Genomic DNA, 72,089 nt, shown 5'->3' with positions numbered 1-72,089 from the left:
GTATTCGATGCACTTTATATGATAGTTTTTATTATACCCATCTTGGATGTTCATCATATTAGGACTAAATTTTTTAGCCAAAGCAAACTACCATGCTTTTCTAAAAGACTCTCAAAATAATATAAGTGAAGCATGAGAGATCAATAATTTCTATAAAATAAAACCACTACCGTGCTCTAAAAGATATAAGTGAAGCACTAGAGCAAAATTATTTAGCTCAAAAGATATAAGTGAAGCACATAGAGTATTCTAATTAATTCAGATTCATGTGTGTCTCTCCCAAAAGGTGTGTACAGCAAGGATGATTGTGGTGAACTAAAAATCAAAGATTCAAATCATACAAGACGCTCCAAGCAAAACACATATCATGTGGTGAATAAAAATATAGCATCAAGTAAAGTTACCGATGGACGAAGACAAAAGAGGGGATGCCTTCCGGGGCATCCCCAAGCTTAGGCTTTTGGTTGTCCTTGGATTTTACCTTGGGGTGCCTTGGGAATCCCCAAGCTTAGGCTCTTGCCACTCCTTGTTCCATAATCCATCAAATCTTTACCCAAAAACTTGAAAACTTCACAACACAAAACTTAACAGAAAATCTCATGAGCTCCGTTAGTATAAGAAAACAAACCACCACCTTAAGGTACTGTAATGAACTCATTATTTATTTATAATCGTGTTAAACCTACTGTATTCCAACTTCTCTATGGTTCATAACCTCCGATACTAGCCATAGATTCATCAAAATAAGCAAACAACACACGAAAAACAGAATCTGTCAAAAACAGAACAGTGTGTAGTAATCTGGATCAAACGTATACTTCTGCAACTCCAAAAATTCTGAGATAAATTTCTGGACGTGAGGAATTTTGTCTATTAATCATCTGAAAAAAGAATCAACTAAATATCACTCTCCATTAAAAAGTTGTAGCTAATCTCGTGAGCGCTAAAGTTTCTGTTTTTTACAGCAAGATCAAAAAGACTTTACCCAAGTCTTCCCAAAGGTTCTACTTGGCACAAACACTAATTAAAACATAAAACCACATCTAAACAGAGGCTAGATCAATGATTTATTACTTAACATAACCAAAAAGCAAGAAACAAAATTACAATTGGGTTGCCTCCCAACAAGCGCTATCGTTTAACGCCCCTAGCTAGGCATAAAGGCAAGGATAGATCTAGGTATTGTCATCTTTGGTATGCAATCCATAAGTGGCTCTCATAATATATCCATAAGGTAATTTAATTTTCTTTCTAGGAAAGTGTTCTATGCCTTTCCTTAACGGAAATTGGAATCTAATATTTCCTTCCTTCATATCAATAATTGCACCAATCGTTCTAAGGAAAGGTCTACCAAGAATAATAGGACATGTAGGATTGCAATCTCTATCAAGAACAATGAAATCTACGGGCACATAATTCCTATTTGCAACAATAAGAACACCATTAATTCTTCCCATAGGTTTCTTAATGGTGGAATCAGCAAGATGCAAATTTAAAGAACAATCATCAAATTCACGGAAACCTAACACATCACACAAAGTTTTTGGAATCGTGGAAACACTAGCACCCAAGTCACATAAAGCATAGCATTCATGATCCTTTAATCTTAATTTTAATAGTAGGTTCCCACTCATCATAAAGTTTTCTAGGGATATAAACTTCTAATTCAAGCTTCTCTTCATAAGATTGCATTAAAGCATCAACGATATGTTTGGCAAAAGCATTATTTTGACTATAAGCATGAGGAGAATTTAACACGAATTGCAACAAGGAAATACAATCTATTAAAGAACAATTATCATAATTAAATTCCTTGAAATCCAAAATAGTGGGTTCATTGCTATGTAAAGTTTTGACCTCTTCAATCCCACTTTTACCAATTTTTTGCATCAAGATCTAAAAACTCTGAATCATTGGGACGCCTTTTAAATAAAGTTGACTCATCTCCAGTCCCATCATTATCAAGATTCATATTTCAAAACAAAGATTTAATTGGAGACACATAAATCACTTTTAGATCTTCATCCTTATTATCATGAAAACTAGAAGAACACGCCTTTACAAAGCAATCTTTCTTAGCACGCATCCTAGCGGTTCTTTCCTTGCACTCATCAATGGAAATTCTCATAGATTTGAGAGACTCATTGATATCATGCTTAGGTAGAATAGATCTAAGATTCAAAGAATCAACATCAAGAGAAATTCTATCCACGTTCCTAGCCAACTCATCAATCTTAGGCAATTTTTCTTCAAGCAAAGCATTGAAATTCTTTTGAGAAATCATAAATTCTTTAACACTAGTATCAAAATCAGAGGGCGTCTTATTAAAATTTCCATAAGAGTTGTTGTAGGAATTACCATAATTATTAGAGGAATTACTAGGAAACAGCCTAGGATTAAAGTTTCCTCTATAAGCGTTGTTACCAAAATTGTTCCTACCAACAAAATTCACATCCATAGATTCATTATTATTCTCAATCAAAGTAGACAAAGGCATATCATTAGGATCAGAAGAAACACTCTTATTAGCAAACAATTTCATAAGTTCATCCATCTTTCCACTCAAAACATTAATCTTTCTATCGCATGAACCTTTTTACTAGTAGATCTTTCGGTGTGCCATTGAGAATAATTAACCATAATATTATCTAGGAGTTTAGTAGCTTCTCCTAAAGTGATTTCCATAAAAGTGCCTCCCGCGGCCGAATCTAAAAGATTTCTAGAAGCAACATTCAATCCGGCATAAAATTTTGTACAATCATCCATAAATTCAATCCATGTGTAGGGCAATTACATATCATTAATTTCATTCTCTCCCAAGCTTGTGCAACATGTTCATGATCAAGTTGCTTAAAATTCATAATATCGTTTCTAAGAGAGATGATCTTAGCGGGAGGAAAATACTTAGAGATAAAAGCATCTTTGCACTTATTCCAAGAATCACTACTATTTTTAGGCAAAGACGAAAACCAAGTTTTAGCACGATCTCTAAGCGAAAAAGGAAATAACTTAAATTTAACAATATCATTATCCACATCTTTCTTCTTTTGCATATCACACAAATCAACAAAGTTGTTTAGATGGGTAGCGGCATCTTCACTAGGAAGGCCGGTGAATTGATCTTTCATGACAAGATTCAACAAGGCAGCATTAATTTCACAAGATTCAGCATCGGTAAGAGGAGCAATCGGAGTGCTAAGAAAATCATTGTTGTTGGTATTGGAAAAGTCACACAATTTAGTATTATGTTGAGCCATCGTGACAAGCAAGAAATCCAACACACAAGCAAACAAGAAGCAAGCAAAAAAGAGGGCGAACGGAAAGAGAGGGCGAATAAAACGGCAAGGGTGAAGTGGGGGAGAGGAAAACGAGAGGCAAATGGCAAATAATGGAATGCGAGGGATAAGAGTTTGTGATGAGTACTTGGTATGTCTTGACTTGTGCATAGACTCCCCGGCAACGGCGCCAGAAATCCTTCTTGCTACCTCTTGAGCATGCGTTGGTTTTCCCTTGAAGAGGAAAGGGTGATGCAGCAAAGTAGTGTAAGTATTTCCCTCAGTTTTTGAGAACCAAGGTATCAATCCAGTAGGAGGCCACACGCAAGTCCCTCGTACCTACACAAACAAATAAGAACCTTGCAACCACCGCGATACAGGGGTTGTCAATCCCTTCACGACCACTTGCAAAAGTGAGATCTGATAGAGATGATAAGATAATATTTTTGGTATTTTTATGATAAAGAATAAAAGTAAAGATTGCAAAATAAACGGTGACAGAAATAGCTAGTTGACGGAAGATTAATATGATGGAAAATAGACCCGGGGGCCATAGGTTTCACTAGTGGCTTCTCTCAAGATAGCATAAGTATTACGGTGGGTGAACAAATTACTGTCGAGCAATTGATAGAAAAGTGCATAGTTATGAGAATATCTAGGCATGATCATGTATATAGGCATCACGTCCGCGACAAGTAGACCGGAACGATTCTGCATCTACTACTATTACTCCACACATCGATCGCTATCCAGCATGCATCTAGAGTATTAAGTTCATAAGAACAGAGTAACGCATTAGGCAAGATGACATGATGTAGAGGGATAAACTCAAGCAATATGATATAAACCCCATCTTTTAATCCTCGATGGCAATAATACAATATGTGCCTTACTGCCCCTGCTGCCTGATGACCCACAAGTATAGGGGATCTATCGTAGTCCTTTCGATAAGTAAGAGTGTCAAACCCAACGAGGAGCAGAAGGAAATGATAAGAGGTTTTCAGCAAGGTATTCTCTGCAAGCACTGAAATTGTAGGTAACAGATAGTTTTGTGATAAGATAATTTGTAACGAGCAACAAGTAACAAAAGTAAATAAAGTGCAGCAAGGTAGCCCAATCCTTTTTGTAGCAAAGGACAAGCCTGGACAAACTCTTATATAAAGAAAAGCGCTCCCGAGGACACATGGGAATTATCGTCAAGCTAGTTTCATGTGCATATGATTCACGTTCGGTACTTTGATAATTTGATATGTGGGTGGACCGGTGCTTGGGTGCTGTCCTTACTTGGACAAGCATCCCACTTATGATTAACTCCTATTGCAAGCATCCACAACTACTAAAGAAGTATTAAGGTAAACCTAACCATAGCATGAAACATATGGATCCAAATCAGCCCCTTACGAAGCAACGCATAAACTAGGGTTTAAGCTTCTGTCACTCTAGCAACCCATCATCTACTATTACTTCCCAATGCCTTCCTCTAGGCCCAAATAATGGTGAAGTGTCATGTAGTCAACGTTCACATAACACCACTAGAGGAGAGACAACATACATCTCATCAAAATATCGAACGAATACCAAATTCACATGACTACTAATAGCAAGACTTCTCCCATGTCCTCAAGAACAAACGTAACTACTCACAAATCATATTCATGTTCATAATCAGAGGAGTATTAATATGCATAATGGATCTGAACATATCATCTTCCACCAAATAAACCAACTAGCATCAACTACAAGGAGTAATCAACACTACTAGCAACCTACAGGTACCAATCCCAGACATAGAGACAAGAATTGGATACAAGAGATGAACTAGGGTTTGAGAGGAGATGGTGCTGGTGAAGATGTTGATGGAGATTGGCCCCCTCCCGATGAGAGGAGCGCTGGTGATGACGATGGCGATGATTTCCTCCTCCCCGAGGGAAGTGTCCCCGGCAGAACAGCTCCGCCAGAGCCCTAAATTGGTTTCGCCAAGGTTCCGCCTCGTGGTGGCGGAGTCTCGTCCCGAAAGCTTGCTTATGATTTTTCTTCGGACGAAAGACTTCATATAGCAGAAGATGGGCACCGGAGGGCCACCAGGGGGCCCACAAGGCAGGGGGCACGCCCAGGGGGTAGGGCGCGCCCCCCACCCTCGTGCCCAGGGTGTGGGTCCCCTCTGGTATTTCTTCCGCTCAATATTTTTTATTATTTCCAAAAATAACTTTCGTGGAGTTTCAGGACTTTTGGAGCTATGCAGAATAGGTCTATAATATTTGCTCCTTTTCTAGCCCAGAATTCCAGCTGCCGGCAGTCTCCCTCTTCATGTAAACCTTGTAAAATAAGAGAGAATAGGCATAAGTATTGTGACATATGTGTAATAATAGCCCATAATGCAATAAATATCGATATAGAAGCATGATGCAAAATGGACGTATCAACTCCCCCAAGCTTAGACCTCGCTTGTCCTCAAGCGGAAGCCTATAACGATAAATATGCCCACATGTTTAGAGGTAGAGGTGTCGATAAAATAAAATACGGACATGAGGGCATCATGATCATTCTTATAACAGCAACATATATGGATATTGTCATATGATTTCTTATGCTCAAGTAATAATCTATTCACAACGTCAAGTATGAATCCGAAACTTTATTGAGAACTAACAAACTATAATCTCAGTCATTGAAGCAATTGCAATTTATCATAACATCAGAAAGAGTCTATGTCAGAGCTTTTCAGCAAGTCCACATACTCAACTATCATTTAGTCTTTCACAATTGCTAACACCCACGCAATACTTGTGGTTACGGAGTTTCAATCGGACACAGAGAAAGATAGGGGCTTATAGTTTCGCCTCCCAAACTTGTACCTCAAGGGTAATGTCAACAATAATAGTTCATGCTAACTTACATCCAATTGGATATATATATATATCAGGATCTTTCCAACACACTGTGCTTGCCAAAGGATAAAATGAAAAAGAGGAAAGGTGAAGATCACCATGACTCTTGCATAAGGTAGGAGATAAAAGTAAAAGATAGGCCCTTCGCAGAGGGAAGCAGAGGTTGCCATGCGCTTTTAGGGTTGGATGCACAAAATCTTAATGCGAAAGAACGTCACTTTATATTGCCACTTGTGATCAGACCTTTATTATGCAGTCCATCGCTTTTATTTCCTCCACATCACAAGAACGTATAAAGCTTATTTTCTCCCACACTAATAAGTCATACATATTTAGAGAGCAATTTTTATTGCTTGCATCGATGACAACTTACTTGAAGGATCTTACTCAATCCATAGGTAGATATGGTGGACTCTCATGGCAAAACTGGGTTTAAGGGATGTTTGGAAGCACAAGTAGTATCTCTACTTGGTGCAAAGAATTTGGCTAGCATGAGGGAGAAAGGCAAGCTCAAAATGTTGGATGATCCATGACAATATACTTTATTTCAGATATAAGAAAACATAACCCATTACGTTGTCTTCCTTGTCCAACATCAACTCTTTAGCATGTCATATTTTAATGAGTGCTCACAATCATAAAAGATGTCCAAGATAGTATATTTATATGTGAAACCTCTCTTTCTTTATTACTTCCTATTAATTGCAACGATGACCAAAGCTATGTTTGTCAACTCTCAACAACTTTTAATCATCATACCCTTTCTATGTGAAGTCATTACTCTCCATAAGGTCAGTATGATCTCTTTATTTCTTTTTATTCTTTCATTTTCTTTTATTCCCTCAAGATCATAGCAAGATAATCAAGCCCTTGACTCAACACTAATCTTTATTATATAGCTCATGGACTCGATTACATAAAGGGATCATAAAGCAAAAATCAAAACTAAATCATACCAAAAACCTTATTCTACTAGATCAAGATATTACTAAAAGGATCGAACTAAGAAAAAGGTAAAGATAGAGATGTGATGGTGATACGATACCGGAGCACCTCCCCCAAGCTTGGCAGTTGCCAAGGGGAGTGCCCATACCCATGTGATTATGTCTCCTTTGCTGGTGAAGAAGATGGTGGAGTTGTTGATGATGTGGGCTTGTCGTCCATCTTCCAAGGCATAGGCTCACCATCATAGAAGGATGATCGAGTCTCCGGGATCCTCAAATCTGCAGCCAAACTCATCCTCTTGAATCTATATTCATACTCACAGTTTTGGTTTTGCAGGTCATAGATTTGGGCTTGGAGGTGCTCGATCCTCTCGTGAAGCTTGAAGATGGTATCCCCAATGTTCTTGGCATCCAGCTTGTGGTTGTTGGTGAATTCCGTGATCATCATGTGGTTGGAGTTGAGTCCATGTTCCACCATCCCCTGGCACTTGAAAACTTGTTGCTCCATTGCTTCGAGCCTCGTCTCCACGCTTCCGGTCCCCTTTGGTCCCTCAACATCGCGGATGTGCAGCAACCCATCAGGCATCTCAATGCTTTGAGGGTGTCGCAGCACCTCCGCGAGGTAAGGGTTGATGACCTTCTTGAAGAACTTGTCCTTGGGGGCGCTTGGAGACGTCATGATGATCTAGATCTGTCAGAAAAATAGCTCGAAACGAAAACAGAGGATATTTCCGTGATACAGGAGTCAAAACCTTCGGGAGATTATATAATGAATTTTTACCGACCAAAATACGTATCGTGCAAGAAAACAGAGACCGGAGAGCACACGAGGTGCCCACGAGGCAGGGGGCGCGCCCTCCACCCTCGTGGAGGCCTCGTGTCCTTCCTGGACTGCTTCTTATTTTTTTATTTTTCTAAATATTCCAAAACAAAGAAAAATTGCCATTAGAACTATTTTGGAGTCGGTTTACTTACCGTACCACATACCTATTCCTTTCCGGAGTCTGAAACGTTCCGGAAAGTGTCCCTTATGTATTCCTCCGGGGTTACAGTTTCAATAACATTGGTTTCAACATTTATAGGATTACCTGAGATATAATGTTTGATTCTTTGACCGTTCACCACCTTCGGATTTGTGCCTTCGAAGTTGTTGATTTTTATGGCACCAGAACGATAGACCTCCTCGATAACATAAGGACCTTCCCATTTAGAGAGAAGTTTTCCTGCAAAAAATCTTAAACGAGAGTTGTATAGTAATACATAATCACCTACATTAAACTCACGCTTTTTTATCCTTTTGTCATGTCATCTTTTAACTTTTTCTTTAACCAACTTGGCATTCTCATAGGCTTGGGTTCTCCATTCACCAAGTGAGCTAATGTCAAATAACCTCTTCTCACCGGCAAGTTTGAAATCATAGTTGAGCTCTTTAATAGCCCAATATGCCTTATGTTCTAGTTCGAGAGGTAAGTGACATGCTTTTCCATAAACCATTTTATACGGAGACATATACCCATAGGATTTTTATATGCAGTTCTATAGGCCCATAATGCATCATCAAGTTTCTTGGACCAATTCTTTCTAGATCTATTAACCGTCTTTTGCAAAATTAATTTAAGCTCTCTATTGCTCAATTCTACTTGACCACTAGACTGTGGGTGATAAGGAGATGCAATTCTATGAGTAACATCATACTTGGCAAGCATTTTACGGAAAGCGCCATGAATAAAATGTGAACCACCATCAGTCATTAAATATCTAGGGACTCCAAACCTCGGAAAAATAACTTCTTTAAGCATCTTAATAGAAGTGTTATGATCAGCACTACTAGTTGGAATAGCTTCTACCCACTTAGTAACGTAATCAACAGCAACTAAAATATGGGTATACCCATTAGAGGCAGGAAACAGTCCCATATAATCAAAGCCCCAAACATCGAATGGTTCAATAACAAGTGAATAATTCATAGGCATTTCTTGACGTCTACTAATATTACCAATTCTTTGACATTCATCACAAGATAAGACAAACTTACGGGCATCCTTAAAGAGAGTAGGCCAATAAAAACCGGATTGCAATACCTTATGTGCAGTTCTATCTCTAGCGTGGTGTCCTCCATAAGCTTCGGAGTGACACTTGCGTAGGATATGTTCATGTTCATGCTCAGGTACACAATGTCTAATAACACCATTTACTCCTTTATAAAGATGTGGGTCATCCCAAAAGTAATGTCTTAAATCATAGAAAAACTTTTTCTTTTGCTGGTATGTGAAACTAGGTGGTATAAACTTAGCAACAATGTAATTAGCATAATCAGCATACCATGGAGTAGTACGAGAAGCATTTCTGACATTTGATTGTTCATCAGGAAAGCTATCATCAATAGGTAGTGGGTCATTAAGAACATTTTCTAACCTAGACAAGTTGTCTGCAACGGGGTTCTCAGCTCCCTTTCTATCAATAATATGCAAATCAAATTCTTGTAGCAAGAGAACCCATCTACTAAGTCTAGGTTTAGCATATTTCTTTTCCATAAGATATTTAATAGCAGCATGATCAGTGTGAATAATTACTTTAGAATCAACAATATAAGGTCTGAACTTATCACAAGCAAATACAATTGCTAAGAATTCCTTTTCAGTAGTAGCATAATTTCTCTGGGCATTGTCTAGAGTTTTACTAGCATATTGAATAACATTTAATTTCTTATCAACTCTTTGCCCTAGAACAGCACCTACAGCATAATCACTAGCATCACACATAATTTCAAAGGGTAAATTCCAATCAGGTGGCTGAACAATAGGTGCAGAAATTAATGCTTTCTTAAGGATTTCAAATGCTTATACACAATCATCATCAAAGACAAATGGTATATCTTTTTGTAATAAATTAGTCAGAGGCCGAGAAATTTTTGAGAAGTCCTTAATGAACCTCCTATAAAATCCGGCGTGACCAAGGAAACTTCTTATACCTTTGATGTCCTTGGGACATGGCATCTTTTCAATAGCATCAGCTTTAGCTTTATCAACTTCAATACCTCTTTCAGAAATTTTATGCCCCAAGACAATGCCTTCATTAACCATAAAGTGGCACTTTTCCTAGTTCAAGACAAGGTTAGTGTCTTCACATCTCTGCAAAACTCGATCAAGGTTGCTCAAGCAATCATCAAAAGAGGATCCATAGACGGAGAAATCGTCCATGAAAACCTCACAAATCTTTTCACAAAAGTCAGAGAATATAGCCATCATGCATCTTTGAAAGGTAGCAGGTGCATTACATAAACCAAAAGGCATACGTCTATAAGCAAAGGTACCGAAAGGGCAATTAAATGTGGTCTTAGCTTGATTATCAGCTGACACAGGTATTTGAGAGAAACCGGAATAACCATCTAGAAAGCAAAAATGTGTATGTTTGGATAATCTTTCTAGCATTTGATCAATGAAAGGTAAGGGGTAATGATCTTTTTAGTAGCTTTATTTAATTTGCGAAAATCAATTACCATCCTATAACCTATAATAATTCTTTGCGGAATCAATTCATCTTTATCATTAGGAACGACAGTAATACCTCCCTTCTTAGGGACACAATGGACAGGACTTACCCACTGACTATCAGCCACGGGATAGATTATACCTGCCTCAAGGAGCTTTAGTATTTCCTTTCTTACCACTTCTTTCATCTTAGGATTTACCCGTCGTTGGTGATCAGTAACTGGTTTGGCATCTTTCTCCAAATTTATTTTGTGCTGACATAGAGTGGGACTAATGCCCTTAAGATCATCAAGAGTATATCCAATAGCAGCACAGTGCTTCTTCAGAGTTTTCAATAATTTTTCTTCCTCCTTCTCTGAAAGGTTAGCACTAATAATAACAGGATATATCTTCTTTTCATCGAGATAAGCATATTTAAGAGTATCAGGCAATGGTTTAAGCTCAAACACGGGATCACCCTTGGGTGGAGGAGGATCCCCTAGGATTTCAATAGGCAAGTTGTGTTTCAGAATAGGTCCCTATTTAAAGAACACTTCATCTATTTCCCTTCTTTCATTCATAAACATATCATTTTCATGGTCTAGCAAATATTGTTCTAAAGGATCACTAGGAGGTACGGCAATAGAAGCAAGTCCAATAATTTCATCTTTACTAGGCAATTCCTCTTCACAGTGTTGTCTACGAAATTTAGAAAAGTTAAATTCATGAGACATATCACCTAAACCAATAGTAACAACATCCTTTTCACAATCTATCTTAGCATTAACAGTGTTTAAGAAGGGTCTACCAAATATAATGGGACAAAAGCTATCTTGTGGGGAACCAAGAACAAGAAAATCAGCAGGATATTTAGTTTTCCCACACAAGACTTCAACATCTCTAACAATCCCAATTGGTGATATAGTATCTCTATTGGCAAGTTTAATTGTGACATCAATATCTTCTAACTCAGCAGGTGCAGTATCATGCATAATTTCTTTATATAAGTCAATAGGTATTGCACTGGCACTAGCACCCATGTCACATAAGCCATGATAACAATGATCTCCTATTTTAACCGAAATAACAGGCATGCCTACCACAGGTCTATGTTTATCTTTAGCACAAGGTTTAGCAATTCTAGCAGTCTCATCACAGAAATAAATAACATGCCCATCAATATTATCAGCCAAGAGATCTTTAACAATAGCAATATTAGGTTCAACTTTAACTTTCTCAGGAGGTGTATAAGTTCTAACATTGCTTTTATGAACCACAGTTGAAGCTTTAGCATGATCCTTTATTCTAACAGGGAAAGGTGGTTTCTCAACATAAGCAGTAGGAACAATAGGATCATTATAAGTGATAGTCTTTTCTTCAACTTTAATAGGTGCAGCTACTTTTACTTCTATGGGAGGATGATATTTAAACCACTTCTCCTTAGGGAGATCAACATGAGTAGCAAAAGATTCACAGAAAGAAGCTACTATCTCTGAGTCAAGTCCATATTTAATTTACGGAAAACATCGGTATCCATAAAAGATTTAACACAATCAAACTTAGGTGTCATACCTGACTCCTTACCTTCGTCGAGATCCCAATCTTCAGAGTTGCGTTTAATTCTTTCCAATAAATCCCATTTGAATTCAATAGTCTTCATCATAAAAGAGCCAGCACAAGAAGTATCGAGCATGGTGCGATTGTTATCAGGAAGCCGAGCATAAATTTTTTGAATAACCATTTCTCTTGAGAGCTCATGATTGGGGCATGAATATAACATTGACTTAAGCCTCCCCCAAGCTTGAGCGATGCTTTCTCCTTCGCGAGGCCAAAAATTATATATATAATTGCAATCACGATGAACAAGATGCATAGGATAAAACTTCTGATGAAATTCCAATTTCAATCCTTTGTAGTTCCATGATCCCATATCATCACATAGCCTATACCATGTCCATGCATCTCCCTTCAAAGATAAAGGGAAGACCTTCTTCTTGATAACATCATCGGGCATACCTGCAAGCTTAAATAATCCACAAACTTCATCCACATATATTAGGTGCTCATCAGGATGTAATGTTCCATCTCCTGCAAAAGGATTAGCTAGCAGTTTTTCTATCATACCCGAAGGAATTTCAAAGTAGACATTTTCATTTTCATTAGGTTCAGTAGGTTGAGGAGCAACTCTTTGCTCTACAGGTCGGGGTGAAGATACCCCGAACAAGCCCCTTAGAGGATTACTTTCCATAGTAACAAGTGACAACAAATTTCAGCACACTATATAAATTTTTCCTTACCAAATTCCACCTACCAAAGGCGCTTCACTCCCCGGCAACGGCGCCAGAAAAGAGTCTTGATGACCCACAAGTATAGAGGATCCATCATAGTCCTTTTGATAAGTAAGAGTGTCGAACCCAACGAGGAGTAGAAGGAAATGATAAGCGGTTTTCAGCAAGGTATTCTCTGCAAGCACTGAAATTATAGGTAACAGATAGTTTTGTGATAAGGTAATTTGTAACGAGCAACAAGTAAAAAAAGTAAATAAAGTGCAGCAAGGTGGCCCAATCCTTTTTGTAGCAAAGGACAAGCCTGGACAAACTCTTATATAAAGAAAAGCACTCCCGAGGACACATGGGAATTATCGTCAAGCTAGTTTTCATCACGTTCATATGATTCGCGTTCGGTACTTTGATAATTTGATATGTGGGTGGACCGGTGCTTGGGTGCTGTCCTTACTTGGACAAGCATCCCACTTATGATTAACTCCTATTGCAAGCATCCGCAACTACAAAAGAAGTATTAAGGTAAACCTAACCATAGCATGAAACATATGGATCCAAATCAGCCCCTTACAAAGCAACGCATAAACTATGGTTTAAGCTTCTGTCACTCTAGCAACCCATCATCTACTTATTACTTCCCAATGCCTTCCTCTAGGCCCAAATAATGGTGAAGTGTCATGTAGTCGACGTTCACATAACACCACTAGAGGAGAGACAACATACATCTCATCAAAATATCGAACGAATACCAAATTCACATGACTACTAATAGCAAGACTTCTCCCATGTCCTCAGGAACAAACGTAACTACTCACAAAGCATATTCATGTTCATAATCAGAGGAGTATTAATATGCATAATGGATCTGAACATATGATCTTCCACCAAATAAACCAACTAGCATCGACTACAAGGAGTAATCAACACTACTAGCAACCTAAAGGTACCAATCCCAGACTTAGAGACAAGAATTGGATACAAGAGATGAACTAGGGTTTGAGAGGAGATGGTACTGGTGAAGATGTTGATGGAGATTGGCCCCCTCTCGATGAGAGGAGCGTTGGTGATGACGATGGCGATGATTTCCACCTCCTGGAGGGAAGTGTCCCTGGCAAAAGAGCTCCGCCAGAGCCCTAAATTAGTTCCGCCAAGGTTCCGCCTAGTGGCGGCGGAGTCTCGTCCCGAAAGCTTGCTTATGATTTTTCTTTGGACAAAATACTTCATATAGCAGAAGATGGGCACCGGAGGGCCACCAGGGGGCCCACAAGGCAGGGGGCGCGCCCAGGGGGGTAGGGTGCGCCCCCACCCTTGTGCCCAGGGTGTGGGTCCCCTCTGGTATTTCTTCCGCTCAATATTTTTTATTATTTCCAAAAATAACTTTCGTGGAGTTTCAGGACTTTTGGAGTTGTGCAGAATAGGTCTCTAATATTTGCTCCTTTTCCAGCCCAGAATTCCAGCTGCCGGCATTCTCCCTCTTCATGTAAACCTTGTAAAATAAGAGAGAATAGCCATAAGTATTGTGACATAATGTGTAATAACAGGCCACAATGCAATAAATATCAATATAAAAGCATGATGCAAAATGGACGTATCACTGTCACTTGGAAAGGACACTGCAAGATTGAACCCAAAGCTAAGCACATCTCCCATTGCAAGAAAGATCAATCTAGTAGGCCAAACCAAACTGATAATTCGAAGAGACTTGCAAAGATAACAAATCATACATAAAAGAATTCAGAGGAGATTCGAATATTGTTCATAGATAATCTTGATCATAAACCTACAATTTATCAGATCTCGACAAACACACCGCAAAAAGAATTACATCGAATAGATCTCCAAGAAGATCGAGGAGAACTTTGTATTGAGATCCAAAGAGAGAGAAGAAGCCATCTAGCTAATAACTATGGACCCGAAGGTCTGAGGTAAACTACTCACACATCATCGGAGAGGCTATGGCGTTGATGTAGAAGCCCTCCATGATCGATTCTGTTGGCGTTCTGGGAACGGGGGTCCCCAGACTTGCCTTCCTCTGGCCCACGGCGTGGCTATGCTAGCAGGCCTGTACGGCCCATCTTCGTCAACAAGGCTGTCAAGACCCTTGCAAGGGGCCAAGCCTCACGAGGCGGACGATGCAAGACCTCCTCAGGAGTGGCCTCACCATGCTGCCTCGCAAGGAGCGGAGATATCAAGGCGGGGCAAACCTCGCGAGGCTCTCATGACATGAGCCATGACGATCGACACCAAGCAGGCGCCAGCGCGCGCAGCGTCCTTGTTTCCTCTTTGGTGCCAAGGGGGCAAGCGCAGGCGCGGAGTACCGAGGCATCAGACAAAGGTTTCTATATCAATGCAACGAGACCAAGACCAGCAGGCCAGCAGGACGAAGGTCACCGTGGAGCCCAAAACGGCGTCATCACCCGAGCCCTTTCGCAGGCGAAGACCGCTTTTGTCAGGATAGCTTGTACTTGCTGTCCCCTTTCAAATTGGCCGCCGTTGTTGGCTCCCTTCCCGCTCAATATTTGGGAAGAGGACCAGGGCCTCTATAAATAGGACTAGCCACCACCCAAAGAGGCAGCTTGATCTTATCTGATCGAGAGCCAACCCTTAGCCACACCGAACACAAGAACACCTCAACCTCAGGAGGTTGTTCTCCCCCTTGTACTGTTCTTCATCAGCCCAAGAGGCAATCCACCACCACCACACTGGAGTAGGGTGTTACACCACAACGGTGGCCCGAACCAGTATAAACCTTGTGTCCCTTGTGTTGCGAGTTCATCGAGTTCGTCTGCGAGATCTTAGCGAGCTAGGGCGTGGATCGGTAGGAGGGAAAGAACTTCGCGCGCACCCCAGAGTTCGAACCTTGAGGGTTTTGCCGGAACCCGAGATCCGACATTTGGCGCGCCAGGTAGGGGTGTGCCGTAGCTTCCCTTCCGTCGATCCGTGCTCCGTCGCTCTGTCGTCTCGATGGCGGACGCTCGCTGCGCTAGAGCTGAGCGCCGGGCTGCCCTCACCGCCCGTGTTGCTCAGACGGCACCCGTCGGCGGGCCACCTCGTCGCTCCCCCTCGCCTGCCGCCAACGCCGCCACCGGCCCGGTGGGGAACGAGCAGCAAGCGTCCTCGCTGCACCCGTCGGTGCGGCAGGACGGCCGCGCCGCCACTCCATCGCTCACCCCGGCCGGTTCCTCGTCCCACGCACGTCGCGCTCCCATGGACGCGCACGCCGCGCTCCTCATGGCGAACGAGCTCCTGCACTACCGCCCGGTCGACGACCTCTACGAGGACTGGCTCGACCGCGTCGCCGAGCTCGTCCGCGCCGCAGGGGGCTCCCCGGCGCCGTCCCTCTCTCTGCCTCGCCCTCCGCCAGCCACGGGTGACGTGGCTCATGGAGCGCCTCCACCACCTCTACCCCAAGACGGTGCCTTGGCGCCAAGGCGCGCGGCCCCACAGCGCGACCCACCACGCCCGGTGCCCGCGCGCGAAGAGAGAAGCTGCCAAGAAATTCCCCGGCCGCGAGAAGCTACACCTGCGCTCCCTGCGCCGCCTCGCCAAGACCGCGCGCTACCTGCGGTGGCGGCACGCGGGCCTCATGAAGACCAAGCTCCACCTCCGAGACGGGCCCCGGTAACCATGGCCGGCTGCCGCGCCTTCACCCCCGAGCTGCGTAGCGTCGCCTGGCCGGGCAAGTTCAAGCCGGATCTGCCTCCTCGCTACGACGGCACCCTCGACCCCGCAGAGTTCTTGCAGCTCTACGAGCTGAGCATCGAGGCGGCCAATGGTGACGAGAAAGTCATGGCGAACTGGTTCCCAATGGCGCTCAAAGATGGCGCCCGTTCGTGGCTCCTGAACCTGCCTCAGGGCTCGATCTCCTCCTGGGACGAGATGCGCGACCGCTTCGTCGCCGACTTCCAGGGCACTCGCGACCACCCGCCGGCCGCGGGTGACCTGCGTCGCATCAAGCAACAACTAGGAGAGACCCTCCAGAAGTACATCCAGCGCTTCAACAACACTCGCCTCAAGATCCCCAAGGTCACGGACGAGGCCATCATCTCCGCGTTCTCCGACGGCGTCCGCGACATCAAGATGAAGGAGGAGCTCGCTATCCACGAGGAGCTGTGCACATCTCAGGAGATGTTCAACCTGGCGACCAAGTGCGCAAGAGCTGAGGAGGGGCGCCTCTCCCTCCTCGAGCTGCCAGCTGCGGGCGTAGAGGAGAAGAAGGCCAAGGCCAAGGACGTGAAGCGCAAGGAAGCAGCCGTGCTCGCAGCGGAGCCGGACACCAAGCGAGGCAGGGACCAGCCCGAGTCATCCAAGAGCAGCCGACCGTTCTGTGCCTTCCACAACCTGAACACCCATAACACCAGCGACTGTCAAGAACTCAGAGCCATTCGCGAAGGACGCTTCGGTCGACGCCCCGAGCGCAGCGACCGGGGCTACGGCCGAGGAGGAGGACGTGGAGGCGGACGCTGGGACGACCGTGGCCCGCGCCAGGAGTGGCGCGACAGGCCTCGTGAGGACCGCTGGCAGGATCATCCTCGCGAGGGCGCATGGAGGGACCAGCCTCGTGAGGATCGCCCTTAGGGCAACGCCGGTCTTCCCCCGCTGCCGCCACCACCAAGAAGGAATGACGACCACCATCAAGACGAGGGGGTTGGGGGCTTCCAGGAGCCGCGTGCAATCGCCTGCATCTTGGGCGGCGCTCAGGCCCCAGCCTCATAGCGTATCTTCAAACAGTTCGCTCGCGAGGTGAATGCAGTCCTCCCCAAGCTCGAGGCCACGCGCCCGCTCAGGTGGTCCCAATGCGCCATCACCTTCAACTCGGCAGATCAGCTCAAGTGCGCAGCCACCGCTGGCGCCCTCCCGATGCTTTGTTCACCAGTCATCAGCAACGTGCAAGTTACCAAGACCCTCATCGACGGCGGCGCAGGGCTCAACGTCCTGTCCGTCGACACATTCGACAACCTCCAAGTGACATATGAGCAGCTTCAGCCTACCAAGCCTTTCTCAGGAGTGACCGACGGTTCCACCACACCGATAGGGCAGGTCCGCCTCCCTGTCACCTTTAGGGAACGCGAGAACTACCGCACCGAGCTCATCGACTTTGACGTCGCACACATCCATCTGCCGTACAACGCCATCCTCGGGTATCCAGCCCTGGCCAAGTTCATGGCAGTGACACACCACGGCTACAATGTCCTCAAGATGCCAGGAAGCGATGTAATCATCACGGTCCCGTGCAAAGAAAGAGATGCGGTGTGCTCCCTCGAGCGCACCTTTCAAGCCGCCGCAATCGACGACCCCGACAGCAAGAGCGAGGATCCTCCCGAGGCCATCCCCAAGAAGAAGAAGCAGCCGCGCCGTGCCAGACCTCAGGAGGGTGGCGTCGCGGCTGGAACCTCGTCAGGATCAGCGCACGCTCCAGGGGCGCCTCCCTCTGTCGCATAGGAAGGCGCGCCCAGCGCCCTCCTCGGGCAGGGCTCGAGGGCTCTCTTCTGGAGGGCCTCAGACCTTGCCAACATCACGAGGGAGGCGCTCGGGCACCACTTGGAGGCGTGCTTCGCGGCACGTTTCCCTCAGGAGAATACAGGGCAAGGAGTGCCCACCACTCAGGAGTTCATCACCAAGACCACTCAGGAACTACAAGACGCAAGGGCCATGCGCGGCGACCGCCGCTCACGAGGCACAGCTCCCCATCCAGGCGAGGATGCCGGGGTGCGCGTCTGCATCGATGTTCCAGGGCTCAACAGTGCCGCTTCTCAGGAGCTTTTCTGGCCTTCGCGCGCGGGCCAATGCGAGGGTCCACCGCACAGCTACGTTCGCATGCCTTTTGGCTTGCCGAGCGTGACGTTCGTCTACCAGCGCAACTTGCGGCGCGCCCTGGCGGCTCAGGAGGCCAGGCACCACGCCGTCCTGGCGGAGATGGAGACGGTCCTCAAGGAACCGCCTGAGCCCCCAGAGCCTCCCGAGGCTCAGGGCCCCGGTGGCTCGTAAGGAACGACCCTTCGCCACGTGCCTTCAACTGCCCCGACATCTCTTCGTCAACATGACCAGGTGACATTTTCCAAGTTCATTTAGCTGGGAGCGCCCCTCGGGCTGCATTATTCCCAGGCCGCGTGGGTCCGTCCCTGTGGCATGTATCCCTTTTGCTTATGTCTTTAGTTTACCCTGTTGGGGCCGCCCCTCGGGCTGCATCATCCCCAAGCCGCTCGGGCCTGACCCAGTGGCATGTATCTTTCTGCATTTACCCAAGCTGATTTGCCTTCCATGCTTAATCTCCCTATGATTGTCACCTGCCCGATTACCACATGCTCGATCGTCGCCTCCCACGGGGCCTCCTCACACTGGCACGACGCTGGTGCATGGGTCCGTCCCTGCCACGTCGACAAACCTGAGCGGTCGAGCTCTGGCTCGCGACACGCCCCGCGCATGTCACCTCATCAGGCCCTCAGTGCCTTCACCTCCTCGCGGAGCAACCAGTGGCAGACTGGCAACCATAACGGCAAAACCGCGTTTCTCCTTGTGCTGGCTTGCAGGAATATCACGAGGATAGCACTAGGCGGCACTGCGAGCTCCCACCTCTTCCAAGTAATCCGCTTGCACGTTAAAAGGGGCGCTCCTGAGCATCGCGACTCAGGAGCTCTTACTGGCTCTCCAGCCCTCACCCCTTGGCCTTGACCACGACATTGCGACCTGGCATACCAGCGGCGGCTGAGCTCGCTCGAGGGCCGGGACCTGAGGACGTAGAGCACGAAGGAAAGCATTGGAAGGGGGAGGACCCGTACGGGCCAAACCAAGCTATGTTGCGGATGATTGCGCACAGGTCTGGCGCAACGCGGAGAATCGACCCCGAACTGCCAAGATAAGTCACGAGCTCGGAACAACTAAGTTGTTGGAACCTAGGCGTTACGGTCGCTGCATTCCTGTTGCGGCCACGTCGCATCCCTTTCCTGCCTTACCATAGCTGCTTGAGCGCTAAGGGGGACCTCCTGAGCATCGCGCCTCAGGGGCTCTTACTGGACCTCGGGCCGCTCACCTCCTGGCCTTGACCACGGCACACGACCTGGCATACTAGCGACGGCTGCAGCTTGCGTGGGGACCGGGACCTGTCAGCGTAGAGCAACAAGCTATTGCGAGGCTGAAAAGGGGAGACCGAGCCTGAACAGGACATGCGTTCACAAATTTTTATAACAGGGAATAATACGCAAAAGACATTACAGACCCTTTACACACCCCGCGGGGTACTTCATGATTCTTCGCAGGGAAAAAAAACAAGGACTAAGAGGAATCCTATCTACACCCTCCCGTGGAGGACGCCATCATCAACAGTGGGCCATGGGAGGCCGGCGCCGACCCCATCCAGATTAGCAGCGGTGGCGGCTGGACGCCGCGGCCCTGCTCCGAGCCCGGCGAGAGCTCGAGGGCACGTAGCTATCGTCGCTCGTCTCTGGAGTCTTGTAAAGCTCAGGAGAGTCGCTAGACTCCCAGGGGCTGCTGCTGCTGGAGTAGCCACGAGCGGAGCGCGCGTCGGCCTGGCGCTCCCCTCCAGGGCAACACTCCAGGCGGCGGCCCTCCGCGTCGAAGACCTTGAAGAAGAGCGTGATGGCGCCGTCGAACCCAAAGTGGATAGCGAAGGCGCCTTCTGCACGGCAAACCCGCGCAACCTCGCCCCAGCCGCGGGTCATGAAGATCTTGCCGGTGGGGACCACTTTGATCTCTGCTCTGGTCGCTGGAGCATTGCAGTCGGCATGCTGCAGCCAGAGCTCAAGAGGCCCCCTCGGCGGCATCGCGTCGGAGAAGAACCGCGGGAAGCGGATCCAAGAGCTTGGAGGCATTGGCGCCCATAGCACAAGCTCGCGCGAGGAATCCGCGGCGTGGATTCCATGAGCAACGGCACGCATCGCCATCGCGCGGCGACCGCGGACGCGGGCGGGCGGCGCCGCTCGTCGCTCCGCCCTCCTGAGCCCTCGGCTCGGGCGTACAAGGGTAGCGGATACCCTGGAGGAGGCCGCTCGCACCAAGGCCTCGTCACCACCTGCATCGCTGCTTCGTCGCGACGGTGAACCGGCCTCTTCCTCAGTGGAAGCGGCCCTGGATCATCATGGGGGGCCTTTCCTTTCTCTTCAGCGGAGAACCTTCGGATGGGCGCCATTGCTGCTAGCGGTGGAGCAAGAAGGAAGAAGCAAGTGAACCAAGAAGAGATGGGCGACGGGGGCTCCGCCCCCTCCCCGTTTATAGTGGAAGAAGGCCAACCGGCGCCTCCCACGATCACAAGTAATGATGATTTTCCTTACATGTCACAGGGAGTTGTCAAATCGAGCAGTTGCCGAGGTAGCGTGGGGAAGTGGGGACGCCCACGTCCAATCAACCGCCACGCGTCAACCAAGGCCGCAGGCTTTTGGGGCCCACGGCGCTCCGCGCTTGACCTTTGGCTTCGCCTCGAAGCCAAGCCCGAGCGCACCTTGGGCCCGGGGGCTACTGTCGGCGTTCTGGGAACGGGGATCCCCAGACTTGCCTGCCTGCGGCCCATGGCGTGGCTATGCTAGCAGGCCTGTACGGCCCATCTTCGTCAACAAAGCCATCAAGACCCTTGCGAGGAGCCAAGCATCGCGAGGCGGACGATGCAAGACCTCCTCAGGAGCGGCCTCACCAGGCTGCCTCGCGAGGAGCGGAGATATCAAGGCGGGGCAAACCTCGTGAGGCTCTCATGACGTGAGCCATGACGATCGACACCAGGCGGGCGCCAGCGCGTGCAGCGTCCTTGTTTCCTCTTTGGTGCCAAGGGGGCAAGCGCAGGCGCGGAGTACCGAGGCATCAGGCAAAGGTTTCCATATCAACGCAACGAGACCAAGACCAGCAGGCCAGCAGGACGGAGGTCACCGTGGAGCCCAAGACGGTGTCATCACCAGAGCCCTTTCGTAGGCGAAGACCGCTTTTGTCAGGATAGCTTGTACTTGTTGTCCCCTTTCAAATTTGCCGCCGTTGTTGGCTCCCTTCCCGCTCAATATTTGGGAAGAGGACCAGGGCCTCTATAAATAGGACTAGCCACCACCTAAAGAGGCAGCTTGATCTTATCTGATCGAGAGCCAACCCTTAGCCACACCGAACACAAGAACACCTCAACCTTAGGAGGTTGTTCTCCCCCTTGTACTGTTCTTCCTCAGCCCAAGAGGCAATCCACCACCACCACACTTGAGTAGGGTGTTACACCACAACGATGGCCCGAACCAGTATAAACCTTGTGTCCCTTGTGTTGCGAGTTCGTCGAGTTCGTCCGCGAGATCTTAGCGAGCTAGGGCGTGGATCGGTAGGAGGGAAAGAACTTCGCGCGCACCCCAGAGTTTGAACCTTGAGGGTTTTGCCGGAACCCGAGATCTGACAGATTCCCCCTCTGGCGGAGCGCCGGAAAAGGCCCCAAGATGGGATCTCACGGGTACAGAAGGTTGTGGCGGTGGAAATAGGGTTTCGTGGTGCTCCTGGATGTTTTCGGGGTATATGGGTATATATAGGAGGAAGAAGTAGGTGGGTGGAGCTGCGAGGGGCCCACGAGGGTGGGGGCGCGCCCAGGGGGGCAGGCGCGCCTCCCTGCCTCGTGGCCTCCTTGCTTCTTTCTTGACGTCCACTCGAAGTCCTCTAGATCACGTTTGTTCCAAAAATAACTCTCCCGAAGGTTTCATTCCGTTTGGACTCCGTTCGATATTCCTTTTCTGCGAAACACTGAAATAGGCAAAAAAAAACAGCAATTTGCACTGGGCCTTGGCTTAGTAGGTTAGTCCCAATAATAATAATAAAGTGTATAATAAAGCCCATTAAACATCCAACCAGATAATATAATAGCATGGAACAATCAAAAATTATAGATACGTTGGAGACGTATCAACGACCGCTTCATCTCATCAATCCTGGCAGGTAGCACAAAAAGTCTTTTCAAGACATCTATCAACAGAGTTAGTGCTTGATTAGTCAGAGAGATTGTAGCCAGTGTATGCTGAGCTCCAGTATACAGCTGTTCAACAAGGGTGTAAACCGCCTTCAGCTTCACAAGCATGTGTTGGTTCAGGTTGCTGCTCCTAGGACCTGAGTAAATCACAGATTGGTTAGAGGCGGGTTTATACTATCACAGGAAAAGATTCTCATTTGATGTTTAAAGACGGCGACTCACCAAAGATAGCAGAAACCAACTGAGATACATGGTGTTTTAAGCCAGTGAGCTCAGTGGTCACCTCTTGAAGAGCTTCCTCTGCTTTTTTAGCTTGTTGCATCAAAGCAGTCTTCTCTTCAGCCCAGCTGGTTCTCTCTGCCTCAAAACTGGTCTTCAGCTTTTCCTTCTCAGCCACGCTAAATTGGAATTTTGAATCGGCCTTCCGGGTCTCAGCTTCTTGGTTTTCTAGTCGGGTCTTTGCATCGGTCAGTTGTGATTGAAGTTCAGCAGTGGCATTCTGTACAAACATAGAGTTGCAAATATGTTTATATCCGGGTTACAGGAATATAAGTCCCAAGCCTTTTGCAAGCAACAACACTTGGCACTTGGGGGCTAATGCTTGCCGAAACAATTCTCTGTACAACGGCTCATTTCATTAAAGTCCCAAGCACTTTGCAAGCAAGAGTACTTGGCACTTGGGGGCTAATGCATATCGCTTGAATCTTTTTACTGTTCTATGATGACCCGATTGTACTGTAAACAATGACAACCGATTCATGAGGGGTACACAGATAAGTTCTCTTTGCTAAACAGTAATGAGCAGGGTCGGCTCATTCATGTTGATTAAACCGGCCCTTGGGGGTACGGATGCAATATTAATTGTTCAAATCCGGCTTAACTATAACGATACAAGTCGATTTTGGAAGGATTCTACTACAGATGTTTATGGTTATTCTAAGTCTACAGCCTATTCAATCTCATCATACCCAGTAGACTTGGGGGCTGGCAGGATGTACATAACTTATTGAAACAGAGATTCGTACCTCATATTTTTGGTGCATCTGCTTCACCATATCAATTTCAAGATCGCGGCTGGAGTGTACTTGGCTGAGGTAGCGAGAGAGTATTTCACTGCTGCTCAATTGTGCACAATGCAAGACATCAAACCTCACTTTCGGCCTTTTGATAACCTCTTCTTTGGCAGAGTGCTTGGACAAAGCTGTTGGGTTTCCTGGTTCTGTAAAACCGGTGCCAGTGATCAGAACATCATCAGTATGAGTTTCTGATGGCTTAAGTGAGCTTGATGGTTCAGTGATCAAAGAGTCGGTGTTGGTGTGATCAGTGGAGAGATCAGGGATTTCAGGTGGAACGTCCGGGGCAGGTTCTTGCTGTTTTTCAGAAACTTCGGGTGCAGAGACTTGCTGCTCCAATTCAACAGCTTTAGGAGCCTTAGCTGGCTTGGTCACCTTTTCCTTCTTGCTAGGCTTTGCTTGTCCACTGCACAGGTTGTGATATGTCAGTATGATTGTAAGAGTATAAAGAGGTACAGAATAAAAGATAATTGTTACCCAGGGGCAGACTTGAAAGCCGGCAGTTGGGTCTGTGATGATTCGCCAGAGGAAGAGCGAGAAACCTCTTGGTAGTTTGAATCAGAGGAATTGAGTGGCTGGTGAATAAGACCCGCCAGCGGGTAAAGAGAATTTAAGTTCGGCAGAACCTCATTTTGGCGTTTTTGTGGAACTGGAGTATTCAGTAAGCTGGAGGACAATTCTTCACCTCCGCTGTTCCGAGTCTAACGCTGGCTCTCGTGCTGTTGTTGGTTCAAAAGAAAGTGAGGATCCAAATGAGCTAAGGGGTGTGAAAATTTTACTTTCCAGGTTACTCGTCGAATTTTCTGTCTTGGCAAATGTGCTGATCCAGAGGGAATAGTAGTTACCTCTTCTTCAACTGCTTGACTGGCTCCCGTATCATCCTGAGAGTAATCAATGTAAATAAGATGATTGAAAAAAGATCCAAGAGAGTCAAGGGCTACCTCCGATTCAGAGGTGTCATCCAGATTAAGCATTTCAGAGGCAGTTGGCTTCTTCTTGTGCTTCTTGGTGGTTTTCTTGGCCGCCCTGGCCTTCCTGGCGGCTTCATGGTCATATTTTGCCTTCCAAAAATCAGATTTAGCCAGTGGAAGTCAACAAAGTTGAGTCAATACAATATTTGAACGATAAGATAAAAGTGAAGTAAGTTAGAGACTTACATCTGGCAGCGGGTTAAGTTTGCAGAAGGGGTTTAGACCCACTTTGCGACAGTCTTCTGAGTCCTCATTCAGAAGGGTCTTGGTCATTTCAGTAACTGCATCATCAGTCAAACGCAAGGGGCTGTGGCGTAATGGATCCTTTGTACTGCTAGTGTAAGTACACATTAAGCCGGGTCGGCGGCTCAAGGGTATAATTCGCCACGAGACCCAACACCAAACTAAATCAATGCCGGTTAAACCGTTTCCCAGCAAGGCCTTGACCTTGCAATAGTGGGGGCAAGTTTTTTACGTTCAGCGACTGTAAGTTTTTCAGGAAGATTGTGCTTCGGGTCAAGACGTTCAACACGATAACCCGGTAATGGATTCTCATCAGCCGGAGAGGTATCCTTGCAATAAAACCACGTCTGGTTCCAATCCTTGGGGTGACTCGGCAGGCAAGCATAAGGGAAGATGGCGTCTCTTCTTCGTTGAATTGAAATTCCACCAAGTTCCAAGCTGGGCCCGTTCGTGAACTCGTTTTGGCGGTTCAAATAGAAAAATTCCCTAAAGAGTTCGAGATTGGGTTCCTCTTGAAGGTAAACTTCACAGAAGACTTGAAAGTTGCAGATATTTGACACAGAATTGGGTTCGATGTCTTGAGGATGGAGTTGAAAGAAATGCAGAACATCTCGGAAAAATTTAGAACCGGGCGGTGAGAAGCCCCGATTCATGTGATCAGAAAACACAATGACTTCATCATCCTTTGGCAGAGGTCTTTCTTCGCCAGGATCAGGGGCGCGATAATGCATGACGCTTTTTGCTGGTAAGTACCCAATTTTGACGAAGTCCTTGAGTGTGTTCTCGGTAACGATGGAGGGAACCCAGTTACAAGAAGTGACTATTTTTGGCGGCATTATGAAATAAGAAGCCTAAAAAGGAAGAAATGTTTGCCGGTTTAAGTTAAAACCTTCATTTAAGCAGGAAGTAAAAGGCTACAGTTTATAATCAAAATGGCGGCTTAAATGGGGTCTAATGATATATGGGTAATTTTAAGCCGGTGATATAAGCCGCCATGACAAGAACTGATACTCAAGATCTGACAAGAGTAAATTTTTGTAAGTGTTGGACAAACAAGTTTCACAGTTTATGATTATAAGATTGGATCTGCGGCAGTTCAGAAAAAGGAAATAAAATCTAAACCTAAGGTGGTGGCAGCAGAAGAGTGGGGGTGCCCAGATGAGATCTATTGCAAGGAAGATATAGTCTGATATCAAAAAAGTAAGTGCTAAAACTGCTACCGCACGAGATCTGTGCTATTTTTAGATCAAAGCTATGAGATCTAGGACAAAGAAAGGGAAGAACGGTGATGAACACCGACGAACAGAGAAACCCTAACACAGATCTATGAAGAGGAAAGGGGAAGACTTACCGACGCTAGTTGACAGTGGAGGAGCGCCGTGACGTTCTGGTCCGTCCAGGGTGATGCAGTGGCCGGAGTCGAAGCAGCAGACGAAGGTCGACGGCGGCGGAGCTCGGGCGCACTGGAGCGTTGTGAGGAGGAAGAAGGCGAGAAGGCAAAGGGGAGAATGAAAAGTGAACCCATGGCCCTATTTATAAGGCTGGAAGGATAAGTGGCATGCACGAGAATCGAGGAGACAGAAAAATGGATATGTGACGATGCGGGCGCCTCGATTGTCGGAAGTTCGGTAAAGGAAAATATTTATTAAGATTTGGGTCGTATGTGGTATTAATGACAGGTGACGTCATGGCGGGTTGCCCCAATTTCAGGAGATGACGTCATGGCGGGTTACAATATTTCACACGAAGACGAAGAAGGATTTTTCTAAGTGTTGTAGATTGACATGAACAAGTTCAAATCAACCTGGGGCCTAATGTTGGGGATATGACTATTGGATATGACCCGCCTAGAAGGGGCCAGGTTATCCCAATGGCGGTTCATCTAGATAAAGCCCATGAGTATGTTGAAGATGGTGGTTCATGAAGTAGGCCTGTTAAAGGGCCCAAACCGAAAGGCGGCTTAAGGCCCGTGAGTATAAACCGCCATGTATATGTGACTTGTGTTGTAAGGCATGTAAGATAAGTTACCAAGACGGACACGTTTGTATGAGCCGGCCGGGACTCTATAGGCCGCAGGGCATCAACCCATATATATAAGGGGACGACCCGGCAACGGCTTAGGGAAAGAAACAACAGATCGAAAGCTAGGAAAAGCGTATTCGCTCCCTGGTAATCGAAACCCTAGCAATACCACCTCAAACTGGATTAGGCTTTTACCTTCACTGCAAGGGGCCGAACCAGTATAAAACTCCTCGTGTCCTTTGTCCTGTTTTAACCCCTTTAAGCTAACCTCGTCGCAATGGCTCCACAACTAAGTCCTTCCATGAGGACATCTGCCGTGACACTTCCACGACAAACTTGATCTAAAGTTTCATGATCATCATCATTAACTTCCTCACTAATTGGTGTAGGTATCACTGGAACTGAATTCAGTGATGACCTACTTTCCAATTCGAGAGAAGGTACAATTACCTCATCTAAGTTATACTTTCCTCCCACTCACTTCTTTCGAGAGAAACTCCTTCTCTAGAAAGGATCCACTCTTAGCAACAAAGATCTTGCCTTCGGATCTGTGATAGAAGGTGTACCCAACAGTTTCTTTTGGGTATCCTATGAAGACGCACTTCTCCGATTTGGGTTTGAGCTTATCAGGCTGAAACTTTTTCACATATGCAACCCCAAACTTTAAGAAACGACAGCTTAGGTTTCTTGCTAAACCACAGTTCATACGGTGTCGTCTCAACGGATTTTAGACGGTGCCCTATTTAACGTGAATGCAGCTGTCTCTAATGCATAACCCCAAAACGATAGTGGTAAATCGATAAGAGACATCATAGATCGCACCATATCTAATAAAGTACGGTTACGACATTCGGACACACCATTACGCTGTGGTGTTCCAGGTGGCGTGAGTTGTGAAACTATTCCACATTGTTTCAAATGAAGGCCAAACTCGTAACTCAAATATTCGCCTCCGCGATCAGATCGTAGAAACTTTATTTTCTTGTTACGATGATTCTCAACTTCACTCTAAAATTCTTTGAACTTTTCAAATGTTTCAGACTTGTGTTTCATTAAGTAGATATACCCATATCTGCTCAAATCATCTGTGAAGGTCAGAAAATAATGATACCCGTCGCAAGCCTCAACACTCATCGGACCGCATACATCGGTATGTATTATTTCCAATAAGTCAGTGGCTCGCTCCATTGTTCCGGAGAATGGAGTCTTAGTCATCTTGCCCATGAGGCATGGTTCGCAAGCATCAAGTGATTCATAATCGAGTGATTCCAAAACCCCACCAGCATGGAGTTTCTTCATGCGCTTTACACCAATATGACCTAAACGGCAGTGCCACACAGAAGTTGCACTATCATTATTAACCTTGCATCTTTTGGCTTCAATATTATGAATATGTGTATCACTACAATCGAGATTCAATAAACCATTCACCTTGGGCGTATGACCACAGAAGGTTTTATTCATGTAAACAGAATAACAATTATTCTTTGACTTAAATGAATAACCGTATTGCAATAAACATGATCCAATCATATTATGCTGAACGCAAACACCAAATAACATTTATTTTAGGTTCAACACTAATCCCGAAGGTAAAGGGAGTGTGCGATGGTGATCTTATGAACCTTGGAGTCACTTCCAACACACATCGTCACCTTGCCCTCAACTAGTCTCTATTCATTTTAACTCCTGTTTCAAGTTACTAATCATAGGAACTAAACCAGTATCAAATACCCAGGAGCTACTATGAATACTAGTAAAGTACACATCAATAACATGTATATCATATATACTTTTGTTCACTTTGCCATCCTTCTTATCCTCCAAGTATTCGGGGTAGTTCCGTTTCCAAGTGACCATTTCCTTTGCAGTAGATGAGGGAGTCCTGGATTAGGGGGTCCTCGGACAGCCGGACTATATCCTTTGGCCGGACTGTTGGACTATGAAGATACAAGATTGAAGACTTCGTCCCGTGTCCGGATGGGACTCTCCTTGGCGTGGAAGGCAAGCTTGGCAATACGGATATGTAGATCACCTCCCTTGTAACCGACTCTGTGTAACCCTAGCCCCCTCCGGTGTCTATATAAACCAGAGGGTTTAGTCCGTAGGACAACAACAATCATACCATAGGCTAGCTTCTAGGGTTTAGCCTCTACAATCTCGTGGTAGATCAACTCTTGTAATACTCATATCATCAAGACCAATCAAGCAGGAAGTAGGGTATTACCTCCATCGAGAGGGCCCGAACCTGGGTAAACATCGTGTCCCCCGCCTCCTGTTACCATCCGCCTTAGACGCACAGTTCGGGACCCCCTACCCGAGATCCGCCGGTTTTGACACCGACATTGGTGCTTTCATTGAGAGTTCCACTGTGCCGTCACCATAAGGCTTGATGGCTCCTTCGATCATCGGCAACGATGCGATCCAGGGTGAGGTTTTCCTCCCCGGACAGATCTTCGTATTCGGCGGCTTCGTACTGCGGGCCAACTCGCTTGGCCATCTGGAGCAGATCGAGAGCTACGCCCCTGGCCATCAGGTCAGGTTTGGAAACTTGAACTATACTGCCGACATCCGCGGAGACTTGATCTTCGACGGATTCGAGCCCATGTCAGGTGCGCCGCACAATCACGACGAGCATGATTTAGCTCTGCCGTCGGACAGTGTTCGGGAGATCACACCTGCAACTACTCCGGCCCTCAATCCGGAACAAATTGCGCCATCTGAGGACGGGTGGATGGACCCCGCCACGGAGGCCGCACACTCAGTGGCGATAGGGCCGAATACTGACTTCACCTCCTACGAGACCCGTGTTGCCGAACCGTTGGATTCATCCCCGGCCACGGGCTCCGAGCCGCCTGCGTCCGTGCCTATCGAATCCGATTGGGCACCGATCATGGAGTTTACCTCCGCGGATATCTTTCAGCACTCGCCTTTGGCGACGTGCTAAACTCGTTGAGGTCTCTCTCCCTGTCAGGAGACCCTTGGCCGAACTATGTCCGGCTAGAATGGGATGCGGACGACGAAGAAATTCGCTCCCCACCCACCACCCACTTAGTAGCCACTGTCGACGATTTAACCGACATGCTTGACTTCGGCTCCGAAGACATCGACGGTATGGACGACGATGCAGGAGACGAGCAAGAACCACCGCCCACAGGGCGCTGGACTGCCACCTCATCGTATGATATATACATGGTGGACACCCCCAAAGAAGGGGATGGCGATAAGACAACGGAGGATAATCCCTCCAAGAAGCAATCCAAGCACCGACGTCAGCGGCGCCGCTCTAAGTCCCGCCATAGCAAAAGCAGCGATACCGGCACAAGAGACAATAACGCTCCAGATAGTGCCGAAGACGACGACAATCCCCTCCAACCAGACCTCGAGCGGGAGGATGAACAAGCTAGCCCTCCGGAACAGGCAGCAAACGGAGAATCAGAGGATGACAATTACATGCCTCTCTCCGAAGACGAAGTGAGCCTCGGCGACGAAGAATTTATCGTGCCTGAGGATCCCGTCGAGCAGGAGCGCTTCAAGCGCCGGCTTATAGCCACAGCAAACAGCCTGAAGAAAAAGCAACAACAGCTTCGAGCTGATCAAGATCTGCTAGCGGATAGATGGACTGAAGTCCTGGCAGCCGAGGAATACGAACTAGAGCGCCCAACCAAGAGTTACCCAAAGCGCAGGTTGCTACCTTAACTCGAGGAGGAAGCATTAAAACCTACATCACCAGCATATGATGCGGCTGATCGGCCACCTCGTGGCCGAGACAGAGAGGCATATCAGCCCGAAGTCCAGCCCGCACCCCGCCGCCATTCAAACAAAAATACCAAGGCCCGGGGCAACACGCGGGACCTGCGAGACGTATTGGAAAACAAAGCAAAACATGCAAGATCGATCTACGGATCACGGGGTCGCGCCCCAACGCGTGACGATGCTCGTCCCGCCGGATACACTAAAAGCAAATCCGGCCGGGCCGAATACAGCAGACAAGACTCGTATGAACTGCGTCGTGATATAGCCCGGCACAGAGGCGCCGCACACCCCCTATGCTTCACTGATGAAGTAATGGATCACGAATTCCCAGAGGGTTTTAAACCCGTAAACATTGAATCATATGATGGTACAACAGATCCCGCGGTATGGATCAAGGATTTCCTCCTCCACATCCACATGGCTCGCGGTGATGATCTACATGCCATCAAGTACCTCCCACTAAAACTCAAAGGACCAGCTCGGCATTGGCTGAATAGCTTGCCTGCAGACTCCATTGGTAGTTGGGAGGATTTGGAAGATGCATTCCTTGACAACTTCCAGGGCACTTATGTGCGACCACCGGATGCTGATGACTTGAGCCATATAATTCAGCAGCCAGGGGAATCGGCCAGGAAATTCTGGACCCGGTTCCTAACTAAGAAAAACAAAATTGTCGACTGTCCGGATGCAGAGGCCTTAGCGGCATTTAAGCATAACATCCGTGACGAGTGGCTCGCCCGGCACCTCGGCCAGGAGAAGCCGAAGTCCATGGCAGCCCTCACGACACTCATGACCCGCTTTTGCGCGGGCGAGGATAGCTGGCTGGCTCGCAGCAACAACACATCAAGAAATCCTGGCACTTCAGATACCAAAGATACTAACGGCAGACCACATCATAACAGACACAAGCGCCGCAACAACGGCAACAACGCCGAAGACACGGCAGTTAATGCCGGATTCAGTGGCTCTAAATCCGGTCAGTGGAAAAGGCCGTTCAAAAGAAGTAATCCGGGCCCGTCCAGTTTGGACCGCATACTCGATCGCTCGTGTCAAATTCACGGCACCCCCGATAAGCCAGCCAATCACACCAACAGAGAATGCTGGGTGTTCAAGCAGGCCGGCAAGTTGAACGCCGAAAACAAGGACAAGGGGCTGCATAGCGACGACGAGGAGGAGCCTCGGCCGCCGAACACAAGAGGACAGAAGAGGTTCCCTCCACAAGTGAAAACGGTGAACATGATATACGCAACCCACATTACCAAGAGGGAACGGAAGCGTGCACTAAGGGACGTCTATGCGATGGAGCCAGTCGCCCCAAAGTTCAACCCATGGTCCTCTTGTCCGATCACCTTCGATCGCAGGGACCACCCCACTAGTATCCGTCATGGCGGATCTGCCGCATTGGTCCTTGACCCCATCATCGACGGATTTCACCTCACTCGAGTCCTTATGGACGGCGGCAGCAGCCTGAACCTGCTCTATCAGGATACGGTGCGCAAAATGGGTATAGACCCCTCGAGGATCAAACCCACTAAAACCACCTTTAAAGGTGTCATCCCAGGTGTAGAGGCCCATTGCACGGGCTCAATCACACTGGAAGTGGTCTTCGCATCTCCGGACAACTTCCGAAGCGAGGAGTTAATCTTCGATATCGTCCCGTTTCGCAGTGGCTATCACGCACTGCTTGGGCGAACCGCATTTGCCAGATTCAATGCGGTACCGCATTATGCATACCTCAAGCTCAAAATACCAGGACCTCGTGGGGTTATAACAGTCAATGGAAACACAGAACGCTCACTCCGCACGGAGGAGCACACTGCGGCCCTCGCAGCAGAAGCACAAAGCAGCCTTTTAAGGCAAACCGTCAATTCGGCGATAAAGCCCCCGGACACCTTCAAGCGAGTCCGGAGTAACCTACAACAGGATCGCCTGGCACGTTCAGAGCTCGCCTAGCAATTCGGCCCCCGTCCTAGTCCCAGTCAAGCGACGAAATCTGTGCCGCGCGTACATAATTACGCACTAAAAATACCATGGGCATAGGCGGGGGCACGACCAGGGCACGTCCCACAATGCGGCTCAACCGCCCCAGGGGCTGTATATCTTTATCATTTTCTCTCTTTCAGGACCTTACTCTCTGGAAGCCCTTTTCGGCAGTCTGATTGCTGGACACATTACGGGAAGGAAAAACCAAGGAGGCAAGAAGCTAAGACGTACAAGGGAATCCCCAGGTGGTCTCTGATAACGATCGAAGTACCCGTTTTAAATACCCATACGCAACTTGCCCTTGGATAGGACATGTCAAATAGACCTATTTTCTGCTTATTGCACTACTTGTACCCGTACGCTTCGACGTATTATTTCATAACAATGCATAGAGTTAGTCTATTATTGCATTACCCTTTTTTCCTTGTCTGCTTATTTATGACAAATTGCACCCGTACATTCTGGTACGACCAGTGCGCCAGGGGCTTCAGTATACCCCATAATACGGCGTGAGAAGTCCGAACACTTTCGACAGTGCGGCACCCCGAACTTATAGCATTATATGCATCAGCTCCGAATCATGTCTTGGGTCAATAGTTGGGTTTGCCCGGCTCCCATGTTTTGGTACCTTATGTTCCGCAATATCGTCTAAGGTAGCGCTGGGAGAACTACTGCGATTGTGTCCCGGTTCTTCCGGACGAGCACCTCAGTAGAGAAAGCCGAAAACTGACTGTCATGATAAGGCGAGAGCTGGTCGCTGTTCGAGAGGTCTCAAGTCCTTAAAGACTTTTTCCGCTTCGGGCGAGGAGCCGGCCTTGCCCGACTTAGGCGTGTATAGCGCCCCAAATTCGGCCATCCAAATACTAGGGGCTTCGCCAAAATTTAAAATTGTAGACTTCTATGGCTAAGTGAGAGTGATAAAGCCTTATAGTCCGATTGCCTGGTTCGCTGTGCTGAACACCTCCCTCGAAGGACCCAAAATTGGGATAAAGAGTGCTCAGGTTTATCCCGAACACCCCAGTACTAGTTACATGGGGGCAGAAGCCGACGACTGGCCAACTCTCAGATTTTATAAACGGCCGCACAGAAGGTAATATTTTAAATTAACAAGCGTTGCATAGCGCACATGAACTCGTTTCATATTACAGGATCACATGAGTACATTCATTCGAATATTACATCCTTAGCACATTCCTCCGCCACAAGGCGAGAACCCTTCAGGACACTGTTATAATACATTTCGGGGTGGCGATGCTCCTTGCCTTCCGGCGGCCCCTCCTTCACCAGCTTCTCGGCGTCCAGCTTCGCCCAGTGCACCTTCGCCCGGGCAAAAGCCCTGCGCGCACCCTCGATGCAGACGGACCGCTTTATGACTTCAAGCCGTGGGCAGGCATCCACAAGCCGCCTCACCAGACCGAAGTAGCTATCAGGCAGGGGATCGCCAGGCCACATCCGGACTATAAGACCCTTCATGGCCTGTTCGGCCGCCTTGTGGAGCTCGACCAGTTGCTTCAGCTGGTCGCTCAAGGGCATGGGGTGTTCGGTCCCAGTATACTGAGACCAGAACAACTTCTCCGTCGAGCTCCCCTCCTCGGCCCGGTAGAACTCCGCGGCATCTGACACACTGCGGGGTAGATCTGCGAACGCTCCTGGAGAGCTCCGAACTCGGGTAAGTAAAAAGAAAGTTTCCTTCACATGCTTGCTTTGCATAATGAATGCCTTACCCGCCGCTATCTTCTTAACCGCCTCAATCTCCTGGAGGGCCTTTTGGGCTTCGGCCTTGGCATGTTGTGCGCTTTCGAGGGCCTTCGCAAGCTCGGACCCTTGTGTCTTAGAGTCAAGCTCCAAGGACTCGTGTTTTTTGGCGAGAGCCTGGAGCTCTTGCTGCACCTCGCCTACTCGGGCTTCTTGCTTTTCTCGCTCGATGCGCTCCTTGGCCGCTTTGTCTTCGGCCTCGGATAGCGCCTTCTGCAGGGACGCCACTTCGGTCGTGGCCCCTAGCAAAATTCATGACGATCCTATTATTCTAAAACCAAATTTTTTATAATATACAGACGGAGTATCACTTACCTTTGTTCTCTTCGAGCTGCCGCCTTGCAAGGCCGAGCTCTTCCTTGGACTGCTCAAGGTCCCGCTTCAGTGCGGCGACCCCCGCAGTACGTGCGGCAGCGGCTAGCAGTGAAGCCTGCATATGCACATAGACATATTTCGATTAGACTCCTGCGGTTATTATTTGATCCTCTATTCGGCCTTTCTTCGCGAACGCCAAACAGAGCATCAGGGGCTACTGTCTATGCGGTAACATTCTCTTATAATCTGGTTACTTACCTCAAAGCCTGTGAGGAGGCTGACATAGGCTTCAGTCAGTCCGCTCTTGGTGGACTGAACCTTCTTGACCACCGCACTCTTAATGGTGCTGTGCTCTTTGTCTATGGAAGCGCCACGAAGCACTTCCAGCAAGTTGTCCGATGCCTCTGGAGGAAAAGAGGCCGTCGGCACAGACGGCTTGCCCCCTTAGCGAGGGGCTGCCGGACAGAATCCGGAACCACTGGAGGTTTCGGCGCCGTATTCGGCTTGGGGCTAGACTTGCTGCCCCCTGCGTTGGGGCCCAGGGAGTCTTGCCCCTCTTACGCCTAGCACCTGGAATGTCGCCTGGGGGCGCCTCCGGAACTGCCCCCCCTTTATTCTGTTCCCTTTGAGACAACACCTCGGCGTCGTCCGTGGGGCGGGGGGAGCAGGCGGTCGGGAGCGAATCGCTCTTCATCTCCGACTCGCCCAAAGACTCCTCCGAAGAGGATACGCCGATATGAGCTTTGGAGGGGCTGTGTGATCATGTTCGGCATGATAAGAAGCAACAAACGAAACATACCAGAATTACTATGGTATCCGGATACTTACGACTTCGCCAGGGGCTTATCCCTGGGCAGCCACTCGTCGTCGCTGTAGGTGGCGGTTGTGGAGTTGTCCGGAAGGAGGGTCCTTCCCTTCTTGGACCCTTCGGCCGCCCCAGCCGGGGCGGCCTTCCTTTTCTTGTCTCCCCCGGCTGGGGGGGAGAACTTTCCTCTTCTTCCTCCTCGTTTTCGTGGGAGGAGTGCGCCTCGGTGCTTTCGGACGATGAGTCCGATATAACCTTGCGCCGGAGACCCTTCCTGGTCCCCGTGGCTTTCTTCTTGGCCTTCTTCTCCGGCACCTCATAAGGTGTCGGAACCAGCATCTCCGTTAGGAGAGCATCTGCTGGATCTTCGGGCAGGGGAGCCGGACAATCGATTCGCTCCGCTGTCGCTACCCAGTCCTGTTAAATGGCGTGGAGGCTTAGATCCCGCGCGTGGTTATACTGGGGAAATGAACATCTTATAAGATATAAAAGACTTACCGGATTAGCAGGGCGCTTTGCGCTGAGTCTGCGGTCCTCGATATGGGGAGGAGGTACCTCGGCGCCCTTGAACAGTACCTTCCAGACGTCCTTGTGCGTCGTGTCGAAGAGCTCTCGCAGCGTCTGGTGCTCAGCCGGGTCGAACTCCCACAAATTGAATGCCCGTCTTTGACACGGGAGGATCCGGCGAAAGAGCATGACTTGGACCACGTTGACGAGCTTGATTTTCTTGCTCATCATGTTTTTGATGCATGTTTGGAGTCCGGTCAGCTCTACCGGGGAACCCCAGGACAGGCCCTTCTCTTTCCAGGAGGTGAGCCGCATGGGGATTCCGGATCGAAATTTGGGGGCCGCCACCCAATTGGTGTCGCGCGGCTCGGTGATGTAGAACCACCCCGATTGCCACCCCTTTATGGTCTCCACATAGGAGCCTTCGAGCCAGGTGACGTTGGGCATTTTGCCCACCATGGCGCCTCCGCACTCCGCTTGCTGGCCGACCACCACCTTCGGTTTAACATTGAAGGTCTTCAGCCACAGGCCGAAGTGGGGCTTGATGCGGAGGAAGGCCTCGCACACGACGATAAACGCCGAGATGTTGAGGATGAAATTGGGGGCCAGATCGTGAAAGTCCAGCCCGTAGTAGAACATGAGCCCGCGGACAAACGGGTGGAGGGGAAATCCCAGTCCGCGGACGAAGTGGGTAAGGAAAACCACCCTCTCATGGGGTTCTGGAGTAGGGATGATCTGCCCCGCATCTGGCAGCCGGTGCGCGATATCCGCGGCCAGATATCCGGCTCCCCGCAGCTTTGTGATGTTCTCCTCCGTAACGGAGGAGACCATCCACTTGCCTCCCGCTCCGGACATGCTTGGAGTGGTTTGAGGAGAAAAACGCGAACTTGGGCGCTGGAGCTCGAGTGCGCAAGAATGGATGAGCAAGGAGGAAGAAGGCGTGGGTGAAAAGGGTGAATCCTTGTCCCTTTATAAGGGCGGAAGAAGCTATGCGCCTCCCCACCTACCTGGTAAACTCGCTTATTCCCCAAGCGCCGTAATTGATGGCGCGGTTGGGTTACCCATACCCGTATTGATGAGAATCCCGTGATAAGGGGACACGATCTCTGCTTCGACAAGACGTGCCAAGGAAACCGCCTCGCAATATGTGCAGTGGCTGGTTGTGAAAAACGGTTCGAATAATGACCGGGCCGTGGTGTGATGTCATGCTGCAAAATGCGTCAGCAGATTAGATTTGTGGAAATATTATTCTCTCTACGGTGGTATGTGGAATTTGTTTTGCAGAGCCGGACACTATCCTTGTGTTCAAAATCTTCTATGGAGTATTCGGAGGAGGAACCCGCCTTGCAATGCCGAAGACAATCTGCGCGCCGGACTCATCGTCATTGAAGCCTGGTTCAGGGGCTACTGAGGGAGTCCTGGATTAGGGGGTCCTCGGACAGCCGGACTATATCCTTTGGCCGGACTGTTGGACTATGAAGATACAAGATTGAAGACTTCGTCCCGTGTCCGGATGGGACTCTCCTTGGCGTGGAAGGCAAGCTTGGCAATACGGATATGTAGATCTCCTCCCTTGTAACCGACTCTGTGTAACCCTAGCCCCCTCCGGTGTCTATATAAACCGGAGGGTTTTAGTCCGTAGGACAACAACAATCATACCATAGGCTAGCTTCTAGGGTTTAGCCTCTACGATCTCGTGGTAGATCAACTCTTGTAATACTCATATCATCAAGATCAATCAAGCAGGAAGTAGGGTATTACCTCCATCGAGAGGGCCCGAACCTGGGTAAACATTGTGTCCCCCACCTCCTGTTACCATCTGCCTTAGACGCACAGTTCGGGACCCCCTACCCGAGATCCGCCGGTTTTGACACCGACAGTAGAAGCACTCAGTTTCAGGCTTGGGTCTAGCTTTGGGCTTCTTCATGGGAGTGGCAACTTGCTTGTCATTCTTCTTGAAGTTCCCTTTCTTTCCCTTGCCCTTTTACTTGAAACTAGTGGTCTTGTCAACCATCAACACTTGATGCTTTTCTTGATTTCTACCTTCGCCGATTTTCAGCATCGCGAAGAGCTCGGGGAATCTTTTTCATCATCCCTTGCATATTATAGTTCATCATGAAGTTCCAGTAACTTGGTGATAGTGACTAGAGAACTCTGTCAATCACTATCTTATCTGGAGATTAACTCCCACTTGATTCAAGTGATTGTAGTACTCAGACATTCTGAGCACATGCTCACTGGTTGAGCTATTCTCCTCCATCTTGTAGGCAAAAATACTTGTCAGAGGTCTCATACCTCTCGACTCGGGCATGAGTCTGAAATACCAATTTCAACTCGTGGAACATCTCATATGCTCCATGGCGTTTCAAAACATTTTTGAAGTCCCGGTTCTAAGCCGTAAAGCATGGTGCACTAAACTATCAAGTAGTCATCATACCGAGCTTGTCAAACGTTCATAATGTCTGCATTTGCTCCTGCAATAGTTCTGTCCCCTAGCGGTGCATCAAGGACATAATTCTTCTGTGCAGCAATGAGGATAATCCTCAGATCACGGACCTAGTCCGCATCATTGATACTATCAACTTTCAACTTAGTTTTCTCTAGGAACATATCATAAATAAAATGGGTAAGCTATACGCGAGCAATTGATCTACAAAATAGATATGCAAATACTATCAGGACTAAGTTCATGATAACTTTAAGTTCAATTAATCATATTACTTAAGAACTCCCACTTAGATAGACATCCCTCTAGTCATCTAAATGATCATGTGATCCATATCAACTAAACCATGTCCGATCATCACATGAGATGGAGTAGCTTTCAATGGTGAACATCACTATGTTGATCATATCTACTATATGATTCACGTTCGACCTTTCGGTCTCAGTGTTCCGAGGCCATATCTGCATATGCTAGGCTCGTCAAGTTTAACCCGAGTATTCTGCATGTGCGAAACTGGCTTGCACCCGTTGTATGTGAATGTAGAGCTTATCACACCCGATCATCACGTGGTGTCTCAGCACGAAGAACTGTCGCAACAGTGCATACTCAGGGAGAACACTTATACCTTGAAATTTTAGTAAGGGATCATCTCATAATGCTACCGTCGTACTAAGCAAAATAAGATGCATAAAGGATAAACATCACATGCAATCAATATAAGTGATATGATATGGCCATCATCATCTTGTGCCTTTGATCTCCATCTCTGAAGCACCGTCATGATCACCATCGTCACCGGCTTGACACCTTGATCTCCATCGAAGCATCATTGTCGTCTCGCCAACTATTGATTCTACGACTATCGCTACCGCTTAGTGATAAAGTAAAGCAATTACATGGAGATTGCAATTCATACAATAAAGCGACAACCATATGGCTCCTGCCAGTTGCCGATAACTGTTACAAAACATGATCATCTCATACAACAATTTATATGTCATCACGTCTTGACCATATCACATCATAGCAAGCCCTGCAAAAACAAGTTAGACGTCCTCTACTTTGTTGTTGCAAATTTTACGTGGCTCCTACGGGCTTTAGCAAGAACCGTTCTTACCTACGCATCAAAACCACAACGATTTTTCGTCAAGTTTGCTGTTTTAACCTTCAACAAGGACCGGGCATAGTCACACTCGATTCAACTAAAGTTGGAGAAACAGACACCCACTTGCCACCTGTGTGCAAAGCACGACGGTAGAACCAGTCTTATGAACGCGGTCATGTAATGTCGGTATGGGCCGCTTCATCCAACAATACCGCCAAATCAAAGTATGACATGCTGGTAAGCAGTATGACTATTATCGCCCACAACTCTTTGTGTTCTACTCATGCATATAACATCTACGCATAGACCTGGCCCGGATGCCACTTTTGGGGAACGCAGTATTTCAAAAAATTTACCTACGATCACGCAAGATCTATCTAGGAGATGCATAGCAACGAGCGGGGAGAGTGTGTCCACGTACCCTCGTAGACCAAAAGAGGAAGCGTTTAGTAACGCGGTTGATGTAGTCGAACGTCTTCACGATCCAACCGATCCAAGTACCGAACGTATGGCACCTCCGTGTTCAACACACGTTCAGCACGATGACATCCCTCGAGCTCTTGATCCAGTTGAGGATGAGGGAGAGTTTCGTCAGCACGACGGCATGGCGACGGTGATGATGAAGTTACCAGCGCATGGCTTCGCCTAAGCACTACGGCGATATGACCGAGGTGTTAACTGTGGAGGGGGCACCGCGCACGGCTAGGAACAATTGATGTGTGTTCTAGGGGTGCCCTCCCCGCGTATATAAAGGAGGGACAGGGAGGGAGGCAGCCTAGGGCGCGCCCAAGTAGGATGAATCCTACTTGGGCCCCTAGTCCAATTCGGCCTCCCCTACCATATTTGGACAAGGGGGAAAGCAAGGAGGGGGGAGGGGAAGGAAGTAGGAGTCCTACTTCATACTTTTCCTCCTCTCCTTTCCCTTTCTCCCCACGTGGCTGGCCCTATAGGGGGCGCACCAGCCCCTTGTGGGCTGGTGTGTTCCCTTGGCCCATTAAGCCCATATCTTTGCCGGGGGTAGCCCGGAACCCCTTCCGGTGACCCGGTATCACCCGGAACACTTCCGGTGTCCAAATACCATCATCCTATATATGAATATTTACCTCTCGACCATTTCAAGACTCTTCGTCATGTCCGTGACCTCATCCGGAACTCCGAACAAACTTCGGTCATCAAATCACATAACTCATAATACAAACCGTCATCGAACGTTAAGAGTGCGAACCCTACGGGTTCGAGAACTATGTAGACATGTCCGAGACACATCTCTGGTCAATAACCAATAGCGGAACCTGGATGCTCATATTGGCTCCTACATATTCTATGAAGATCTTTATCGGTCAAACCGCATAACAACATACATTGTTCCCTTTGTCATCGGTATGTTACTTGCCCGAGATTCGATCGTCGGTATCATCATACCTAGTTCAATCTCGTTACTGGCAAGTCTCTTTACTCGTTCCGTAATGCATCATCCCGTGACTAACTCATTAGTCACATTGCTTGCAAGGCTTATAGTGATGTGCATTACCGAGAGGGCCCAGAGATACCTCTCCCATACACAGAGTGACAAATCCTAATCTCGATCTATGCCAACCCAACAAACACCTTCGGAGACATCTATAGAGCATCTTATAATCACCCAGTTACGTTGTGACGTTTGATAGCACACAAGGTGTTCCTCCGGTATTCGAGAGTTGCATAATCTCGTAGTCAGAGGAACATGTATAAGTCATGATGAAAGTAATAGCAATAAAACTAAACGATCATTATGCTAAGCTAACGGATGGGTCTTGTCCATCACATCATTCTCTAATGATGTGATCCCGTTCATCAAATGACAACACATGTCTATGGTCAGGAAACATAACCATCTTTGATTAACGAGCTAGTCAAGTAGAGGCATACTAGGGAGACTCTGTTTTGTCTATGTATTCACACATGTACTAAGTTTCCGGTTAATACAATTCTAGCATGAATAATAAACATTTATCATGATATAAGGAAATATAAATAACAACTTTATTATTGCCTCTAGGGCATATTTCCTTCATTGTGATGGGTTCGATCTTGCGGTGCTCAATCTCAGTGACAGAAAGAGACATGACACACATGTATCGTTGCTATTAAGGGTAACAAGATGGAATTTATTCATACGTGGGTTTATCTTGTCTACATCATGTCATCGTTCTTATTGTATTACTCTGTTTTTCCATGAACTTAATACGCTAGATGCATGCTGATAGCGGTTGATGTGTGGAGTAATAGTAGTAGATGCAGAATCGTTTTGGTCTACTAATCTTGGACGTGATGCCTATATACATGACCATTGCCTTGGATATCGTCATAATTATTCGCTTTTCTATCAATTGCCCAATAGTAATTTGTTTACCCACCGTATGCTATTTTCTCGAGAGAAGCCTCTAGTGAAACATATGGCCCTGGGTCTATTTCTTATCATATATTAAACCAAAAATACCTTGCTGCAATTTTACTTTGTTTATTTTATTTTGTATTTTTGTTAGATCTTTTTCTCAAAACCCATACAATTTAATCTACCTCAATACCGTTGAGGGATTGACAACACTTTTACGCGTTGGGTTGCGAAGATTTGTTGTTTGTGTGCAGGTGTTGTTTACATAGTGTTGCTTGGTTCTCCTACTGGATTGATAACCTTGGTTTCATAACTAGGGGAAATACTTACCTCTGTTGTGCTGCATCATCCTCTCATCTTCGGGGAAATACCAACGCAGATCACAAATAGCAGTTGCAGATTGTGAGGTTGTAGATCATTAAGTTTTGTTCATTTATTTGCACTAGCATCAATCTTTGATTGTCCAGTGGATGTAATTTCCTATAATATATGCTTCGATTGCTATGTATTTCCTTGCATGTCGTACATTTGCTTAGCGCGGCTCGCAATACAGCTTTCTGGGTCGAAAGCTCAACTGGTCGCTAACAAGCCAAAAAAGAGTAGTGAAATTAATAACTAGAACGAAGCGTCGTGGGTCCTTCATCAAGGTGAGCGGCCCACTACTCCTAATCGGCTCGCAGGGGCCAAAATTCTCTTGGGCCTTTGATTGACCGGATTTGGCCCTATCCAGAAATTGTCCTCGTAATAGGCCAAAAGTCAAGTCGGATTGTAAATGGCCCAACTCTGTTGTGGGCCGTTAACAAGCTGAAAGACACACCGGGCTGGAATTGGATCAGGAAGAGCATGGGTCGTTAAGAGGCCAAAAGTCAGGTCGGGCCATATATAACCCAACCCCTGTATGGGCCGTCAACAAGCCGAAAGACACACCGGGCTAGAAATTGTCCCAACACTTGAATGGGTCGCTAAAAGGCCGAAAGACGTACGTCCTGAAAATTGGCCCATCCCTAGAATGGGTTGTTAACAGGCCAATATTACCTCGGGCCGCTATTGAGCCCAAATATATAGCAGACAGTTAACAGGCTCGAACTAGCGATGGGCTGCAATGGTTTCAGATAGTTAACGAGCCGAATTGCCATAACTCGTATGGGTTGTGGCCCTAACTGGGCCAGACACAAGTAGGCCATAAATGGGCCGGCTTGCTAATTTTGACTCGGTCAACCTTTTTGACCTAAATGGGCCACTATTGGGCCGTGTGACGTGTTGACTTATCATAGGCGCCTTCGGTCCATTGAATGGATGACATCTGTCCCAACGCTAAGCCGACACGTGGTTCCTCTGGCCAGTGAGAATTTTACACATGGAAAATCCCCATTGGTCCGGGCTGTTAGTGGGTTATCGGATCCAAACTGGAACCCGATAGCTTAACGATGACTCGTTAAGGTGGATGCCACGTGTCAGTTACCCTTGACGAAAACACGTCCATGACGCGCCATTTATCGTCATGCAAGTGGACACTTCCCTGATGATAATTTGAGTATTGTCATGGAACACTTCTACGACAGCACATGTATGACTATCTTGATTCTATCATAAAATCGTCATGAATGTACATGCATGACAAAAAACATGACCTACTGTGACAAACATGTATTATCACAGAAGTGTTTTCTGTAGTGCCCAATGGTCATTTCACACCTCATGATTTCTTTGTCTATAAATAGCTGCCCCACCCCAACCTTCATCGGTTGGCTACTCCGTTTGAATTGAAAATTGTTTGCCGGAGCAACCCCTCTGTTGAGAGAAACCCCTGAACCAAACTTAGATAGGTGATTGTGCATCATAGAGAACAATGTCGAGACGAAGCGTGTGACCTATTACTCTTGTGAGCTGCACACTCGCTAGACTGTTAGGTGTCAGTCAGAGCAACTGATAGTATTATGGTTTGCCGAGGACTTTATCTATGAAGGGTTATAGATTGCCTTGAAAAATCCACCCCGAGTAAAATCAACTAAAGTTTGAGGAACTTGATGTCGAGGAGAATAGGACAGAGAGAGTTTTGCTCATTTGTTTGATAACAAGTCTCTCCAACTAGATGTAGGACTTTGGCATAAGTGTGAACTAGTCAAAAAATAGCTTGTCACCATCAAACAACACTGGTTCTTTCTCCTTCTGAATTACTTTCTATATTTCATTGTGTTGAGTTATTCCTCTGTTTTGATTGTTCTCTATGTTAAGTGCTTTGTGACTGAAGATCATTTCTATCTGTACCAACTATATTTTTGTTTGTTTTTCATCTTGTTGTACATAAAGTAATTTGCCTCTATGTTCGCATGTTTTTCATCTACTTCTACTTAGTGATACTCCTCGCATATGTTTTGCTAGACATCTCTCAGTAGCTCATATAAGTTTTTCTTCTAAGTCGATTCCACCATTAGTTTGACCTCTATGTAGAATTGCCTTAGTCATATTATTCCACTCTTCTGTGTTGAGAGATTTACCTTTTCAGAAGACCCCCCCCCTATTCGATTTCTGGTCCTATAATTTGTATTAGCGCGAGGAACTCCCTTGTCTCTGCACATTTTGATCTAAACGCGTGCAATTTTGAGTATGTCGACTGCAGATATTTTCAAGTCTTCTTAGAAGATTCATGTCTGCGATGGAAAAGGATTGTCCCTTCTGGAAAGAGAAGATGAAGATTCGTCTGAGGGCTATTGATGATGATATTTGGCACATCATCGAGGAAGGCTATGTCATCGAAGATCCTTATTAAATCGCTCCTGCTGAGAGATGATTGAAGCAACTTGATGGTCGGGCTAAGGATGTCATATGCAATCATCTCTCAAAGCCGCATTTCCTTCAACACTGAAGATTGGAAACTTCAATGGAAATATAGGATAAACTTGAGAAAGTGAATGAGGGTGTCTCCACCCAGAAATACTCGCATTGATACTCTTTGAAACCTCTTCAATTATTTCAATATAATTGGAAGGGAACGTGTCCAAGATACCTATGATCGTCTATGTGATCTCTCTAGCGAGCTTCAAGGACTTGGTGTTGAGCAAATTACTGATCATGAAGTGGTGAAGAAGTTGCTGCATTTTCGGGACAATTATTTTGACACCCTAGTTCTGATGATCAAGAAATGCCCCAATTAAAGTCTCAACCCCTCTAATATCACTGAGAGACTTAACACACATGAACTACAAGAATATGAAAATAAAGATTTGTATGGTTCCAACTATCGCAAAAGTCATGCTCTCAAAAGCTGCTTCGAATTGTTCCTCGAAAAAGGACGAGGAAAATGTTGATGGAGATTTTGATGATCCCAACAGCTTTGGCAAAGACCTCGCCTGATAATGAAACATTTCAACCGTTTCAAGAAGAAGAATCACTTCTCGAAGAAGAACTCCAAGAGTTGCTCCCAAGCTACCTCAAGCTCAAATTCTTTTGGAAACAATTCATCCTTCAAGTGCAAGAGAAATGGTCATTTTATTGTTGATTGTCCTCAATGGGAAGTCAAGGCTAGGAATAGTGGAAAGTTCAATATGGGCAGCAAGTCAAGAAAGAGATATGATTCTAACAACGACAAGAAGAAGAAACACTTCAAGAAGAGAGTTCTTCCTCGAAGTCCAACTCCAACAGAAGAGAAAAAACTCTCACAAGGACACGACTGATATTGAAGGAAATGTTCCAAAGACAAAGTTTCTGAATCTGATGCCACGGAAGAAGAATTGTCCGCAAATGATTCTGACCCCGACATGGAAGGAATTGCCTGCGCTTCCACACCTACGTCGAGTTCCTTTTTCGACAATGATGGTAGTGACGATGAAGCACTGCACACCGCTTAATGGAAAAAGTCTCCAAGGTATCTCCTCGAAAATCTTAGGTCGATTCTTGTGATGGTTCTTCCTCTGAGGAAATTGTTCATAATGCTAAGCTCGTTAAAATTGCCTCTATGCAACAAGGTTCTCTTGATAAGCAACTTAAGACGCTTATGATGCAAGAAAGTTTGTTGGTTGAGGAGATGGAGCAAAACCAAATTTTGACCAATGAACATTCTGCTCTTTTGTCAAAATTTGAGGAACATCCAGTCGTCATGATTCTCTCAGTGGATCACAAGAGACTTACCTATGATTATCTCAAAAGTAAACAAGAACTCGAACCCCCGGGAATGCTCATGATGATCTTAGGATGAAAAAAGGATTATTTCCTCACTAACGGTATAATACACTAGGGGTGGCCTCTCGGTGGGAAGCCTGGCAGCAGGCCCGCCTCGGGGCCCGAGTGACCCCGTGAAGGACTAGCGTCAGGGGAGGAGCCTGGAGACCTAGATAGAGACCAAAGGACCATCTTGATGTGCAAGCCAAGATGGTGGCGGCGTGAGGTCAGTTTGATCCTCGTCAGCAGAGCTCTCATTCTCTCCATTGAATAGCTTGTCAAAGTACTCTCGCCATCTATGTTTGATCTTCTCGCCCTTCACCGAAAGCTGATCTGCTCTGTTTTTATGCATTTGACTTGGTCGGCATCCCTCGTCTTCCTCTCTCCGACCTTGGCCATCTTATAAATGCCCCTTTCGCCTTACTTCATGTTTAAACGTTGGTAGAGGTCCTCATATGTCCGACTCCTTGCTTCACTCACGACTCGCTTTGCGGTCTTTTTTGCCACATTGTAATTCCCTATGTTGTCTACACTCCTATCTAGATGTAGGTGTGTGATACAACCTTTCTTCTCCTTGATAGCCTTTTGGGCATCATTGTTCCACCACCAGATATCTTTAGTTGCGCTTCTACTTCCCTTGGTCACCCCATACTATCTGAAACCACCTTATGAACGCAAATCACCATCTCCGTCCACATATTGTTTGCATCACCTTCTTCCTCTCAAGGGCACTCCTAATAACCCTCTCCTTCAACTCATGAGATGCCTCCCAATAGTTAATATTGAGCAGAGGAAAAATAACTCCAACTAAAACGCAATTTTGTAAATTCATTTTATACAATAGGAGTTAATATGAGCATTTAAACAATTCCCAAACACATTTAGGGTTTAATACTCAAATCAATTCCAATGAACTCCAAATGATGCATACATGTGATGTATATGAATGACAAGTTAACATCCAAATGAATGGCATGTTAACATACAAATTTTGAAAATTGGGATGTTACACAGTCACCGGCAAGCCTCGGTAATGAGGGCGACTTTTTTTCTTTTAGACTACCCATAGTGGGGAGTAACTTAGACTAGTAACATGCATATGTTATGAGTCCACCTTACTATCTTTATAGTGATGAGTAACATATGTATAGTGTCATTTATTAGGTTGCAGACTTGTCTTGCTTGTGTGATGGCGAGAGTACAACATTTCATTTATTATGTATAGTGTCATACTAATCCCCGGTCCTTTTTACCCCGTGTATTAGATTTGTGTCAAGCCAAACTTTATAAAGTTTGACCAAGTTTATACTAAAAAATATCAACATCTACAGTACCAAAATATACATACCATGAAACTACATTTCATAATGAATCTAAAATATTGGTTTGAGTGAATGTTGATATATTTTTTTATAAGGTGGGTCAAAAAAGTAGAGATACTTTGACCTGAGAGAAAACGTATGTGCAAACTAAAAAGGACCGGAGGGAGTATGTTACCACATGTCTCTCTTTCCTTATTAATTACTTGCCACATCATTTATTTTGCTTAGATATGTGGATGTTGCCACTTATGTTACTCCCACTATGGTAGTCTAATTGTGCATAATAAACATACAGAAAGACATGTAATTAACATCTCAATCAATTAATTGTAGTACATGACACGTACATACATACATAAACAGACTGATTGACTGCACACACACAGGAAACACACAACTCAAAGCCAGAATGCTCCTCTGAAACGTCAGTAAGCCCTGCAGCTGCAACTCCGCGTGCTAGCACTTCTTCTAGCTAATTAGGCTTAGCTAGTTGTTAAAAACGGAGGGGTTGGTGGTGGCGCTGCTCACTTGGACCTCCAGCACCTCCAGCTTCCGCTCCAGGCTGTCTAGTTTCTCGTTCAACGACGCCAGCTTGCTCTTCGTCGTGGCCTCTGCAAAATGAACGCATCAGATTAGCAAGGTCCTGAATTATCTGCCCGCGCCTTCCTTTTGCTTTTGCGAACTTGTAGTCCACATCCCCAAGCTCGAGTGTCTTTTTTCTGTTTTCTAGGTTTTCCTTTTGTTCATTGGTTTTCGCTCAGAGTCAGGCATTGGGGTTTTCCGCCCAGTTTCCCTTATAAACCGGGTCACTCTGTAATTTATTTTTCTATCTTAATGAAATTGGCATAACTCCTGCTTTGACCGCCAAAAACACAATGCCGAGGATGAATAAGAAAGCAACAAACAAACAGACACGCATGGTTGTTGATTCGCGATCATGGTTCAAAGGTATCCAATCTACTGACTCCGTTCTTCCCACAAGTTCGAGAGGCTAATCAATATTCCAGGCCAGTAACAGCATACCGCGCAAAACAAGTCACATTCTAGTTACAGGATATAACTGTGCAGAACTAGTTGAAATCGATTTCCCATTGCCCATGGCTAAGGGGTGAACTAGTTACACCTCTATGTTGATGCTGTTCGCTGTTTCCGGCCATGGTTCCATTGTCTATTTTGTGAGGCAAGAGAGATGCTACTTGGTCAACAGCAAAATCACATAATGCATTCTTTTTTCTTGAGACTGGAAGCGCAACCATCTGGCATCCCACAGGTTTGCTGCAAACGAGTTAATTGCATAAAACGACCACATTTGGGACATCGTTTGCAGAAAACCACGAGGTCACTAATTATTTGCAAAAACCACCGCACATTCAGTAATCCTTTTGCAGAAAGCACTTATCACTTGCTTTGTCGTGTTTGATCGCGTTTCCGACAGGTGAGGCCCGCTCGTCAGGAGCTGACTTGCCAAAAAATTGCCACGTGTGCGTCTTAACCAAGTCTTCTTCCTTCTCCTCTCTTCCCCTCTCAAACACATTACAAACAAACACGTTGAGGGCAGGGCCCGACGCTGGCGCCGCTTCATCATGGGGAGCAGAGAAAAGTGGTCATGTGAGAGGCCATGGAAGAGAGTCTCCCCGCAGCTCGCCGCCAGCCGTTCCCTCAACGCCCATGACCAGGGCACCCGCTGCTGCGTCGCCCTGCGAGCAACCGCCACCGCACTCCTGACACGCGAGCCCGAGCCTCTACACGGTGGCCTCGCTGTCAGCGCCCACGTGGTAGTCCCCGGTGGATCTTCTTCTTCCCTCACATTCTATTTCAGCTAGACATTTCGTTGAGCAGTTGGCATGCATCAAGCAGCAGGAGAAGGACACGAGTGTGGAGGCCTCCGGCAAGGTGGCTCTGGTCCTTGGCCACCCAGGGGATCGAGGTGGAGGCTGCAGTCGCGCGCATCTGCGACGCTGTCCGCACACACAGGCCCGCCATGGTAGTACGAGCTCGAACCTATGCGGAGGCCAAGCCGCCGCGTGCATTCATGCCGCTGGCCACACACATAGCTCCGTGCGATGGCCGATGCACAGGTTGCAGCTGTTGTCATCGACTGTGGCAACACCCTTCGACTCTCTTGGCGTGGCCGTTGGCCACCCAGACGGCGTCCACGTCGTCTCTGTGTCCGGACCCAACCTCCAGCCATCTCACCGGCCAGCACCGTCGTGCATGTCCGCGCCCGCCACCCATGAGTTGAGGGGTCCCGTCACCATGCCGCCTAGCTATCACCGGCAAGAAGCTCTTGCAACTACGTGGCCTGCGCAAGGCTCAGCACGCCGCCGCAGACTCTGCTGGTCGCCATCGACCCCAGCAACGACGCCGCCTGGATCCCGTGCAGCGCCTGCGACGGCTGCGCGCCCAAGTCGTCGCCGCGATCATCCAGGCTCAGCACGGCCTACTCCTCCACGGCGGCGACCAGACCTCCCGCTGCCATGCGGCTCCCTCAGCCTCTGCACGCCCGGCAACAACAGGTCCTCCTGCACCACGCACACGAGCCGCGGCTGCTCGCCGGCCGACGGCTCCACTCTCCCCGTCCAAGCCGACGGCATGAGGCGCTGCCCCTTCCAGTGCACGCACACAACGTGTTTGTTATAATGTGTGTGAGAGTGAAAGAGAGGAGAAGGAAGAAGACTTCGTCAAGACGCACACGTGGCAATTTTTTGCCAAGTCAGCTCCTGACGAGCGGGCCTCACCTGTCGGAAACGCGATCAAACACGGCGAAACAAGTGATAAGTGCTTTCTGCAAAAGGATTACTGAATGCGCGGTGGTTCTTGCAAATAATTAGTGACTTCGTGATTTTCTGCAAACGATGCTCCAAATGTGATGGTTTTATGCAATTAACTCGCTGCAAACACATCCCTAGAAATACATTATCGCCGCGTGTGCCAAGAAGAGATAAAGGATGGATCACATACTACAGCACAACTTTGTTGATGGTATTCCTTATTTCTAGCAATGGTTCCATTGTATTTTTCTTTTTAGGCAAGAGAACTGCTACATGGTCAACAACAAAGTCACAGGAACTAGCATTTTAGTTAGACTACCCACAGTGGGAGTAACATAGATAGTAACATCACAGTCTCTAGGCAAAACAGATGATGTGGCAAGTAATTAATGAGGAAAGAGAGGCATGTGGTAACATAGCTAGTTACTGTAACATCACATATACCAAGACAAGATGAGTCTATAACCTAATAAATGAAGTGTTGCATGACACCTCACATATGTTGCTACCCACTGTGAAGGTAGTAATATAGATTAGTAACATATGCATGTTACTACTCTAAGTTATTACCCATTGTGACTAGTCTTAGAGGGGGCAAAGCGCCGTTGCAGTAACGGGCAATTCAAGGCTGACTGACCCACCAACCTCATCGGCAACATGCGCGAGGAAGTCGGCTATGGAAAATACGGGCCTGTGCAGTCATGGAGGCGGATGCAGCAGGGCATATCATCCATGAGGGAGATCTTATCCTGAGCGCAAGCAGGTACTAGGTATCAAGAGTTCTAATTCCCCGATGCGTGGAATAAATCACACCTAGAGGCGGGTGGAAGCAGTAGGGGCTAAGATCCAATCCAATCCAATCGTACTGAGGCAAGCAAGCAAGCAGACGGGTGGGGAGGAGGAAGGGAATGCGGGGAGGGAAATGGGGATCTGGGGGGCGCACCGAATCGGAGGAGGAAGTCGAAGAGGCGGCGGACGTTGAGGGAGATGTTGGAGATGAACTCGCGGTTCTCCCAGTCCGCCTGCACCGCGATCCCCACGTTCACCGCGCTCCCCATCCCGCCTCCTTGCCCCGCGCGAGCCATTGCTTCTCCTTCGTCTTCCTCCCGCTCGCAGGACGCTTGGCAGTTGGCTCCGCTCCCCACCCACTAATGGAGAAGAAGTCGCTTCTGTCCTTGGTTACCTTCCACTCTACGCTTCGGTTGGGCTGGGTCCGTGGGCCTGCCGGCAATCTACTTCCACATCCTCCTATTAGGGGCCCAGGCCCACGTATCATTCGGTCGCCGGCTCGCCGCCATGCCGCTGCGGCTGCTGTCCCACCCGTCGCTCACGGCGGCGCAGCTCCGGCAGCTCCACGGCCACCTCCTCACCGCCTCCCTCCTCGGCGACCGCTACCTCCCAAACATCCTCCTCCGCGGCCTCCTCCCGGACGCCCCTCTCCGCGCCCTCGCCCTCTTCCCCCGCCTCCGCCGCATACTCCCCGCATTCCTCCCCAACAACTACACCTTCTCCTTCCTCCTCACCGCCTCTATCGCCACAGCCATCCCCATTCCCTCGCCGTCGTTCCCCTCCTCGGCCCACACGCAGCTCATCTGCGCGTTGCACGCGCTCGCCGTGACGCTCGGCTGGGACGCGCACGCTTACGTCTCCAACGGCTTCATCCACACCTACGCCTCCCGCGGCTTCCTAGACGCCGCGCGCCGCGTCTTCGACAGTGCCGTCCTCGCGCGTACGGACGACGTCTGCTCCTGGACCTCGCTTCTCACGGCCTACGCCAGGGCCGGGCACATGGACGACGCGTGCGCCCTGTTCGATGGAATGCCGCACAAGACGCCCATCGCCTGGAGCGCCATGCTCAGCGCCCACGTCGGGGCGGGCGGCTTCGGGGATGCGCTCGAGGTGTTCGACATGATGCTCAGGGCTCGTGTCCGGCCCAACAGGGCGGCTATCGTTGGCGCACTGGCTGCATGCGGTGGGCTCGGGGCGCTGGAGCAAGGCCGGTGGGTGCACGCTCTCATCACCGCTACCGCCGGTAGGATGGATGGAGGGGTGGCTACTGCGCTGGTGGACATGTATGCCAAGTGCGGGAGCCTAGACTCGGCGAGGCAGGTGTTCGCAGCCATGCCGGAGCCCGAGCGCGACGTGTTTGCTTACACGGCCATGATCTCGGGGCTCTCAGACCACGGCCACTGCCAGGAGGCCGTCGAGCTGTTCGGCCGGATGCGGGACCTGGGGGTGCGCCCCAACGAGGTCACCTTCATTTGCATCCTCAGCGCATGTGCCCGTGCCGGCGGTGGGCTTGTCAGCGTCGCTAAGGAGATCTTCGGAAGCATGTCTGCCGTCCACGGCATCGAGCCAGGCGTGGAGCACTATGGGAGCCTGGTGGATGTTCTCGGCCGTGCCGGGATGCTCGCGGAGGCCGCGGCTGTGGCACGGGCAATGCCGATGCGGCCCGATTCGTATGTGCTAGGTGCGCTGCTCAATGCGTGCCGGGTGCACGGTGGTGATGGCGTGAAGCTCGGAAAGCAGGTTGTGGAGTGGCTGGCGGAGCTTGGGCTCGACCACAGCGGCGTGCACGTGCAGCTGTCCAACATGTACGCCTGCTCCAGCAAGTGGGAGGACGTGGTAAGGATCCGGTCGGTGATGGAGGAGAAGAAGGTGGCCAAAGTGCCCGGCTGCAGCATGGTCGAGGTCGATGGCGTCGCTTGCGAGTTTGTTGCTGGCGACCGCTTCCTTGATCCGTGCATCAACACCGTCGTCAGAGGGCTCGATCAGCAGCTCAGGCTGCTTGGCCATGACTACCGTCACCTCGAGGAGCTGTCCAACTTGGCGTAGGCTTAAGTGTCCGTTTCCGTCTCAGGTCGTCGCACACCGTGTCTTGGCCTCTTATAAGTTGGAACACCATGTTGCAGACTCGTACCACAACTACACATGGCAAATATTGTTCAGCCGAAAGGGGGCACAGATCCATTGCTCAGATGACATGCTCATGGAGGTTTCTCCTACCTGCTGGCCAAGACGCCGAGTTGGTCAGCAACTTCCGCAGCTTGACATGCTCTCATCGGCTACCTTCGTGGAGCTTCACCGCTGGCAAGCCAACAGGCCAGGCCAGCTGAAGCCTTTCTTCAGTACTACCGCCGAGACCTCTGGAGAGGAATCCTTACAGAGGTGTATGGAATGATTACCAAATGTGATGTATCTCCACGGGTTCCTTCAGGCATTTGAGAAGTTGATAAAGAGTCTAATGAGCTGGAAGACACAAGGCAGATTGATCCCCGTAGCATCAACTAACAGGTTTTTTACATGTTTGTTTTTCTGCAATTCCGGTGAAGTGTTGTGGCCGAATGCTTCCATCTCACTGGCTTAATGTGCCAGTTTGTCAGTTGCCGTAATCAGAAACTTCTCAAGTTCTTCAGCACTTGTTAGAACAGAAAACACATATAAAAAAACAGTGAGAAAACACTTTTCAACTTATCCTTCAGTTGTCAACCTATCTTTTCCGCAGTTCATCCTAATTCATGTTTCTGACACATTTTTTTGGTCAGTTTTAGTTTTCCTCAGATTACTAGCAGCTACCCGGAGATGTCACAGTGGTGCTTTCAGCACGCTACCCTGTTCAGACGGTGGCAGCCTAAGTTCAGATGATGGCCCTCGGTGTTGAGCAGCTCAGTGAAGGACCTCCTCAAGATGTCTACTTTAGTTTTGGAGTTCTCCATGTTAGTGTAACCTTGCTGTTCACGGACAACCACTACGACATCATCTACCTATAGATCTCCCGTGGAGAAATTGAACAGATTTTTTGTCTTCTAGAAATTGAAGAGATTTTTTGCTAGGTTATGCGATGATCGAAGCAGCTAGGCGTGTACTACATTGTTTCTTCTGTTGGCACATACTGCTAGTACCAATGGATTGACTACTTGTCATATAAGGACAAGAAAACTTTAGTCTGATTAGTTCCTGTGACTAGTTCATATGTACTACTCCTGTGTATATCCTCTCATGTCTATGTTGTTTCTTTCTGGTTCTTTCTATCACTTCTGGCAATCTTGCTTGTGCCTGAACATGTATGATCATCTAATTGTGCGATGACTTGCAATGCAATGTGGTACAGCAATGTACTTGTTGATACAACAATAGACTGGCTTCTTTGGATTCATTTCAACAACTTGAACATTTGTCATAAAAATTTATACCCTGTCACTTACAGCAGCAGAAGCTCTAGGCTTTAGCTCCGGAAGAACGTTGCATGCATCAACGCTTTAGAAGAGGAAAAGTAAAATAAAATCAAACAACAGTATTATCAGTTTCTAAAATTCTGAACCAAGGCATCTTCTCTTCATCTACTTGATTAGCAGATAGGCAGGGGCTCGCCGTTCCACTCCTTGAGGCACTCCAGCAGAGCATCGATGTGCTTACCCTGGTTCATGGCAACGAACACCTTGTCCACCTCCTCGCCAGGTGACCGAGTCTTCTCTCCGGTCAAGTAGACTGTGCCCAGCTCCTCGCGCACGAACCGGTATAGAGGGTATGACCGGCAGTCTACGATACGGTTTGGTTCTGCAGCGGTGCCATTCTCCACTGCACCTCTAGCAGCCTCAACCTTCTGAGGTAGTGTTGCACAGAGCTCCTGCTCGAATTTGGCAACCTTGGCAAACACCGAGGTTTCCACGTTGTGCTCAGCCTCGCCGTTGGCCAGGGCATGCTCAACCAACACCGCGCGCATCTTCTTCATGAGAGGATAATTGGCGCTGCAAGGGTCGTCTGCGTATGCAAACACCGCCTCGCGGTCGATTGTTTGGAGCAGGTCCTTCTCACAGAAACGTGCGTTGTGGAGGCCACCCATGTCATTTGTGATCAGGGTCTTCCTAGCCACTCTTGTGACACAATTCTTGACGGCATTCTTGACATTTTCTTCGAGGTGGCGCAGGTCGATGGCTTGGCACAGCGCAACCAAAAATGTAGAGGACATGAGCTTCAGAATGTCGATGGCCTCGGCAGTCTTACGGGCTGAGATTAATCCGAGGGAGTTAACATCTTGGTTGTGCTGTTCCGCACTCTGGACATGGTTGGTCACAGGGTTGCCCAAGAATTGGAGCTCCGAGCAGTATGACGCCATTGCGATCTCGGCACCCTTGAAGCCATAGTCAAGACTTGGATTGCGGCCACCAGAGAGGTTGGAGGGCAAGCCATTGTTGTAGAAGTCGTTTACTAGCTCCGAGAACTGGGCAAACATGAGCTTGCCAATCGCAGCAATGGCAAGCCTCGTGTTGTCCATGGACACACCGATGGGCGTGCCCTGGAAGTTTCCACCGTGGATTGCCTTTCCACGAGATACGTCAATAAGTGGGTTGTCATTGACAGAGTTGATCTCGCGCTCGATTGACTTTGTCGCTGCACGGATGACCTCAATTTGAGGACCGAGCCATTGTGGTGATGTGCGGAGAGCATATCTGTCTTGCTTTGGCTTCATCAATGGGTCAAGCTCACCAAGTTTCTTCGCGAGCATCATGTAGGAGCTGCCCTCCAGGATGTGCTCCATGATGGCCGCAGCCTCGATCTGTCCGGGGTGGTGCTTCAACTTGTGTGTTAGGTGGTCGGTGTACTCTGGCTTGCCGTTCATCACTTCGCAGAACACGGCCGACAAAACTTCAGCAAGCACACCAAAGATGTTCGCTTCAAAGAGAACAATGGACGCGAGCCCGGAGCCCACCGCCGTGCCATTAACCATGGCAAGGCCTTCCTTGGGCTGTAGCTCGAAGAAGCCATGTTGGATACCGGCAATCTTAAATGCCTCGGCGGCATTAACTTTTGTGCCATCGGGAGCAACAGCCACAGCATTTGGGCGGCCGGTGACAAGTCCGGCGATGTAGGAGAGCGGGACAAGATCACCAGAAGCGGTGATGGTGCCCCGGAGCGGCAGGCACGGTGTCACGTTGGCGTTGAGCAGCGTGGCGATGGTCTCGAGGATCTCAAAGCGGATGCCAGAGTACCCTTGGAGCAGGGTGTTGACGCGGACGAGCATCGCCGCACGCGTGGTGGCCGCGGGCAGAACGTGGCCGTCGCTGCCGGTGCCGAACGCACCGGCGTTAAGGAACCGGATGAGCTCCCTCTGCAGCGCGCCCCCCTCCTTGGTCCTCCGATGGGAGGTGGCGCCGAAGCCGGTGGTGACGCCGTAGCTGTCGGTGCCATTCGCCATGCTGGTCATGACCCAGTCGCTGCTCTCCTTGACGCGGCCGCGGGCGGACTCGTCGAGCTCCACCCTGGCCCCGTCGGCGGCGGCCACCGCGGCGACCTGGGCGATGGTCAAGCTTGCGCCCTCCATAACCACCACCGGCCTGCGGTACTCCTCCACCATCCGCTTGACGGCGTCAAGATGGCTCCCCGACAGCTCCTCCGCCGCCTTCCCCCAGTTGAGCGGGTCAGCACTCCGCGGCTTGGCCACACACAAACCGTCGTTGCCATTAGTGGCCATTGGTTCGATCGACAATTTGCCTTGAAGTCTCGATGGAGCAGCTTGAGTAGGGACTGGTGGTCTTTACTGTATCAGCTCGATGATGTGTGGAGTAGCCTTGTGAGAGAAAAGCTCGTTGGAGTAGGAGAGGCGGGGAATGCTCTTCTTCTTGGATGGAAATGGAGACGAGGGAAGGAGTTAAATAGGTAGCGCAACCATGGTGGGTGGGGAACTGGGGATTGGTGTGGACTATGACCGGAATGGTGGTGTTGACCGCTGGACTTGGCCGGGTGAGCACGAAGGTGCGGTTGGTGGCCTCGTGCGTGCGCAGTAGGAAGAAGACGAAGAATAGGCAGCTGCTGCGACAATGGGATACTAGTATTCTATGCAGTGCTATGCGAGGGGAACGCACGAGGCGACGCTGCACGCGCTTGCCAGATGCTAGCTGATGGCGATGATCCAGTCTGTTTTGGAGACTTGGCGACGAGCTCCAGCGTCCAGCTTGCGACCCAGCTAATTAGCAGCAAACTTGTCCATCATTGTCCCACTCATTTCATTTCAATTAGGTGTGTGTGTGCCCAAGTCCAACAAACTCTCGTATGATTAGGTATAGAGCGGAGATTTGCGACTTGTGAATTTTTGGCGACATGGCCTTGAGCCTTGACCGTGACTAGAGGGCGGCAAGGTTCACACAAGAGATATCTGAACGAATTTGACTTGTTCCAACATGTTAATTTCCTTGGTACCCGTCCAGGTTAGAGTACCCAAGACGATTTTTTTCGCGCCGGCGCCGTAAAACCCCCTCAGTCACGCCTCCAAGACGCCGAAATCCGCCGACTCGGCCTGGTTTTGGGCCCGGCGATCCCAGGCCGAACCCAGCGCACTGGGGGGCGCTTGGGGGCTCCGGCGGAAGGAAAAACCGCATCTGGGCCACACTGTCAGGCGAAAAGTCATCTTGCACGTCCAGATTCGCCTCGCCCATCCCGGCGCCGCCTACCCCCCTCCCCCCACTAGCACCACCGCTAGATAGGCCATTCCCCCGCCGGAAAGGAGAGAGGGTTCCGCCGCGGCATCCTCCACCACCTTTCTAGACGAGTTTTCCGGCGCTCCGACCGCGCAGGGCGGGATACCGGCGGTTGTGCGCCCACCACGCCCGTTAGGTGTTCGGCGATTTGTCTGCTCGGCGATGGACTCGGACGACGAGGAGGCGCTCGTGGCGCTGCTGGAGGAGGAAGCCGATGCCGACGTCCAGACGAAGAGCATCTCATGGTCCTCGCCGCCCTGGTCGGCCTGCTCGCGAGCAATGCAAAGCCGCGACGAGGTGGCTCGGCACCGGGCCGGCTGAAGGCAAAGAACCAGCATCGAGTGGAAGGCTATTGCTTGCTCTACTCTGACTACTTCGCCGACGCTCCACTGCACGGCGACAAAGTATTCCTTCGTCGTTATCGGATGAGCCGAAAGCTCTTCCTTAGGATTGTGAATTCCATCCGGGAGTTCGACAGCTACTTCAAGTGCAAGAAGGATTGCACCGGCACACTTGGATTCACCTCAATCCAGAAGTGCATGACAGTTATGAGGATGCTTGCATATGGAGCTCCCGGTGAAATCACTGGAAAACTATGGACGCATGGCCGAGTCCACGATCATTGTGTGTTTCTACAAGTTCTGCAGGGCAGTGGTGGCAGTGTTTGGACCGCAATACGATCACCCAATGCTGAAGACACTGCTCGGATCCTAGCACATAATGCAGCAAGAGGATTTTCAGGGATGCTTGGAAGCATCGACTACATGCGTTGGAAATGGAAAAATTGTCCATTTGCTTGGCAGGGAATGTACAAAGGCGCCAAAGGCGGTTGAAGTGTGGTACTTGAGGCAGTGGCCACACACGACCTATGGATTTGGCACTCCTTCTTTGGTATGCCGGGAACTCACAATGACATCAACATACTGCAGTGCTCCCCTGTCTTTACCAAGCTTGTTGAAGGTCATTCTCCTTCGATGAACTTCGAGGTCAATGGGCGGCACTACAACAAGGGATACTACCTAGCAGATGGCATCTATCCGAGATGGTCCACATTTGTGAAGACTATCTCAAACCCTGTGCCAGGAGGCAAGAACTCCCACTTTGCGAAGGTTTAGGAGGCTTGCAGGAAGGATATCAAGCGGGCATTTTGTAACGCCCCAGACACACCCACCGGTGGTCGTTACTCCTGGCGGGATCTAGACTGGCCCCACAGATCAATACTAGTCTTTTCTGCGCACTTTGTCCTCACGCGCACCCGAGAGCAACTTCCCGGTCGGTCACCCATCCTGAAATTACTCCAAGCTAAGCACGCTTAACTTTGAAGTTCTTTCCAAATGGGTTCCCGGAAAAAGGAATTCCTTATTGATATGAGTAGTCTATCATCCCTAATAAGCCATGCTATCACACATTTGGTGTGCTCCAATCTCGATTTGCTGTTGTCCAGTACCCTGCTCAGACCTAGTCGAAAGATCAAATGTGGGAGATCATGACTTGCTGTGCCATCTTGCACAACATGATCATTGAGAGCGAGCAGGAAGAGCCAGTGTTTGACACTGAACCATATTACAGGCAGGGTCCTCTTCCCCAAGTTGATCACCACCTACCGGCAACCTGGACTGTCTTCCTCAATATGCGTCAGGAGATCCGAGACCCACTGGTGCATCAACAACTGCAGCAGGATCTGGTGGAGCACCTATGGAGGCTCAAGGGCAACGCCTAGCTCGACGTGTGATGAAAAATGAGTTTTTATTTGTTAAACTATTTGTTGAACTATATAATTTTTATTGAACTATTTGGTTTTTATTGATTTTCTGTGATGAATTATGTGATAAAAAATAGCTATTATTGAATTTGTGTCGAAGTACGCCGAATACGGGCCGAATTGGTCAATTTGCGTCGATAGTGGGCAATTTTGCGCTGAAAATGGGCTGGAAAGTGGGCCAATTTGCGCCGAAAGTGGACCGAATCGGCGCCTGGGGGCGACCTGGGGGCGGTGGCTGGGAACCCGATCGCCCCCAAGCCGAAATTTCAGCCGGCGCGCCCCAGGGCGGCGCTATTTCTAGCCTCTGGGCCGAACGAGTGGAGATGCTCTTAGGTTGCCACTCGCAACGATTCTCACATATGCGTACCCACGTGCTTAAGTGTTCACAACTTTTTTTTTGAGAGGAATGCCCTTGGGCGCACTTTATTAAAATCAAATGACGGTTACTTCGAAAACAATGTCTGGGATAATAAAACTCGGCGGATCACCCTCCCAATTTACTACAATTTTAGAATCATAAACCCGCCTCGCCGAATTGTGTGTTGCCCTATTATCATCCCTGGGACACAAGATAGAACTCACTGCACCAATTCTATGAGCTATCTGAAAGCAGTTTGCAAGTATTGCTATGTAGGGGCTCCATACCTCAATGATGCCATTACAAGCCTGACCAAGTTCCAAAGAGTCTGATTCCATCACTACTCCAGAACAACCAAGGTTTTCCACCAACATAAGCCCTTTTTGCATAGAAGTAGCTTCAGTTGTGGTTGCATCAAGTAAATTATCAAGAACTCAAGAACCTCCAGCCAAAGCTTCTCCTTTATGATTTCGAAGAATTGTCGCTGCCGACCCCGATCCATCATCAAAGAACGATGCATCAATGTTCATCGTATAACTGCTCCTGTTTGGCTTGGTCCATGATATTTTATGTGGTTGTGGTACTCCTGAAGCTGCTGGAAAATTAGTTGTAATTGCATTTATAGCAAAAGCCGTCCTCCCCGGGGAAGCCACTTTGTTTCCTTTCATGGATTCTCTCCTTTGCCACCAAATGTATCATGCCCCAACTACTATAGTTTTAGCAAAGCTAAGCTGAGATAGATTTGGCCTTTGAACATGTTGCCGCCGTAGCAACTCTTCCAACACCACACTTCCTAATCGGTCAACAACCAAAGCCTCTTTTATGAAATCTTCAAGTCCCAGATTATGCCAAACATGCTTAACTCTTTTACATAAGAAGATCATGTGCTTTATATCTTCTACCCCGTTATTACACAGCGAACATTGTGGTGATACTTTATTATGTCTATGCGCTAACACTGCGCGCACGACGATAGTAGCATGCAATGCTTTCCAGGCAAAAAAATTGACCTTGCTAGGAACCTTGAGTTTCCATAAAATCTCCCATATTGGATTAATTGTTGATGATCCTTACCCATCACTTCTCCTCACTCTTCCATCGAACTGATGATGCCACTCACTGAAAAGGAATCATCCATCAACTGAACGTTTAGTGGTCCATGCTATGAAATCATCCATCAACTGTCAATGGGGTAGAAGTTTTGTCTGATTAAGGCTTCATCGATCCCAGGCGCCAGAGTAAGGATCTATAAGCTCGTCAACCTTAGACAAAAGTATGTGACCTTTGGTGTCATAACTTTACGTGTCGGGCTAGAAGGAATCCAGCAATCATCCCAAATATTTATGTTAGCTCCTGTTCCGACTCGCCAAATATGACCTCTCAAAAATACCCGCAGTCCTGACACCACACTTTGCCACGTGAAATAAGAACCTTTTTGTTGCCTGCCTTAAGTAAATTCCCATCTGGATAATACTTAGCTCGGAGCACCCTTGCACAAAGAGTATCTGGGTTATTGATTAATCTCCAACATTGTTTAGCTAACATGGCCACATTAAAAGCATGAAGATATTTGAATCCCATGCCCCCTCCTTTTTGGGAATACACATGCGCCACCAAGCCCACCAATGCATCATTTTATGAATCTTCATCCCCCATCAGAAACTAGCCATTGCATCATTGATTTCCTTACAGACATTCTTAGGTATTTTAAACACTTAGCAAAGACTGGCAAGGACTGAATGACTGCCTTTAGTAGAATCTCCTTAGCACCCAAAGACAACCATTTCTCCTTCCATCCCTGAAGTTGGGCAATCACCCACTCAATTATGTAGCCAAAAATATCACTCCTATCTACCCCAACCAAAGCAGGAAGTCCAAGATATCTGTCAGATAAAGACTTTGTCATGATATTCAACTATTGGCACATATTGGCCTTCATATCCACATCCACACAAGGACTGAAGAAAATACTGCATTTTGCTGCACTCACCAATTGTCCAGAACTAGCGCAATATTGATCAAGTACTTGTCTCAACCAGGTTGCATTAGTCATATCCACTTTCATAAGGATTAGGGAATCATCAGCAAATGAAAGATGTGAAACTGATGATGCATCTCTGCACACCCTTACCCCCTCAATGCCACGAACCTCCTCTTTGTGAGTTAGTAAACTTGAAAGACCCTCTGCACATATTAAAAACAAATATGGTGAAAGGGGGTCTCCTTGTCGGAGCCCCCTAGTGGGCACAAAACCATCCGCCTCCTGTTCGTTATACCTCACCCTATATCTTGCTGATCCAACACATGCGATGATCAGATTCACAAAATCATCATGAAATCCAAGCCTTCTCATCATCTTCTCCAGAAAACACCACTCTGCTCGATCATAGGCCTTGTGCATGTCTAGTTTGACCGCACAATATCCTGTCTTAGCCTTCTTATAGTTTTTTATTTTATGAATACACTCGTAGGTCACCAGTATGTTGTTGGTAATTAGACGGCCTGGAACAAAAGCACTCTGAACAGGCGAGATAATATCATCAAGTACTCTTTTCAGGTGGAAGGCAATCATCTTTCAAATAATTTTGTAAAGCACATTACACAGACTAATGGGTCGGAATTGGGAAATTAGTTCAGGATTATCCACCTTAGGAATAAGGACGATGATTGTATCATTCCATCCCTATGGAATCACTTTGTTATTGATCGCATTCCACACTTCCATTGTGATTTGCTCTCCTAAAAAATGCTAGCATTTTTTAAAATATATTGCATGCAACCCATCAGTGCCCGATGCTTTTAACTCACCTATCGAGAACAACACATTTTTACCTCTTCCGCTGTATACTCATGTACAAGCGCATCATTCATTATTTGAGAAACCCTTGCTTGTACCTTGTTAAGAAGCTCCGGCTCTAGATCGTCTACTTCTGTTGAGAATAGCCGGGCAAAATAACCAAAGATGAATGGATTAAGAGTAGAAGTAGTTTCTCACCAAATACCTGATTCATCTTGCAATTTATCTATTCTGTTTTTCTTCCGTCTAACCGATGCCCTGTTTTGGAAGTAATTTGTATTCCTGTCACCATAACATAACCATCTAATGCAACTACGTTGAGCCCAGTACATCTCCTCTTCTTCCAATGCTAACTCCCTCTGCTGAGCCAAGTTCTCATCAGTCATCTCCTGTCTCCTTATTCTTTCAAGCTCCCTCTGAACCCCTCGCATCTTTTTCTTTGAAATCTTCACAACCATGAATAAAAGCAAGTTTATCCACCAAACTACCAATATGAGAAGTACCATTTGCCTCTTGTTGAGTATTATGATTACTAGGAAGTATAGCATAGATCCTGACTTGTTGTGTACTCCAAATTGGTCATGGTACTCCTATATATATGCCCATGAAGACGTTTTTGACATTAAACTAGAGTCAAAAAACATCTTAGGACAGGATAGAGGCCTGCTCCCGCGACTCCGATGGTGACGCGCCGCCCGCGGCTGTGTCGCCGCTGCCCCCGCCTTCGGTTTGCCCCGCCTTGGATGCCGCCTTCGCTGCTCCCTCTCCCGCCGACCCGCAGCCGCCCGCCGTGGCCTCTCCCATCCCGCTCTCCGCCCCCCAGTGGAGTCGCCGCTCCACTGGGCTGACGTCGCAGAGGCCGACGACGCCACCGCTGGCCGCCCCATCATCCGTCGAGAGCCACCGGTTCGCCACAATGTGCCTCGCTCGATGATGGAGAGCTCGCCCCAGCGCGGCTGCCCGTCCCTCCCGCAGGCTCACCGGCGGGCCTCGGTGCCCCTCCCGCCAACGCCGCGCCAAAATGCCGCCCTGGGGTCCAGGACCGCTCGCCGCCGCCGCGCTCCGGCGTGGGGCGTCGCGGGGCGGTCTGACTAGGGCCACGCCCAGTGCTCGCGGCGCTCCGCTGTCCCTCCCTGCGCTCCGCCCGCGTCGACCTCGACGTCGGCTTGCTCTCCAGTCATCATCCGCAGCTCCCCATTCCGGCCATTCATCGCGTCGTTCGGATCCTCCGCCGTACGTTTCTCTCCTGCCCCCCCACCCCCGCACCGTCCCTGGCTCGCCGTGGCGTCTGCGCCGGCGTCGGCTCCGGCCACGGAGGTGGTCGCAACATCGGGGGAAACCCTAACTCCTGCCTCCCCACCTTGCTGGATGGGCCGCATGCCCATGGGCCACGTTGCTGCTAGGCCTGGGCCGCTTACTTGGGCCGCACCTCCCGCTTGTCGGCCCAATCTGGGGCGATCAACTAGTGGGCCGGCCTGCCCGCTCGCGCGGCCAATATGGCCCCCGGCCAGTTTCCCCCATCACCCCACATCAATCCCACCCGTCCCCAACCCGACCCAAACCCTCACACGCTCCCTCCCCACCGCCAGTGTACCTCGCTCTCTCCCTACGCCGCTGCCACCGGCCAGTGATACGTCTCCAACGTATCTATAATTTTTGATTGTTCCATGCTATATTATATTCTGTTTTGGATGTTTAATGGGCTTTATTTTACACTTTTATATTATTTTTGGGACTAACCTATTAACCGGAGGCCCAGCCCAAATTGCTGTTTTTTTGCCTATTTCAGTGTTTCGCAGAAAAAGAATATCAAACGGAGTCCAAACGGAATGAAACCTTCAGGAACGTGATTTTCGGAACAAACGTGATCCAGAGGACTTGGAGTCTACGTCAAGAAAGCAACGAGGAGAGCACGAGGCAGGGGGCGCGCCTACCCCCCAGGCCCGCCCTCCACCCTCGTGGGGCCCACGTTGCTCCATCGACGTACTTCTTCCTCCTATATATACCTACGAACCCCCAAACCATCAGAGGCATCCACGAAAACCTAATTCCACTGCCGCAACGTTCTGTACCCGTGAGATCCCATCTTGGGGCCTTTTCCGGCGTCCTGTCGGAGGGGGCATTGATCACGGAGGGCTTCTACATCAACACCATAGCCTCTCCGATGATGTGTGAGTAGTTTACCTCAGACCTTCGGGTCCATAGTTATTAGCTAGATGGCTTCTTCTCTCTCTTTGGATCTCAATACAAAGTTCTCCATGATTCTTGTGGAGATCTATTCGATGTAATCTTCTTTTGCGGTGTGTTTGTCGGGACCGATGAATTGTGGGTTTATGATCAAGTTTATCTATGAACAATATTTGAATCTTCTCTGAATTCTTTTATGTATGATTGGTTATCTTTGCAAGTCTCTTCGAATTATCAGTTTGGTTTGGCCTACTAGATTGATCTTTCTTGCAATGGGAGAAGTGCTTAGCTTTGGGTTCAATCTTGCGGTGCTCGATCCCAGTGACAGCAGGGGAAACAAGCACGTATTGTATTGTTGCCATCGAGGATAACAAGATGGGGTTTATATCATATTGCATGAGTTTATCCCTCTACATCATGTCATCTTGCTTAAAGCGTTACTCTGTTCTTATGAACTTAATACTCTAGATGCATGCTGGATAGCGGTCGATGTGTGGAGTAATAGTAGTAGATGCAGGCAGGAGTCGGTCTACTTGTCACGGACGTGATGCCTATATACATGATCATACCTAGATATTCTCATAACTATGCTCAATTCTATCAATTGCTCGACAGTAATTTGTTCACCCACCGTAATACTTATGCTCTTGAGAGAAGCCACTAGTGAAACCTATGGCCCCCGGGTCTATTTTCCATCATATTAATCTTCCAACACTTAGTTATTTCTATTGCCTTTTATTTTACTTTGCATCTTTATTTCTCTTTATCATAAAAATACCAAAAATATTATCTTATCATATCTATCAGATCTCACTCTCGTAAGTGACCGTGAAGGGATTGGCAACCCCTTTATCGCGTTGGTTGCGAGGTTCTTATTTGTTTGTGTAGGTGCGAGGGACTTGAGCGTGGTCTCCTACTGGATTGATACCTTGGTTCTCAAAACTGAGGGAAATACTTACGCTACTTTACTGCATCACCCTTTCCTCTTCAAGGGAAAAACCAACGCAGTGCTCAAGAGGTAGGAAGAAGGCTTTCTGGCGCCGTTGCTGGGGAGTCTACGCAAAAGTCAACATACCAAGTACCCATCACAAACCCTTATCCCTCACATTACATTATTTGCCATTTGCCTCTCATTTTCCTCTCCCCCACTTCACCCTTTCCGTTTTATTCGCCCCCTCTTTTCCTTTCGCCTCTTTTTCACTCGCTTCTTGTTTGCTCGTGTGTTGGATTGCTTGCTTGTCACTATGGCTCAAGACAATACTAAATTGTGTGACTTTACCAATACCAACAACAATGGTTTTCTTAGCACTCCGATTGCTCCTCTTACCGATACTGAATCTTGTGAAATTAATGCTGCTTTGTTGAATCTTGTCATGAAATATCAATTCGTCGGCCTTCCTAGTGAAGATGCCGCTACCCATCTAAATAGCTTCGTTGATTTGTGTGATATGCAAAAGAAGAAAGATGTGGACAACGATATTGTTAAATTGAAGCTATTTCCTTTTTCGCTTAGAGATCGTGCTAAAGTTTGGTTTTCGTCTTTGCCTAAAAATAGTATTGATTCATGGAATAAGTGCAAAGATGCTTTTATCTCTAAGTATTTTCCTCCCGCTAAGATCATCTCTCTTAGAAACGATATTATGAATTTTAAGCAACTTGATCATGAACATGTTGCACAATCTTGGGAGAGAATGAAATTAATGATACGTAATTGCCCTACTCATGGTTTGAATCTTGTGGATGATTATACAAAAATTTATGCCGGATTGAATTTTGCTTCTAGAAATCTTTTAGATTCGGCCGCGGGAGGCACTTTTATGGAAATCACTTTAGGAGAAGCTACTAAACTCCTAGATAATATTATGGTTAATTATTCTCAATGGCACACCGAAAGATCTACTAATAAAAAAGTGCATGCGATAGAAGAAATTAATGTTTTGAGTGGAAAGATGGATGAACTTATGAAATTATTTGCTACTAAGAGTGTTTCTTCTGATCCTAATGATATGCCTTTGTCTACTTTGATTGAGAATAATAATGAATCTATGGATGTGAATTTTGTTGGTAGGAATAATTTTGGTAACAACGCGTATAGAGGAAACTTTAATCCTAGGCCGTATCCTAGTAATTCCTCTAATAATTATGGTAATTCCTACAACAACTCTTATGGAAATTTTAATAAGATGCCCTCTGAATTTGAGACTAGTGTTAAAGAATTTATGAATTCGCAAAAGAATTTCAATGCTTTGCTTGAAGAAAATTGCCTAAGATTGATGAATTGGCTAGGAACGTCGATAGAATTTCTCTTGATGTTGATTCTTTGAAACTTAGATCTATTCCACCTAAGCATGATATCAATGAGTCTCTCAAAGCCATGAGAATTTCCATTGATGAGTGCAAAGAAAGAACCGCTAGGATGCGTGCTAAGAAAGATTGCTTTTTGAAAGCGTGTTCTAATTTTTATGAGAATAAAGATGAAGATCTAAAAGTTATTGATGTGTCTCCTATTAAATCTTTGTTTTGCAATATGAATCTTGATAATGATGGGACTGAATATGATCCACCTTTACCTAGAAGGCGTTCCAAAAATTCGGAGTTTTTAGATCTTGATGCTAAAATTTGTAAAAGTGGGATTGAAGAAGTTAAAACTTTAGATAGCAATGAACCCACTATTTTGGATTTCAAGGAATTTAATTATGATAATTGCTCTTTGATAGATTGTATTTCCTTGTTGCAATCCGTGCTAAATTCTCCGCATGCTTATAGTCAACATAAAGCTTTTACCAAACATATCGTTGATGCTTTAATGCAATCTTATGAAGAAAAACTTGAGTTGGAAGTTTCTATCCCTAGAAAACTTTATGATGAGTGGGAACCTACTATTAAAATTAAAATTAAAGATCATGAATGCTATGCCTTGTGTGATTTGGGTGCTAGTATTTCCACGATTCCAAAAACTTTGTGTGATTTGTTAGGTTTCCGCGAATTTGATGATTGCTCTTTAAACTTACACCTTGCGGATTCCACTATTAAAAAACCTATGGGAAGAATTAATGATGTTCTTATTGTTGCAAATAGGAATTATGTGCCCATAGATTTTATTGTTCTTGATATAGATTGCAATCCTTCATGTCCTATTATTCTTGGTAGACCTTTCCTTAGAACGATTGGTGCAATCATTGATATGAAGGAAGGGAATATTAGATTCCAATTTCCGTTAAGGAAAGGCATGGAACACTTCCCTAGAAAGAAAATAAAATTACCTTATGAATCTATTATGAGAGCCACTTATGGATTGCCTACCAAAGATGGCAATACCTAGATCTATCCTTGCTTTTTTGCCTAGCTAGGGGCTTTAAATGATAGCGCTTGTTGGGAGGCAACCCAATTTTATTTTTAGTTTTTTTGCTTTTTGCTTCTGTTTAGGAATAAATATTTGATCTAGCCTCTGGTTAGATTTGTTTTTATGTTTTAATTAGTGTTTGTGCCAAGTTAAACCTATAGGATCTTCTTGGATGATAGTTATTTGATCTTGCTGAAAATTCCAGAAACTTTCTGTTCACGAAAACAATTGTTAAAAATTACCAGAACGTGATAAATATTGATTCCAATTGCAGCAGATCAATAAAAAAATTATTTAGGTCGTCCTATTTTGGATGAATTTTTAGAGTTCCAGAAGTTTGCGTTAGTTACAGATTACTACAGACTGTTCTGTTTTTGACAGATTCTGTTTTTCGTGTGTTGTTTGCTTATTTTGATGAATCTATGGCTAGTGAAAGAGTTTATAAACCATAGAGAAGTTGGAATACAGTAGGTTTAACACCAATATAAATAAATAATGAGTTCATTACAGTACCTTGAAGTGGTGTTTTGTTTTCTTTCGCTAACGGAGCTCACGAGATTTTCTGTTAAGTTTTGTGTTGTGAAGTTTTCAAGTTTTGGGTAAAGATTTGATGGAGTATGGAACAAGGAGTGGCAAGAGCCTAAGCTTGGGGATTCCCATGGAACCCCAAGATAATCTAAGGACACCTAAAAGCCAAAGCTTGGGGATGCCCGGAAGGCATCCCCTCTTTCGTCCTCATCCATCGGTAAATTTACTTGGAGCTATATTTTTATTCACCACATGATATGTGTTTTGCTTGGAGCGTCTTGTATGATTTGAGTCTTTATTTGTTAGTTTGCCACAATCATCCTTGCTGTACACACCTTTTGAGAGAGACACACTTGATTCGGAATTTGTTAGAATACTCTATGTGCTTGACTTATATCTTTTGAGCTATATAGTTTTTGCTCTAGTGCTTCACTTATATCTTTTAGAGCGCGGTGGTGGATTTGTTTTATAGGAACTATTGTTCTCTCATGCTTCACTTATATTATTTTGAGAGTCCTACAAAACAGCGTGGTAATTTGCTTTAATTATGATAGGCATTCAAGATTAGTAAAAAAAATTCTTATGAGTGTGTTGAATACTATGAGAAGTTTGATACTTGATAATTGTTTTGAGATATGAAGATGGTAATATTAGAGTCATGCTAGTTGAGTAGTTTTGAATTTGAGAAATACTTGTGTTAAAGTTTGTGATTCCCGTAGCATGCATGTATGGTGAACCGTTATGTGATGAAGTCGGAGCATGATTTATTTATTGACTGTCTTCCTTATGAGTGGTGGTCGGGGACGAGCGATGGTCTTTTCCTACCAATCTATCCCCCTAGGAGCATGCACGTAATACTTTGTTTCGATAACTAATAGATTTTTGCAACAAGTATATGAGTTCTTTATGACTAATGTTGAGTCCATGGATTATACGCACTCTCATCCTTCCACCATTGCTAGCCTCTTCGCCGGTATCATAAACCCACCATATACCTTCCTCAAAACAGCCACCATACCTACCTATCATGGCATTTCAATAGCCATTCCGAGATATATTGCCATGCAACTTACCACCGTTCCGTTTGCTATGACACGCTCCATCATTTTCATATTGCTTTGCATGATCATGTAGTTGACATTGTAAGCCACCGTTCATAATTCTTTCATACATGTCACTCTTGATTCATTGCATATCCCGGTATTCCGCCGGAGGCATTCACATAGATTCATATTGTTGTTCTAAGTATTGAGTTGTAATTCTTGAGTTGTAAGAAAATAAAAGTGTGATGATCATCATTATTAGAGCATTGTCCCAAGTGAGGAAAGGATGATGGAGACTATGATTCCCCCATAAGTCGGGATGAGACTCTGGACTAAATAAAAAAAGAGAGAAAGGCCATAAAAAAGAGAAAAGGCCAAAGAAAAAAATGAGAGAAAAAGAGAGAAGGGACAATGCTACTATCCTTTTACCACACGTGTGCTTCAAAGTAGCACCATGATCTTCATGATAGAGAGTCTCTTATGTTGTCACTTTCATATACTAGTGGGAAATTTTCATTATAGAACTTGGCTTGTATATTCCAATGATGGGCTTCCTCAAAATGCCCTAGGTCTTCGTGAGCAAGCGAGTTGGATGCACACCCACTTAGTTTCTTTTGTTGAGCTTTCATATACTTATAGCTCTAGTGCATCCGTTGCATGGCAATCCCTACTCACTCACATTGATATCTATTGATGGGCATCTCCATAGCCCGTTGATATGCCTAGTTGATGTGAGACTATCTTCTCCCTTTTTGTCTTCTCCACAACCACCATTCTATTCCACATATAGTGCTATGTCCATGGCTCACGCTCATGTATTGCGTGAAGATTGAAAAAGTTTGAGAACACCAAAAGTATGAAACAATTGCTTGGCTTGTCATCGGGGTTGTGCATGATTAAATACTTTGTGTGATGAAGATAGAGCATAGCCAGACTATATGATTTTGTAGGGATAACTTTCTTTGGCCATGTTATTTTGAGAAGACATAATTGCTAAGTTAGTATGCTTGAAGTATTATTATTTTTATGTCAACATTAAACTTTTGTCTTGAATCTTTTGGATCTGAACATTCTTACCACAATTAAGAGAATTACATTGGAAATTATGCTAAGTAGCATTCCACATCAAAAATTCTGTTTTTATCATTTACCTACTCGAGGACGAGCAGGAATTAAGCTTGGGGATGCTTGATACGTCTCCAATGTATCTATAATTTTTTATTGTTCCATGCTATATTATATTCTGTTTTGGATGTTTAATGGGCTTTATTATACACTTTTACATTATTTTTGGGACTAACCTATTAACCGGAGGCCCAGCCCAAATTGTTGTTTTTTGCCTATTTCAGTGTTTCGCAGAAAAAGAATATCAAACGGAGTCCAAACGGAATGAAACCTTCGGGAACGTGATTTTCGGAACAAACGTGATCCAGAGGACTTGGAGTCTACGTCAAGAAAGCAACAAGGAGAGCACGAGGCAGGGGGCGCGCCTACCCCCCCCCCCAGGCGCGCCCTCCACCCTCGTGGGGCCCACGTTGCTCCACCGACGTACTTCTTCCTCCTATATATACCTACGTACCCCCAAACCATCAGAGGCATCCACGAAAACCTAATTCCACCGCCGCAACCTTGTGTACCCGTGAGATCCCATCTTGGGGCCTTTTCCGGCGTCCTGCCGGAGGGGCATTGATCACGGAGGGCTTCTACATCAACACCATAGCCTCTCCGATGATGTGTGAGTAGTTTACCTCAGACCTTCGGGTCCATAGTTATTAGCTAGATGGCTTCTTCTCTCTCTTTGGATCTCAATACAAAGTTCTCCACGATTCTCGTGGAGATCTATTCGATGTAATCTTCTTTTGCGGTGTGTTTGTCGGGACCGATGAATTGTGGGTTTATGATCAAGTTTATCTATGAACAATATTTGAATCTTCTCTGAATTCTTTTATGTATGATTGGTTATCTTTGCAAGTCTCTTCGAATTATTAGTTTGGTTTGGACTACTAGATTGATCTTTCTTGCAATGGGAGAAGTGCTTAGCTTTGGGTTCAATCTCGCGGTGCTCGATCCCAGTGACAGTAAGGGGAAACGACACGTATTGTATTGTTGCCATCGAGGATAACAAGATGGGGTTTATATCATATTGCATGAGTTTATCCCTCTACATCATGTCATCTTGCTTAAAGCGTTACTCTGT

The 72,089-nt window shown here is 47.2% G+C and overlaps 3 protein-coding genes across 5 annotated transcripts; 1 reads left to right on the top strand and 2 right to left on the bottom strand.

Annotated features, from left to right (window-relative positions):
- Window positions 1-47,918: 47,918 nt before the first annotated feature.
- On the bottom strand, window positions 47,919-51,586 carry LOC123052334 (protein BRICK1). The gene is made up of 2 exons (XM_044475474.1): window positions 51,343-51,586; window positions 47,919-48,239 (listed from the first exon to the last, which is right to left on the bottom strand). Exons 1-2 carry the CDS (start codon window positions 51,482-51,484, stop codon window positions 48,115-48,117), a joined length of 267 nt encoding a protein of 88 aa, XP_044331409.1. The 5' UTR covers window positions 51,485-51,586; the 3' UTR covers window positions 47,919-48,114.
- Window positions 51,587-51,695: 109 nt separating this feature from the next.
- LOC123052333 (pentatricopeptide repeat-containing protein At5g66520) lies at window positions 51,696-54,414 on the top strand. 3 transcript variants are annotated; one of them, XM_044475473.1, is made up of 3 exons: window positions 51,696-53,693; window positions 53,775-53,850; window positions 53,945-54,414. In XM_044475473.1, the coding sequence occupies exon 1, from the start codon at window positions 51,696-51,698 to the stop codon at window positions 53,232-53,234; it is 1,539 nt and encodes a 512-aa protein (XP_044331408.1). In that variant the 3' UTR covers window positions 53,235-53,693; window positions 53,775-53,850; window positions 53,945-54,414. The 3 variants fall into 3 exon arrangements, with proteins under 3 accessions (XP_044331408.1, XP_044331407.1, XP_044331406.1); XM_044475472.1 differs by having other exon boundaries at window positions 53,775-54,414; XM_044475471.1 differs by having other exon boundaries at window positions 51,696-53,850.
- A 137-nt stretch (window positions 54,415-54,551) lies between these two features.
- Window positions 54,552-57,016, bottom strand: LOC123052332 (phenylalanine ammonia-lyase-like). The gene has a single exon (XM_044475470.1). It carries the CDS (start codon window positions 56,869-56,871, stop codon window positions 54,748-54,750), a length of 2,124 nt encoding a protein of 707 aa, XP_044331405.1. The 5' UTR covers window positions 56,872-57,016; the 3' UTR covers window positions 54,552-54,747.
- Window positions 57,017-72,089: the final 15,073 nt, after the last annotated feature.

The sequence above is a fragment of the Triticum aestivum genome, chromosome 2D (genome assembly GCF_018294505.1).
Source record: "Triticum aestivum cultivar Chinese Spring chromosome 2D, IWGSC CS RefSeq v2.1, whole genome shotgun sequence".
Taxonomy (NCBI): Eukaryota; Viridiplantae; Streptophyta; class Magnoliopsida; order Poales; family Poaceae; genus Triticum; species Triticum aestivum.
This window is presented reverse-complemented; position numbering and strand designations above follow the sequence as displayed.

What these genes read in the sequence shown, in the direction of transcription:
- LOC123052334 (XM_044475474.1), bottom strand. Translation starts at nt 51,484, where the DNA reads ATGGCTCGCGCGGGGCAAGGAGGCGGGATGGGGAGCGCGGTGAACGTG. An exon ending in CGACTTCCTCCTCCGATTCG is followed by an intron (nt 48,240 to 51,342) that starts GTGCGCCCCCCA and finishes TTCATTTTGCAG; the next exon opens with AGGCCACGACGAAGAGCAAG.
- LOC123052332 (XM_044475470.1), bottom strand. Translation starts at nt 56,871, where the DNA reads ATGGCCACTAATGGCAACGACGGTTTGTGTGTGGCCAAGCCGCGGAGT.
- LOC123052333 (XM_044475473.1), top strand. Translation starts at nt 51,696, where the DNA reads ATGCCGCTGCGGCTGCTGTCCCACCCGTCGCTCACGGCGGCGCAGCTC.